At 44.5% G+C, this 72,089-nt stretch overlaps 1 protein-coding gene across 2 annotated transcripts; it reads right to left on the reverse strand.

The window, feature by feature from the left end:
* Window positions 1–9,388: 9,388 nt before the first annotated feature.
* Window positions 9,389–51,347, reverse strand: LOC125512423 (GDSL esterase/lipase At2g27360-like). Of its 2 annotated transcripts, none has more exons than XM_087528458.1 (5): window positions 51,008–51,347; window positions 50,690–50,905; window positions 10,067–10,215; window positions 9,729–9,993; window positions 9,389–9,624 (listed from the first exon to the last, which is right to left on the reverse strand). In XM_087528458.1, exons 1-5 carry the CDS (start codon window positions 51,279–51,281, stop codon window positions 9,389–9,391), a joined length of 1,140 nt encoding a protein of 379 aa, XP_087384584.1. In that variant the 5' UTR covers window positions 51,282–51,347. The 2 variants fall into 2 exon arrangements, with proteins under 2 accessions (XP_087384584.1, XP_087384583.1); XM_087528457.1 differs by having other exon boundaries at window positions 10,067–10,218.
* Window positions 51,348–72,089: the final 20,742 nt, after the last annotated feature.

Consider the following 72,089-nt stretch of genomic DNA (forward strand, 5'->3'; position numbering starts at 1 on the left):
GCAGATGTCCACGAGCCAGTCGTCGGCGTCTGTGCCTCGGCACACTTGCTGAAGGACTTCGGCTGGTTTGCGAGGAACTGGTTGAGGGTAGCCAACTGAGACTGATTGTTGCCTTGGCCTTGATTTCCTTGGTTTTCTTGCCCTTGGTTGCGCTCTTGCAAGAGTTGCAAAAGCATGTGAGTGTTGGCATTGGTGGCTGCCATGACAACTTGGCATGCCTCCGGAGGTGGAGGTGGTGGCGGAGGGTTCGACTGATCCCCATCATTGCGGTCCGGATTCTGGCGCGTTGAAGGAGCCATCCCGAAAAGGGTGACATCCATTAGAATCTTTGAAAGACAGATATTCAAGATGAATCAATAGATCAAAATTGCAACATGCAGTCTTACAATAAACATTCGAACAAGGATGAACGAATGAATTCCAAAGTAAATCATCACACGTCCATTAAGTTGAGAAGCCACTTAGATAAAGGTAGATGAATGAAACAACAAGGTACATATATGAACAAATAATTGGTAAGGATTACCCAATCACAAACCAAATATCAGCGGGAAGAAATACTAGAGCTACATGAATTCCCACCTACAAACTCCCGAAACTTTCTGGTTATGCAATCAGGTGTTTGTGGTCAGGACCGGTCCAATGTATTTTTGGGCCCGGGGCGATGTAACATAATTGTTTTTCATATTAAAATTTTATACTTATTTTAAACTAAGTGTACCATATTACAATTGTAATTAATATTTTTTATTACTTAGCCACATAAAATGTTTTCAACTAACATTTATATTATTAATTGGTATGCATCTGTAATGTATATAATTGAAAATTTTAATTCTACAAAATGAAAAATTTATGATGTACCAAAACTTTTCTTTATTGTTAAGACAATCTTTCATATTTATTTTTCTAATATTTCATAAACGATGTAGTGTATACACATTTGCATATACATGCGTGTGTTCATATATCTTTTCATGTTATATTGAATATTATGATAGAGATTTATAAATTATAGACATACTAATAAATATTTTTACAGCAATTTCTAGTGTATATTAGGCGGTCATATTCATGGAAACTTCTAGGGCATAGAAAATGTGGCTTGCATGATAGTTTCAGTAATTCTAAGAACCAAAAATGTTGTTGATTATACTTTTATGCATGATTCGATTACCTAACATGCTCGTCCAGATTCACTTGGTTTGGTTTGGTGCAAATGAGATACCTAGATGTTTATCGATTTAAAAATTGTGCATTGGTTTAACCATTGAAATCGAGATATCATAATTTTCATTATAATACTAAGACATGCATCGTAAAAGAGAGACTAATGTATTTGAACTCAGCTTCGCCAGTCAGATTGGTTTGCCTAAGCGTGGTATAACTTATCAGTATGTGGTGTGAACTTATACTTATGCTAATTGAGGCTCTATTTTATCCATTTAATAATCTTTCAGATGTAATGTATACTCAATAGATGTTACTAGTGTAAGTTTTAGTTGGGCCCCTCCCCTCTTGGGGCCCGGGGCGGTCGCCCCTTTTGCCCGACCTATGGGCCAGCCCTAATTGTGATGACGTTGCCACTGTTGTGTAACACCCACAATGCGGCTATATCTCTCACGTGTCGGGCACGACTTAGAGGCATAGCCGCATGGTAGGCTTGTCACAAGAGGGGTAATCTTCACACACCCCATGTACTGAATAAGAAAGGGATAGAGAGTTGGCTTACACTCGCCACTTCACACAATACATAAATAATCCATACATCATCCAAGGTACAATCAAAGGTCCGACTACGGAACCAAAATAAAGGAAGACAACCCCAAATGCTAGATCCCCGAACGTCCCAACTGGGCCTCACTACTGATCATTAGGAAAAGAAACATAGTAACGGCCCGAATCCTCGTCGAACTCCCACTTGATTTCGGTATCGTCACCTGCACTGGTATCCTCGGCACCTGCAACTGTTTGGAAGTATCCGTGAGTCACGAGGACTCATCAATCTCACACCCGCGAGATCAAGACTATTTAAGCTTATGGGTAGGAAAGGGTAGTGAGGTGGAGCTGCAGCAAGCACTGGTATATATGGTGGCTAGCATAAGCAAATAGGAGCGAGAAGAGAAGCAACGCAACAGTCGAGAAGCTAGGGGTGATCAAGAAGTGATCCTGAAACTACTTAAGTTCAAGCATAACACAAGACCGTGTTCTTTTCCCAGACTCCGCCGAAAAGAGACCATCACGGCTACACACACGGTTGATTCATTTTAATTAAGTTAGGTGTCAAGTTCTCTACAACCGGATATTAACAAATTCCCATCTGCCACATAACCGCGGGCACGACTCTCGAAAGTTTATACCCTGCAGGGGTGTCCCAACTTAGCCCATCACAAGCTCTCACGGTCAACGAAGGATATTCCTTCTCCCGAAAAGACCCGAGCAGTCTCGGAATCCCGGTTACAAGACATTTCGACAATGGTAAAACTAGACCAGCAAAGCCACCCGATGTGCCGACAAATCCCGATAGGAGTTGCACGTATCTCGTTCTCAGGGCACATCAGATGGGCAAGACGTCGGGTTGGCATAGACCCTGGTTTCCCAGGGGGCACCGGACATCGCCCAGTTTGGACCAACACTCACAGGAGCACTGGCCCGGGGGTTTAAAATAAAGATGACCCTTGAGTCCGCGGAACCCAAGGGAAAAGGCTTAGGTGGCAAATGCAAAACCAAGGTTGGGCCTTGCTGGAGGAGTTTTATTCAAAGCGAACTGTCAAGGGGTTCCCATGACACACAACCGCGTAAGGAACGCAAAATCAAGGAACATAACACCAGTATGACGAAAACTAGGGCGGCAAGAGTGGAACAAAACACCAGGCATAAGGCCGAGCCTTCCACCCTTTACCAAGTATATAGATACATTAAAGTAAATAAGAGATAATACTGATATCCCAACAATATCCATGTTCCAACATGGAAAGACTTCATCTTCACCTTCAACTAGCAACGCTATAAGAGGGGTTGAGCAAAAGCGGTAACATAGCCAAACAACAGTTTGCTAGGAAAGGTGGGTTAGAGGCTTGACAAGGCAACATGGGAGGCATGATATAGAAAGTGGTAGGTAGCGCGACATAGCAATAGAGCGAACAACTAGCAAAGCAAAGATGGAAGTGATTTCGAGGGTGTGGTCATCTTGCCTGCACTATTCTCAGAGTTGTTGAAATCTTGATCCTCGTAAGCGTACTCAATAGGTTCCTCGGTCACGTACTCGTCTCTCGGCTCTACCCAAAGCAAGAACACAAGCAAAGGACCAACAATCAATCACGGTGCAATGCACAAGCAACATGATGCAATACATGGCATGATATGCAAGTCATGATATGCAATGCATATGCGTGCTCTGGAAGAGAAAGAAAGATCAAGGCATCAACTTGGCAAACCAAGTATGCCGCTGGAAAGATGAGATGATTTCGGTCTAAATCGATATAAAGATCACCGGAAACAGATGCACGGTTTGCAAATGGCAAGCAAAACAAGGATGGCGCAAAACTGCGATTAACAGCACGATGCCACTTAGAATGCAACAAGAAACTAAGATAATGCCCTCCAACATAGCAACAAAGCATATGACAATGATGACAAGAGATGCTTTACAAAACATGAACACTGAGCTACGGCTAAATCACAGCAGAACAGGTTCAAACAAGGATGGCAAAAGTGCAAAAGATATCAGCTTCACAGACTTAGAGAAATTGCTAACATGTCAAAAACAACATCAGGAAGCAACGTTTAGAGCAAGCAAACAACATGCTACAGGAACATATCATAGCAAACAAAGGCATGTCATGAATCTACTAAAAGCATAGATCAAAAGTCCCTTACTGATCATGAGCCAAAAAGGCACAGAAGATATGATGGCACCCATGTAAGCATAGCAAGTTTTATTAACAGTTTCAGACTTATTCATGAAGTATTGAATGACAATATAGGCATTGAATGACAATATAGGCATACAAACAGCAAGATGACATGTTCATGAAGCTAACCATGGCAAGATCAAGTTCATAGGATGCATGGATCACTAGCAACAACCATGGCAAAATTGATTAACAAGTTAACATTCCGCCAGGAACATTTTATAGCAAACGTAGAGCAAAAACAAGACATGCTAGGGCACTCCATAATTGCAAACAGGGGCATGGATGGATAGAGCATAACCACATTTTCAAAACATCCTTACTAAAGTATCTCAAAATAAGCATGGATATCGTTGTAGCATCAAGTTCACATGGCATCAGAATAACAACAGGCAAAGACTTAGCAAAATCCCAAGTCCCTAAAAACAGCATCATCACGAAGCCTAGTTTGCATGCTTATGCTAATCACCACATAGATTACAAAAATACAAGACAAGAACCTCTGAAAAGATGGCATGATGTAGTTCAAAACACATTAAATGCAATAGAAATGACAAAACCTCATGATCTGATAAGTAACAACAGTTAACATTTTATAGCAATCTTGCATCAATGAAAAATGCATCATAATGTACAGTATCATGCATGGAAATGCTTCTAACGTGAAGAGGTCATCGAGACGAACAATTCGACATATCATATGCATGAAACGGAGCTACGGTCACCGAGATGTGATGCAAAGAACATGGCCTGAAAATGTTAGGGATATTCGGGACTTAGAAGAATTTCATCTCCTCCCAGAAAATAGATCTAGGGTTCGGGGCACGCGAAACGAGGTTCGTCAGGGAGCTCGCCGGATCTTTGTCGGAGTTGGTCGCCGCGTGGTGGAAGATGGCCGGAGAGGAGGGGGAGGTGTTGGGACGTGCGGGCGGTGAGGCGGCGACCTCGGGCGACGGGGAGGCGGCGAGCTCGACGTCGGCCGGCGAGGGCGGTTGTGGCAGTGCGACGAAGCCACGGCGGCGCCGGGCGGCGAGGAGGAGGCGCGGCCGCGCGAGGGCGAAGCAGGCGCGGGGCGGCGGCGGATGGGCTCGGCGGGCCCGCCGCGGGCTCGCGGGGCGGCGGCGGTGGGCAGCGGCGGGGTGACGTGGCGGCGGGTGATTCATCGAGGGGACGGCGGCGGACGTGTCCGGCGCCGGGCGGACGTGTCCGGCGTGCGGAGGAAGGGGAAGACTAGGGTTTCGCGTGAATTTTCGGAGGATGAAGCCTTTTTATAGGTAGAGGGAGTTTGGAGTGTCCAAATGAGGTGTAGTTTTCGCCCACACGATCGTGATCCAACGGCGGAGGACATGGAAGTGGTTTAGATGGGTTATTGGGCTGTTTTGGAGGGGTGTTGGACTGCAACACACAAGAGGCCTTTGTGGTTATCCGGTTAACCGTTGGACTATCAAACGGCCTCCAAATGGAACGAAATTTGACAGGCGGTCTACCGGTGGTGTACCGAGGCCACTTGACAAATCTCGGTCCATTCCGAGAACGTTTAACACCCGCTCACGAAAAGAGACAAGAGGGGTGCGCCGGTGCATGTGCGAGTGTCGGATTGCGAAACGGACAACGGGGAAAATGCTCGGATGCATGAGATGAACACGAATGCAAATGCGATGCACATGATGACATGATATGAAATGCATGATATGAACAAAAAGCAAAACAAAGACAAAAACCCAACCACGAAGGGAATCTCATAACTTAAAGCCGAAAATGGCAAGAGTCGAAGTTACAAATATGGCAAGTTACATCCGGGGTGTTACATGTTGTCCCGATAAATGCCGGGAGTTGGGGCAGGGTTGCCTCCGGCGGCCATGAACAACGCAGCAGGTCACATATCTTGTAGATGCAGTCGGCAGTAAGCTATTTTCCTCTGCGCAAATCATCCAGGACAGGGTCAAGGAGGCCATCGGTGTTGGAGCACTTCGCGGCCTTCTGCAAAGCGGTCCTGGTCTTGGCAGCATCCGGCTGTAGCAGTGGAACGGGAACCACCTCGGAGCCCCCACCATGATGAGGCGGACGGCGAGGGGGAGGTGGTGGCCGGCCATGTTGAGGCATTTCTTCGCCTGATCCTACATGAGGTTGCGGAAGTAGCACAACAAGAACTTGATGAGGCCGGTGCGGGAGTCGCGAGCGCCGACGGCGAAGGTGGACTTCTTGCTAGTTTTCTCTAGCGCGTCGTCTAGCTTTACGGGCACGACGTAGGATGGTCTCTTGGCAAAAGCGTTGATGATGGTGAGGACGATGTTGGTGATGGGGTCGGCGAGGCCTACGGCGAAGCCGCTGATGGAGATGCAGTCCGAGAGGTACGGGATGTCGGCGATGGGGAGGCGGCGGGCCGCCTCGAGGTAGAACTCGGCGAGGTCGTGGTAGTACCCCGGGGCGTGAGCATCCGTGGGCCTGGGGCACCATTTGCCGCCCACGGAGGTCCAGATGGAGTAGCCCTCGTTCTTCGTGGTGGCCGAGAGGACCCAGTTGGTGGAGGTCGAGGCGGCTGAGAGGCCCCGGTTCCTCTACATGTTCCAGAAGGGCCAGCCGTCACGGGATCGGTCGCCGTCGCCGGCGACGGCCGGATCTGCCGTCACGAACATGATTTGGGGACGAGGGTTTCAATGGGTGGTGCTGTGTATCGCTCGTGGCGAGCTCGCTCACGCACGCGATAAGACGCGCGTCTTCCACCAGCCCAGGCTTCTTCTTTTTCTCTTGGTTTATTTTAATTTAAAAAATGTTCGTGGATTTGAAAGAAGTTTAAGAAGTCAAAAAATGTTCATGAATTTGAAAAAATGATCACAAATTCAGAAAATGTTCGTGGATTTAAAAAAATGTTCACAAATTCAAAATGAGTTCACGGATTTTATTTTGCAAATTCAAAAAATCTGAATCCAAAGGAAGTTCATGCAAATCAAAATGTTCATTGATTCATTACTTTTGTAAATTTCAAAATTATTCATGAATTTATAAAATATCCATGAGTCCTCTTTTTAAAGGGTGACTATTTTTTTTGGAAAAACAAGATTTTTTAAGCGCGAACATTTTTGAAGACGTGAACATTTTTAAATGAATTTTGCAAACGTGAGCACCTTTAAAACTAATTTGGAACTATTTTTTGAAAGTACCAACAACATTTTCAAGAAACATGAACATTTATAAAAATTGTGAGCAATTTTTAAAATTTCTAATTTTTTAGATGCGAACAGTTTTTGAAGAAGAAAACATTTTTTAACATTTCAAATAAATTGTGAAGATTTTTATTTTTTCAAAATTATGAAACATACAAAAGATAGTAAAAGAAAAACATAAAACCCAGAAAAACATGTAAAAAACGGTTTCAGGAACCTTCACGAAGGTTCCCACCGGGCAGGAACCTTCCAGGAAGTTCCAAAGTCGGTCACCACGTCTCTTGCGGTTCACTCCACTCCCTACTATAATGGGCCGGCCTGATAATAATTGTAACATGGGCAATTGACGCGATATGTATATCATTTTTTTTAGAGGAACACCTGAAACCCCATCAAAACATTCTTTACATTTTGGGGGGGGGGGAGGGGGGGGGGGCTGTCGAAAGGCCACACATGACCGCTAGGATCTAAGTCTAAAGAGTTCTTAGCTATGTTATGATCATCCACATTTGCCTCTCTACATTCGTAATAGAATGTAATATACCATTTGTTGCAAGCAACTTCCTAATTTTCACAATAATCTTAGCGTTTGCTCTCCAGAGATGTCCCACCATTGACGAATCACATGCAATGACCACCAATGCAATATGAAGACCTTGCCCCAAGAACAAGGCTTCCTAGCACGCCATGGCCTCACCACAGGCTGGATCAATGACGCCTTTTAAGTTGATGGTTTGGTTGATGTGGATGATCTAAACAACTTTGTTTGTGGCTAGTTATTTTTTGTTGGAGTGTGAAAGTGGGATGGGGTATAGATATCCCCCATATAGGAATGCAAACCAATGACTTTCACGAACATTTGTATAATGAGAATAAAGCCTAGTGTTATTATTAATAAAGTAACAAAGGTTAGTGTGTTTTGGGCCACGTAGACGGTGTGGACATGTAGAATGTAGTTACAGATGTAAAAAAAGTCAATATCTCGTTCTCTTGGTCCATAGATGGGGCGTCCTATCCGATGGATGAATGAGGAGCCTCGGTCTGCACCCGTACCCCATGTAATATGTAATAATTCAGCGTTTTGTTGAAAATTTTGCTTTCCTAGGTGGAGGATTAGCCTTAGGAGGCGGCACATTCAGCCTTTAGTTGTACCATGATGTTTTTTTCATGTTTATGTGTTGTTACTTTTTCATGGTGGAATCCGACCCTGTTCTAGAATTGTATGAAAAAAGGACACCAATAGCCAGTTGATGTTTCCTGAAGGGTGACCCGAGCAAACGAGTGTGCGCTTTGGATGGCTCTCACGAGGGAACAAATTGTTCCCTTAAAAACACATCTTCCCTCCTCGTCCACACCCTCTTTGCCATGCTATAGAAGAGAAATTGCAATGCTATGACAATGTTATCAACAGAAAAATTGACATGTTGCCATGCTTGCGACATGGAAGAATTGTCGTGCTACTATTCAGTAATTGTCATGCTGTCACAGTAGGATTGTCATGCTTGCGATATAGAAGAATTGTCATGCTACAGTTCAGTAATTGCCATGCTGTCAGAATAGGATTGCCATGGTACAGGAAAAAAAAGAATTGCCATGCTACAAGATAGAGATTAGTCATCCTACAATATAGAAAACTCCCATGCCACAAGATAAAGATTTGCCATGCTACAATATAAAGAATTGTCATGCTACAAGATAGAAATTTGCCATGCGGCTGCTAGAGAATTGCGGTGGGACAATGTAAAATGTTGCCATGCCATGTTTAAATAAAAAAGTTGTCATGCTATAACAAATATAGCTGCTATGTCCAAAAAACAATAACGCACTTTGCCAGGCTATAGCACTGGCAGTGTGTAAAAACTAAAAAACACAGAATTGTCATGTTGTAGCTGACATAGTTGTCACGGCTAAAAAGCCTAAAAAGTAAGATTTGTTGTGCTCTATATAACCACTTGTTCAAGTTTTAGAAATAAATTCGGCATTTGTTCTAAGGGGGTTTCTGCGGTTAACCATTCAGTCATTCTCAGTCGTTCCTGTGGAGGGTGGCAGGAGCCAACGGTTTGAGATTCGCGTGCGGGATCCGATGTAATAGTTGAAGGCGTTCGCTCGAAATCGGTCGTTATCTGACGTCAGGTCAATAGCCTTTAGAAACAAAAAAAAAATCACATATATTTCGCTGATAACATGTACTCCTGGTGGTGCCGGCATGGGAGTCGATCTCGCCAGAAATAGCTTGAGCAGTACAAATCAATCCGACCGAGAGATGTATAATCCTGGTTGTTGGAGGTAAAATCCAGACACGGTCTTATGTCAGAGCAGTGCAGTTTGCGGCTCTGCCATCGCCGACGCGTTATACAATCCTCTGAGCAGCGCCTGGGCGATGAACCTGTTGGCAGCGTCGGTGAAGTGGATGCCGTCCCACGAGAGGAACTCGGACGGGTCAGAGCTCCCCGTCGAGTCCGGCGTGCCGCAGAACGCCGCCATGTCGAAGTGGTACGGCCCAGCGCCGCCGCCGCAGAACGCGGCCAACGGCCTGTCGCCGAAACCTCCACGCCCCAAGTAAAACCAGTAAAACCAGTAAAATCAGTGATGTCAGGATGAATGAACTACAAAAGGCGGTGGTTGTCAGTTATATTGCGCGTGCAGGCACCGTATTTGCCGGGCGAGGCGACGAGGTTGGCGATGGGGCTGTAGATGTCGGCGTAGAAGAGGGTGGTGCCGGGGTGGCTCCGCCGGAGCTCGCGGAGCATGCGGTTCAGCGCGCGGTTGTGCAGCTGAGCGACCTCGTTGAAGCCCGTGATGCAGCCGGACTCCCCGTGCGCGTCGCCGGGGAAGAGGGCGAGCAGCTCCGGCTCGCACCCCAGCGGGATCATCCCCGTCACCAGCACCGTCCTCGCACCGGCGGCGATCACGGCCTGCGTAAACGATGCACAGTTGGTCCGCGCTTCTGTTATGCTGGTGGTTGGGTCGAAAGGGTTCACTGCTTACGTTCAGCGCCGAGCGGGTGACGCCGACGATGTCCGGCACCAAGCTCGCCGCGAACTCGGCTGTGCGGTTGCTGAATAGCGCGAAGATGTAGTCGTTTACTCCGATCTCTCCGAAGTAGAAGACGGAGCTCGCCATGATATTGCTCTCTTCTTCTGTAGCATGCACAAAAGGTAGCAGTAACAGGATTAAACGGAGGGTCAAAATAGTTTCCACCATTTTTTTATTACTTTTCGCAGTGAAATGCATCCAACTATCACCTCCCCACCTCACTTCGTGTATAAATCCGACAGTAGAATTCACAGTTGTCTTTTCTTGAAAGAGAGGCAAAAAGAATATTGGAGGACGACTTCCATGGAGGACTTTAAAAAAATAAATCACAAATCAAAATTTTGAAGTTTCAAAAAATTCTGCAAAAATAATTCTACGTGTTCATATGGATGTATTTTTTATGTGTATACAGTCTAACGATGAACTACATTATGATAAGAGCTACACAAAAAGGACAAACACGTGCAATTTTCTTAATAGTGAACAGTACATGTACTGTTCACTAATTTCAAAATCACGAATTTGTCTTTTTAGTGTAGCTCTCACCATAATGTATAGCATCTTCAAATTTTGTACACATGCAGTATGCATCCATATAAACATGTGTGATTTTTTTTTAGATTTTTTTGAAACTTCAAAAATGTGATTTTTTTTTAAAAAAAGAGTCCCTCATGGCGGTCGTCCGTCAATGACATTTAGCGATTGAATCTTGGCCTCTACATCAGCTGATGCATACATCCAATTTGATTAGAGCCGATGCAAGATATTGAGCCCAAAGTCATTAACAAGTAAGGTACATAGCAAAAGCAACTATGTCAAAACCATTACAAAATATGAATGTAACACCTAGAACTAAGCCGACTTTTTCCGGAGCAACGCCTTCAGGAAGGATAAGCGCCCTGCTACCGCCATCGTCACAAACCCAACACCTTCATCAAGATAACAACACAAGTTCGCCGCTGGTGAGCCCAACCAGCAAAGGCCGGAACAAGGGTTTTCACCTAGGACATGAAGTGCGTTCCAAACACCATATTGACAACGGTTCTTCTGACAACCACAACTGTTTGTGCTCCACGCTTGGCCAAAAAAATGGCCTCTCAACAAGAAAATTCTACTATCGTAACATGAAAGAACTCAAGTGTTTTGCCCCTGTGAGGACCCAATTCCTAAGCATTCGTCTTGATGTTTGTGATGATGATTGTGGGAAATGTCGATTTATTGCGGAAGACCCATGCATTCCTTTATTCCATAACTCCTATGTGACAAGCATAACGAGCGAGGCGCTGACCTTCCTCGTATGGCCAGGTTATAGGAGCGTGAACCTCCACCACTTATGGACCGAAGCCAAGCGTCCCCAGTATGAAATAGCTAGTTCAGGTGCATTGAGAAAACAACGGTCCAAATTCTTAGCGACTATCAACACTTGAAGAAGATTTGCGTTGCAGACTCCGGCTCCATCTTTCAAAGCTAGCAGAGACCACATTTTGGCCATCCGGACCTTTGTAGGCGGTCAGCAGTCCAGACCATATTATTAATGAGATGCCATACAAAGAACTTACACTTGGGTGGCGCTGAGTTATTCCAAATAGTCAACACGATGATGGTGGAGACCGCCCCCTCAAACTGCGCATTTGTACAGTTGGTAGTGAAGTTCCAGGTGATGTCGCCCTTAACTCCGTCCTGAAGGTGCACAACATGAAGTTGGGCCAGCAGAGTGTAGAATTTTTGGATATGGGCAACGGAGAGGCCATCATACATGTCTATCCAGGGGATACTAGCAAGGTCATGTAAAGCGTCTTGATCAGAGGCATTGTTCTTCTTAGAAGTGTGGAAAATGGCAAGGCATTGACTTTGGTCTTGGTGCCATCGAGCCATGGGAAGTGCCAAAATTTGGCCATACATCTGTTACCAATAGTGATGGTGGTTGCTAAGGTCCATGCCGGTGCTATCATATGGTGTGCACAAGCCAACCCATGCCCTATCGGGCTCCTTCCATTCATACCAAGGCCGCCGTAAACAAAGTGCCCTCGCATACCTACGAGATTGATAACACCAAGGGACCCAACCGCTTAGTTATGCACACCACCTTCAAATTCCAATTTACTTTGCACTGGCCCCGGAAACCTTGTCCAAGCCCACCCAAAAAAGCATGCTCAATCTTCTCGAAGGCACTCACGATTTCCTCCGGAGGCCCCAACGCAGTAATATGGTAGGTTGCAATTGAAGTGAGCACTACCTTGACCAAGGCCATTATGCCAGCTGCCGGGATGAGCTACCCCTAAGAAAGCACAAGCTTCTCGGTCTCCTTATCAACCAGGTGTTGGAGGTCCACCTTCCTAAGGCGGTGAATCGACAAGGGTAGGCCTAGATATCTGAGTGCGAAGGTTGAACGTCTAGCCGGAAAGATCTCGAGGACGGAGTCGAGGTCAATGTCCCCACATCTAGTCGGAGCTACAAGGCTCTTCTCAAGGTTGGTAACTATGACAACCTCCCTGAAGCCGACAAGTATGGAGGTGAGGTGTCGGATATCCTCCTTAATGGGGGCGACAAAAATGGTGGCAGCATTAACATATAGGGAAGTGCGGATGAAAGCAAATGTCCCACCAATGGAGTGCGAAAGGCCACACCGATTGGCAATGTCGAGGTGGTTATGGATTAAATCAATTGTCAGGACAAAAAGAAGCGTCGACAGAAGGTCTGCCAAAGGCCCCGGCCGTGTTGAATGGGACCTCTCAGCACGCCCTTGAGCATGACCTCAAGGTGGTAGAGCAAAGAAGGCAGCAAGCATGTTCGTGATTCTGGTGGCAAAACTTCGTCGACAGAGGAGCTGAACTCAAGAGTCCCAATGAACTGAGTCGAAGGTCTTCTTCATGTCGATCTTAAAAAGGAGAGAGGCCTTTTTGTTGCGGTGCATTTTTTCCTTGCCAGGTTACACACATAGATGAAATTATCATGGGTACTTCTAGACTTTATGAAAGCACTTTGAGACTGGGAGATGAGCGTATGGACGAAGGGACAAGCTATGAAGCCATAATCTTCGCCACAATCTTTGCAACTACATGAACAGGGCTGATGGGTCTGAAATCAGAGATGCTTTCGGCCCCGTCCTTCTTAGGGAGCAACACAATGTTGATGGTATTAACTCACTAAAAGTGTTCGACACGGAGGTTAGAGAAGCTATGAGTAACCGCATGGCATTAGATTTTATTGTCTCCTAACATGACCTAAATAAGGCACCGGTGAAACCATCCGGACGCGGCGCCTAGTTTGTTAAAATTTGCACACTTTTAAGGTTGTAAAAAGTAAATGGTGTGCATTTTTTGGTGGAGGGATGTACAAAAGGTTGAGACTAGCAAGAATGCAAAAACAGAATACATTTCTACACCATCAAGAAAATGTCTGTCATTTTCATAGAAGTACTTCTACCCGCTAATATCTATGGTCGTATGCATCGTTCTGATGCAGAGGCCAAAGGTTATCCTCCCTTTCAAAAAAAACTTCTACCTGCAGCATATAAATATCTGATTTATCCCAAAACATCTCCTCATGATGAATGTGAGGGATTATAAGGGCATCTTCAACGCCGACCTGTAAACCTCCCACAACTGTCCGGACCGCGAAAGCCATCCAACGCGGTCCTGTATCGGTCCGCAGAGCGGTCCATACATGATTTCTCCCGCAAACCGGAGATAAAAGTGGGGGAGGTTTGTGGGAGTCCGGATCAATCCCAGGCCCGTTTCTGACCACCTTGGCCCACCAAATACCCCTCACCCCTCCCGCGTGTTTTCGATCGGCACCGCTCCAGAGCATCTGGGCCCGCATTCATGCCCGCCTAGAGCGGACGCGACCGCTCATGGCGCCGGCATTGAAGCGGCATGCCGGTCGAGAGAGCGCCGCCCGCTCCGCTTCCCAGTGCAGGCGACTGCCGCACATTCAAATGACACAATGGTCGCCTGTCCATCCGTCTGTTGTCCCCATTGATGGCATGAGGTTGCCTAGGCATCTCCTCCGGTGCCACTCGTCCGTTTATCTGCCGTCCATCAGTGCTATATAAACAGCTGCCCCGGTGCCTCGGCCATAGCCACAGTTATCCCTCTCCACACTACTCCCCATCATGGATCCATCCGTGGCCAAAGCTCTTTGGGATGGACTGATGTCGGAGCAGAAGAAGGCCATGGCCGCCATTGCTGCCGACTGGCAGGCAAAGGACATGCAAATGGGGGACGCCTTCGATGACGAGCCAACTAAAGGAAATATGCCCTGGAGGCAATAATAAAGTTATTTATTTATTTCCTTATTTCATGATAAATGTTTATTATTCATGCTAGAATTGTATTAACCGGAAACATAATACATGTGTGAATACATAGACAAACATAGTGTCACTAGTGTGCCTCTACTTGACTAGCTCATTGATCAAAGATGGTTAAGTTTCCTAAACCATAGACATGAGTTGTCATTTGATCAATGGGATCACATCATTAGGAGAATGATGTTATTGACTTGACCCATTCCGTTAGCTTAGCACTTGATCGTTTTTGTTTACTGCTATTGCTTTCTTCATGACTTATACATGTTCTTATGACTATGAGATTATGCAACTCCTGAATACCAGAGGAACACTTTGTGTGCTACCAAACATCACAACATAACTGGATGATTGTAAAGGTGCTCTACAAGTGTCTCCGATGGTACTTGTTGAGTTGGCATAGATCAAGATTAGGATTTGTCACTCCGACTGTCGGAGAGGTATCTCTGGGCCCTCTCGGTAATACACATCACTATAAGCCTTGCAAGCAATACAACTAATGAGTTAGTTGAGGGATAGTGCATTACGGAACGAGTAAAGAGACTTGCCGGTAACGAGATTGAACTAGGTATTGGGATACCGATGATCGAATCTCAGGCAAGTACCATACCGATGACAAAAAGAACAACGTATAGTGTTATGCGGTTTGACCGATAAAGATCTTCATAGAATATGTAGGAAACAATATGAGCATCCAGGTTCCAATATTGGTTATTGACCGGAGACATGTCTCGGTCATGTCTACATAGTTTTCGAACCCGTAGGGTCCGCACGCTTAAAGTCTTGTGACGATCGGTTTTATGAGTTTATATGTTTCGATGTACCGAAGGTAGTTCAGAGTCCCAGATATGATCACGGACATGACAAGGAGTCTCGAAATGGCCGAGACATCAAGATTGATATATTGGCAGCCTACATTTGGACATCCGAAGAGTTCCGGGTAAAATCGGGATTTTACCGGAGTACCGGAGGGGTTACTGGAACCCTCTGGTGGCTAATGGGCCTTGTTGGGGCATAAGGGAAAGAGAGAGGGGCCGGCATAGGGCAGGCAGCGCGCCCCCTCCCTCTGGTCCGAATTGGACTAGGAGAGGGGGGCGCCCCCCTTTCCTTCTCTTTCTTCCCCTTCCTTTCCCCCTCCTAGTAGGAGTATGAAAGGGAGGAATCCTACTCCTACTAGGTGGAGGATTCCTCCTCCTGGCGCACCAACAAGGGCCGGCCGGCCTCCCCCTTGCTCCTTTATATACAGGGGCAGGGGGCACCTCTAGACACACAAGTTGATCACAAAGATCTCTCCCAGCCGTGTGTGGTGCCCCCTCCACCATAATCCACCTCGGTCATACTGTAGCGGTGTTTAGGTGAAGCCCTGCTATGGTAGCTTCATCAACATCGTCACCACGCCGTCGTGCTAACTAAACTCTTCCCCGAGCTCTACTGGATCGTGAGTTCGCGGGACGTCACCGAGCTGAATGTGTGCTGAACGCGGAGGTGCCGTACGTTCGATACTGAGGATCGGTCGATCGTGAAGACGTACGACTACATCAACCGCGTTGTCATAACGCTTCCGCTTAACGGTCTACGAGGGTACGTGGACGACACTCTCCCCTCTCGTTGCTATACATCACCATGATCCTGCGTGTGCGTAGGAAAATTTTGAAATTACTACGTTCCCCAACAGTGGCATCCGAGCCAGGTTTTATGCGTAGATGTTATATGCACGAGTAGAACACAAGTGAGTTGTGGGCGATACAAGTCATACTGCTTACCAACATGTCATACTTTGGTCCGGCGGTATTGCTGGATGAAGCGGCCCGGACCGACATTACGCGTACGCTTACGCGAGACTGGTTCTACCGACGTGCTTTGCACATAGATGGCTGGCAGGTGTCAGTTTCTCCAACTTTAGTTGAACCGAGTGTGGCTACGCCCGGTCCTTGATAAGGTTAAAACATCATTAACTTGATGAACTATTGTTGTGATTTTGATGCGTAGGTAAGAACGGTTCTTGCTCAGCCCGTAGCAGCCAGGTAAAACTTGCAACAACAAAGTAGAGGACGTCTAACTTGTTTTTGCAGGGCATGTTGTGATGTGATATGGTCAAGACATGATGCTATATTTATTGTATGAGATGATCATGTTTTGTAACGGAGTTATCGGCAACTAGCAGGAGCCATATGGTTGTCGCTTTATTGTATGCAATGCAATCGCCCAATAATTGCTTTACTTTATCACTAAGCGATAGCGATAGTGGTAGAAGCAATAGTTGGCGAGACGACAACGATGCTACGATGGAGATTAAGGTGTCGCACCGGTGACGGTGGTGATCATAACGGTGCTTCGGAGATGGAGATCACAAGCATAAGATGATGATGGCCATATCATATCACTTATATTGATTGCATGCGATGTTTATCCTTTATCTATCTTATTCTGCTTTGTTTGACGGTAGCATTATAAGATGATCTCTCACTAAATTTCAAGATAAAAGTGTTCTCCCTGAGTATGCACCGTTGCCAAAGTTCGTCGTGCCGAGACACCACGTGATGATCGGGTGTGATAAGTTCTACGTCCATCTACAACGGGTGCAAGCCAGTTTTGCACACGCAGAATACTCGGGGTTAAACTTGACGAGTCTAGCATATGCATATATGGCTTCGGAACACTGAGACCGAAAGGTCGAACGTGAATCATATAGTAGATATGATCAACATAGTGATGTTCTCCATTGAAAACTACTCCATTTCACGTGATGATCGGTTATGGTTTAGTTGATATGGATCACGTGATCACTTAGATGATTAGAGGGATGTCTATCTAAGTGGGAGTTCTTAAGTAATATGATTAATTGAACTTAAATTTATCATGAACTTAGTACCTGATAGTATTTTGCTTATCTATGTTGTTGTAGATAGATGGCCCGTGCTGTTGTTCCATTGAATTTTAATGCGTTCCTTGAGAAAGCAAAGTTGAAAGATGATGGTAGAAATTACACAGACTGGGTCTCTAACTTGAGGATTATCCTCATTGCTGCACAAAAAAATTACGTTTTGGAAGCACCGCTAGGTGCCAGGCCTGCTGCAGATGCTGCTGATGACGTTAAGAACGTCTGGCAGAGTAAAGCTGATGACTACTCGATAGTTCAGTGTGAAGGAAATATGCCCTAGAGGCAATAATAAAGTTATTATTTATTTCCTTATATCATGATAAATGTTTATTATTCATGCTAGAATTGTATTAACCGGAAACATAATACATGTGTGAATACATAGACAAACAGAGTGTCACTAGTATGCCTCTACTTGACTAGCTCGTTAATCAAAGATGGTTATGTTTCCTAACCATGGACAAAGAGTTGTTATTTGATTAACGGGATCACATCATTAGTTGAATGATCTGATTGACATGACCCATTCCATTAGCTTAGCACCCGATCGTTTAGTATGTTGCTATTGCTTTCTTCATGACTTATACATGTTCCCATGACTATGAGATTATGTAACTCCCGTGTGCCGGAGGAACACTTTGTGTGCTACCAAACGTCACAACGTAACTGGGTGATTATAAAGGTGCTCTACAGGTGTCTCCAAAGGTACATGTTGGGTTGACGTATTTCGAGATTAGGATTTGTCACTCCGATCGTCGAAGAGGTATCTCTGGGCCCTCTCGGTAATGCACATCACTTAAGCCTTGCAACTAATGAGTTAGTTGCGGGATGATGTATTACAGAACGAGTAAAGAGACTTGCCGGTAACGAGATTGAACTAGGTATTGGATACCGACGATCGAATCTCGGGCAAGTAACATACCGATGACAAAGGGAACAACGTATGTTGTTATGCGGTCTGACCGATAAAGATCTTCGTAGAATATGTAGGAGTCAATATGGGCATCCAAGTCCCGCTATTGGTTATTGACCGGAGACGTGTCTCGGTCATGTCTACATTGTTCTCGAACCGTAGGGTCCGCACGCTTAAAGTTACGATGACAGTTTCATTATGAGTTTATGTATTTTGATGTACCGAAGGTTGTTCGGAGTCCCGGATGTGATCACGGACATGACGAGGAGTCTCGAAATGGTCGAAACATAAAGATCGGTATATTGGAAGCTTATATTTGGACATCGGAATCGTTCCGGGTGAAATCGGCATTTTACCGGAGTACCGGGGGGTTACCGGAACCCCCCGGGGGATTATTGGGCCTACATAGGCCTTGAGGGAGAAGAGAGAGGGAGGCAAGAGGTGGCCGCGCGCCCCTCCCCTTCCTAGTCTGAATAGGACAAGGGAAGGGGGGCGGCGCCCCCCCTTTCCTTCCCCTCTTCCTCCTCTTTCCCCCCTTCTCCTTCTCCAACTAGGAAAGAAGGGAGTCCTACTCCCGGTAGGAGCAGGACTCCCCCTGGCGCGCCCCGCCATGGCCGGCCGCCCCCTCCCCTTGGCTCCTTTATATACGGGGGCAGGGGGGCACCCTAGAACACACAAGTTGATTTTCGTGATCGTTCCTTAGCCGTGTGCGGTGCCCCCCTCCACGATATTACACCTCGATCATATTGTAGCGGTGCTTAGGTGAAGCCCTACGACGGTTAAACATCAAGATCGTCACCATGCCGTCGTGCTGACGAAACTTCTCCCCGAAGCTTTGCTGGATCGGAGCCCGGGGTGCGTCATCGAGCTGTACGTGTGTCAAGAACTCGGAGGTGCCGGAGTAACGGTGCTTGGATCGGTTGGACCGGGAAGACGTAAGACTAGTTCCTCTACGTTGCGTCAACGCTTCCGCTTCGGTCTACGAGGGTACGTAGACAACACTCTCCCTTCTCGTTGCTGTGCATCACCATGATCTTGCGTGTGCGTAGGAAATTTTTTGAAATTACTACGTTCCCCAACAGTGGCATCCGAGCCTAGGTTTTATGTGTTGATGTTATATGCACGAGTAGAACACAAGTGAGTTGTGGGCGATATAAGTCATACTGCTTACCAGCATGTCATACTTTGGTTCGGCGGTATTGTTGGACGAAGCGGCCCGGACCGACATTACGTGTACGCTTACGCAAGACCGGTTCTCCCGACGTGCTTTGCACATAGGTGGCTTGCGGGTGACAGTTTCTCCAACTTTAGTTGAACCGAGTGTGGCTACGCCCGGTCCTTGCGAAGGTTAAAACAGCACCAACTTGACAAACTATCATTGTGGTTTTGATGCGTAGGTAAGAATGGTTCTTGCTTAAGCCCGTAGCAGCCATGTAAAACTTGCAACAAACAAAGTAGAGGACGTCTAACTTGTTTTTGCAGGGCATGTTGTGATATGATATGGTCAAGACATGATGCTAAATTTTATTGTATGAGATGATCATGTTTTGTAACCGAGTTATCGGCAACTGGCAGGAGCCATATGGTTGTCGCTTTATTGTATGCAATGCAATCGCGCTGTAATGCTTTACTTTATCACTAAGCGGTAGCGATAGTCGTGGAAGCATAAGATTGGCAAGACGACAACGATGCTACGATGGAGATCAAGGTGTCGCGCCGGTGACGATGGTGATCATGACGGTGCTTCAGAGATGGAGATCACAAGCACAAGATGATGATGGCCATATCATATCACTTATATTGATTGCATGTGATGTTTATCTTTTATGCATCTTATCTTGCTATGATTGACGGTAGCATTATAAGATGATTTCTCACTAAATTATCAAGAAGTGTTCTCCCTGAGTATGCACCGTTGCCAAAGTTCGTCGTGCCCAGACACCACGTGATGATCGGGTGTGATAAGCTCTACGTCCATCTACAACGGGTGCAAGCCAGTTTTTGCACACGCAGAATACTCAGGTTAAACTTGACGAGCCTAGCATATGCAGATATGGCCTCGGAACACGGAGACCGAAAGGTCGAGCGTGAATCATATAGTAGATATGATCAACATAGTGATGTTCTGTTGGAAATATGCCCTAGAGGCAATAATAAATTGATTATTATTATATTTCCTTGTTCATGATAATCGTTTATTATCCATGCTAGAATTGTATTGATAGGAAACTCAGATACATGTGTGGATACATAGACAACACCATGTCCCTAGTAAGCCTCTAGTTGACTAGCTCATTGATCAATAGATGGTTACGGTTTACTAACCATGGACATTGGATGTCGTTGATAACGGGATCACATCATTAGGAGAATGATGTGATGGACAAGACCCAATCCTAAGCCTAGCACAAAGATCGTGTAGTTCGTATGCTAAAGCTTTACTAATGTCAAGTATCATTTCCTTAGACCATGAGATTGTGCAACTCCCGGATACCGTAGGAATACTTTGGGTGTGCCAAACGTCACAAAGTAACTGGGTGGCTATAAAGGTACACTACAGGTATCTCCGAAAGTGTCTGTTGGGTTGGCACGAATCGAGACTGGGATTTGTCACTCCGAGTGACAGAGAGGTATCTCTGGGCCCACTCGGTAGGACATCATCATAATGTGCACAATGTGATCAAGGAGTTGATCACGGGATGATGTGTTACGGAACGAGTAAAGAGACTTGCCGGTAACGAGATTGAACAAGGTATCGAGATACCGACGATCGAATCTCGGGCAAGTACAATACCGATAGACAAAGGGAATTGTATATGGGATTGATCGAATCCTCGACATCGTGGTTCATCCGATGAGATCATCATGGAACATGTGGGAACCAACATGGGTATCCAGATCCCGCTGTTGGTTATTGACCGGAGAACGTCTCGGTCATGTCTGCATGGTTCCCGAACCCGTAGGGTCTACACACTTAAGGTTCGATGACGCTAGGGTTATAAAGGAAGTTTGTATGTGGTTACCGAATGTTTTTCGGAGTCCCGGATGAGATCCCGGACGTCACGAGGAGTTCCGAAATGGTCCGAAGGTAAAGATTTATATATGGGAAGTCCTGTTTTGGTCACCGGAAAAGTTTCGGGTTTTATCGGTAACGTACCGGGACCACCGGGAGGGTCCCGAGGGTCCACCAAGTGGGGCCACCGGCCCCGGAGGGCTGCATGGGCCAAGTGTGGGAGGGGGCCAGCCCCAGGTGGGCTGGTGCGCCCCCCACAAGGGCCCAAGGCGCCTAAGGGGAGGAAGGGGGCAAACCCTAAGGGCAGATGGGCCCTATGGCCCATGCTCCCTGCGCCTCCCTCTCCTCCCCCCTTGGCCGCCTCCCTCAGATGGGATCTGGGGCTGCCGCACCCCTTGGGGTGGGAACCCTAAAGGGGGCACAGCCCCCTCCCCTCCCCCTATATATACTTGAGGCCTAGGGGATGCCCAACACGTGATTCGATCTCCCTCTTGGCGCAGCCCTACCTCTCTCCCTCCTCCTCTTCTGCGGTGCTTGGCGAAGCCCTGCAGGATTGCCACTCTCCTCCACCATCACCACGCCGTTGTGCTGCTGCTGGAAGGAGTCTTCCTCAACCTCTCCTTCTCCCCTTGCTGGATCAAGGCGTGTGTGACGTCACCGGGCTGCATGTGTGTTGAACGCGGAGGTGCCGTCCGTTCGGCACTTGGTCATCGGTGATTTGGATCACGACGAGTACGACTCCATCAACCCCGTTCACTTGAACGCTTCCGCTTAGCAATCTACAAGGGTATGTAGATGCACTCTTCTTCTCCTCGTTGCTAGTTTCTCCAAATATAGATCTTGGTGACACGTAGGAAAATTTTGAATTTCTGCTACGTTCCCCAACAGTGGCATCATGAGCTAGGTCTATTGCGTAGATTCTATGCACGAGTAGAACACAAAGTAGTTGTGGGCGTTGATTTTGTTCAATATGCTTACCGTTACTAGTCCAATCTTGTTTCGACGGTATTGTGGGATGAAGCGGCCCGGACCAACCTTACACGTACGCTTACGTGAGACCGGTTCCACCGACTGACATGCACTAGTTGCATAAGGTGGCTGGCGGGTGTCTGTCTCTCCCACTTTAGTCGGATCGGATTCGATGAAAAGGGTCCTTATGAAGGGTAAATAGCAATTGGCATATCACGTTGTGGTCTTTGCGTAGGTAAGAAACGTTCTTGCTAGAAACCCATAGCAGCCACGTAAAACATGCAAACAACAATTAGAGGACGTCTAACTTGTTTTTGCAGGGTATGCCATGTGATGTGATATGGCCCAAAGGATGTGATGAATGATACATGTGATGTATGAGATGATCATGTTCTTGTAATAGGAATCACGACTTGCATGTCGATGAGAATGACAACCGGCAGGAGCCATAGGAGTTGTCTTAATTTATTTATGACCTGCGTGTCAACATAAACGTCATGTAATTACTTTACTTTATTGCTAACCGTTAGCTGTAGTAGTAGAAGTAATAGTTGGCGAGACAACTTCATGAAGACACGATGATGGAGATCATGATGATGGAGATCATGGTGTCATGCCGGTGACGATGATGATCATGGAGCCCCGAAGATGGAGATCAAAAGGAGCAAAGTGATGATGGCCATATCATGTCACTATTTGATTGCATGTGATGTTTATCATGTTTTTGCATCTTATTTGCTTAGAACGACGGTAGTAAATAAGATGATCCCTCATTAAAATTTCAAGAAAGTGTTCTCCCTAACTGTGCACCGTTGCGAAAGTTCGTCGTTTCGAAGCACAACGTGATGACCGGGTGTGATAGATTCTTACGTTTGAATACAACAGGTGTTGACGAGCCTAGCACGTACAGACATGGCCTCGGAACACATGCGAAACACTTAGGTTAACTTGATGAGCCTAGCATGTACAGACATGGCCTCGGAACACAAGAGACCGAAAGTTCGAGCATGAGTCGTATAGAAGATACGATCAGCATGAAGATGTTCACCGATGATGACTAGTCCGTCTCATGTGATGATCGGACACGGCCTAGTTGACTCGGATCATGTAATCATTTAGATGACTAGAGGGATGTCTATCTGAGTGGGAGCTCATAAGATGAACTTAATTATCCTGAACATAGTCAAAAGGTCTTCGCAAATTATGTCGTAGCTCGCGCTTCAGTTCTACTGTTTAGTTATGTTCCTAGAGAAAATTTAGTTGAAAGATGGTAGTAGCAATTATGCGGACTAGGTCCGTAAACTGAGGATTGTCCTCATTGCTTCATAGAAGGCTTATGTCCTTAATGCACCACTCAGTGTGCTGAACCTCGAACGTCGTCTGTGGATGTTGCGAACATCTGACATACACGTTTTGATGACTACATGATAGTTCAGTGCGTAATGCTAAATGGTTTAGAATTGAGGCACCAAAGACGTTTTTGAAACATCGCAGAACATATGAGATGTTCCAAGGACTGAAATTGGGATTTCAGGCTCGTGCCCACGTCAAGAGGTATAAGACCTCCGACGATTTTCTTAGCCTGCAACTAAGGGAGAAAAGCTCAATTGTTGAGCTTGTGCTCAGATTGTCTGAGTACAACAATCATTTGAATCGAGTGGGAGTTGATCTTCCAGATGAGATAGTGATGTTTCTCCGAAGTCATTACCACCAAGCTGCTAGAGCTTCGTGATGAACTATGATATATCAGGGACATATATGATGATCCTTGAGATATTCGCGATGTTTGACACCACAAAAGTGGAAATCAAGAAGGAGCATCAATTGTTGATGGTTGGAGAAACCACTAGTTTCAATAAGGGCAAGGGCAAGAAGGGATACTTCATGAAACGGCAATTCAGCTGCTGCTCTAGTGAAGAAACCCAAGGTTGAACCCAAACCCGAGACTAAGTGCTTCTGTAATAAGGGGAACAACCACTGGAGCAGAATTACCCTAGATACTTGGTAGATGAGAAGGCTGGCAAGGTCGATAGAAGTATATTGGATATACATTGTGTTGATGTGCACTTTACTAGTACTCCTAGTAGCACCAGGGTATTAGATACCGGTTCGGTTGCTAAGTGTTAGTAACTCGAAATAAAAGCTACGGAATAAACAGAGACTAGCTAAAGGTGAGCTGACGATATGTGTTGGAAGTGTTTCCAATATTGATATGATCAAGCATCGCACGCTCCCTCTACCATCGAGATTGGTGTTAAACCTAAATAATTGTTATTTGGTGTTTGCGTTGAGCATCGACATGATTGGATTATGTCTATCGCGACACGGTTATTCATTTAAGGAGAATAATGGTTACTCTGTTTATTTGAATAATACCTTCAATGGTCTTGCACCTAAAATGAATGGTTTATTGAATCTCGACCGTAGTGATACACATGTTCATGCCAAAAGATATAAGATAGTAATGATAGTACCACCTACTTGTGGCACTGCCACGTAAGTCATATCGGTATAAAATGCATGAAGAAGCTCCATGTTGATGGATCGTTGGGCTCACTCGTTTTGAAAGTTTGAGACATACGAACCATGTCTATTGGTGTATATGCATGAAGAAACTCCATGCAAATGGACCGTTTGGACTCACTTGATTTTGAATCACTTGAGACATGCAAATCATACCACATGGGCAAGATGACTGAAAGCCTCATTTTCAGTAAAATGGAACTAGAAAGCAACTTGTTGGAAGTAATACATTTTGATGTGTGCAGTCCAATGAGTGCCGAGGCGTGTAGTGGATATCGTTATGTTCTTACTTCACAGATGATTTGAGTAGATGTTGAGTATATTTACTTGATGAATCACGAGTCTGAATTATTGAAAGGTTCAAGTAATTTTAGGGTGAAGGTGAGAGATCGTCATGACAAGAGGATAAAATGTCTATGATATGATCATAGAGATGAATATCTGAATTACGAGTTTGGCACAGAATTAAGACATTGTGGAAATTGTTTCACATCTAATACAGCCTGGAACACCATAGTGTGATGGTGTGTCCGAACATCATAACTGCACCCTATTGGATATGATGCATACCATGATGTCTCTTATCGAATTACCACAATAGTTTATGGGTTAGGCATTAGAGACAACCACATTCACTTTAAATAGGGCACCACATAATTCCGATGAGATGACACTGTATGAACTATGGTTTAGAGAAACCTAAGCTGTCATTTCTTAAAAGTTTGGGGCTGCGACACTTATGTGAAAAAGTTTCAGGCTGATAAGCTCAAACCCGAAGCGGATAAATGCATCTTCATAGGACACCCAAAAACAGTTGGGTATACCTCCTGTCTCAGATCCGAAAGCAATAAGGGATTGTTTCTAGAATCGGGTCCTTTCTCGAGGAAAAGTTTCTCTCGAAAGAATTGAGTGGGAGGATGGTGGAGACTTGATGAGGTTATTGAACCGTCTCTTCAACTAGTGTGTGGCAGGACACAGGGAGTTGTTCCTGTGGCACCTACACCAATTGAAGTGGAAGCTTATGATAGTGATCATGAAACTTCAGATCAAGTCACTACCAAACCTCGTAGGATGACAAGGATGAGTACTACTTCAGAGTGGTACGTAATCCTGTCTTGGAAGTCATGTTGCTAGACAACAATGAACCTACGAGCTATGGAGAAGCGATGGTGGGCCTGGATTCCGATAAATGGCTCGAGGCCATAAAATCCGAGAGAGGATCCATGTATGAAAACAAAGTGTAGACTTTGGCAGAACGGCTCGATGGTCGTAAGGCTGTTGAGTACAGATGGATTTTAAAAGGAAGACGGACAATGATGGTAAGTATCACCATTAAGAAAGCTCGATTTGTCGTTAAGATGTTTTCCGACAAGTTCAAGGAGTTGACTACGATGAGACTTTCTCACTCGTAGTGATGCTAAGAGTCTATTGGAATTATATTAGCGATTACTGCATTATTTATTAAATCTTGCAGACAGGATGAAAAAAACATTGTTTCCTCGACGTTTTTATTGAGGAAAGGTTGTATGTGATACAACCGGAAGGTTTTGTCAATCCTGAAAGATGCTAATAAGTATGCAAAGCTCCAGCAATCCTTCTAAGGACTGGAGTAAGCATCTCGGAGTTGGAATGTATGCTTTGATGAGATGATCAAAGATTTTGGGTGTATACAAAGTTTATGAGAAACTTGTATTTCCAAAGAAGTGAGTGGGAGCACTATAGAATTTCTGATGAGTATATGTTGTTAACATATTGTTGATCGGAAATGATGTAGAATTTCTGGAAAGAATGCAGAGTTATTTGAAAAGTGTTTTTCGATGGAAAACCTGGATTAGGCTACTTGAGTATTGAGCATTTAGATCTATAAGGATAGATCAAAACGCTTAATAGTACTTTCAAATGAATACATACCGTGACAAGATTTTGAAGAAGTTCAAAATGGATCGGAAAAGAAGGAGTTCTTGGCTGTGTTATAAGGTGTGAACATTGAGTAAGACTCGAAACCTGACCACGACAGAAAGGATGAAGGTCGTCCCCTATGCTTAAGACATAGGCTCTACAGTATGCTATGCTGTGTACCGCACCTGAAGTGTGCCTTGCCATGAGTCAGTCAAGGGGTACAAGAGTGATCCAAGAATGGATCACAGGACAGCGGTCAAAGTTATCCTTAGTAACTAGTGGACTAAGGAATTTTCTCGATTATGGAGGTGGTAAAAGAGTTCGTCTTAAAGGGTTACGCCGATGCAAACTTTGACACTAATCCAGATTATTCTGAGTAGTAAACTGGATTCGTATAGTAGAATAGTTATTTGGAATAGCTCCAAATGTAGCATAGTAGTTGCATCTATAAGATGACATGGAAATTTGCAAAGTACATACGGATCTGAATGTTGCAGACCCGTTGACTGAAACCTCTCTCACAAGCATAACATGATCAAACCCAGAACTCTTGGGTGTTAGTCACATGGGGATGTGACCTTGAGTGTTAATCACATATCGATGTGAACTGGATTATTGACTCTAGTGCAAGTGGGAGACTGTTGGAAATATGCCCTAGAGGCAATAATAAATTGATTATTATTATATTTCCTTGTTCATGATAATCGTTCATTATCCATGCTAGAATTGTATTGATAGGAAACTCAGATACATGTGTGGATACATAGACAACACCATGTCCCTAGTAAGCCTCTAGTTGACTAGCTCGTTGATCAATAGATGGTTATGGTTTCCTAACCATGGACATTGGATATCGTTGATAACGGGATCACATCATTAGGAGAATGATGTGATGGACAAGACCCAATCCTAAGCCTAGCACAAAGATCGTGTAGTTCGTATGCTAAAGCTTTACTAATGTCAAGTATCATTTCCTTAGACCATGAGATTGTGCAACTCCCGGATACCGTAGGAATACTTTGGGTGTGCCAAACGTCGCAAAGTAACTGGGTGGCTATAAAGGTACACTACAGGTATCTCCGAAAGTGTCTGTTGGGTTGGCACGAATCGAGACTGGGATTTGTCACTCCGTGTGACGGAGACGTATCTCTGGGCCCACTCGGTAGGACATCATCATAATGTGCACAATGTGATCAAGGAGTTGGTCACGGGATGATGTGTTACTGAACGAGTAAAGAGACTTGCCGGTAATGAGATTGAACAAGGTATCGAGATACCGACGATCGAATCTCGGGCAAGTACAATACCGATAGACAAAGGGAATTGTATACGGGATTGATCGAATCCTCGACATCGTGGTTCATCCGATGAGATGATCGTGGAACATGTGGGAACCAACATGGGTATCCAGATCCCGCTGTTGGTTATTGACCGGAGAACGTCTCGGTCATGTCTGCATGGTTCCCGAACCCGTAGGGTCTACACACTTAAGGTTCGATGACGCTAGGGTTATAAAGGAAGTTTGTATGTGGTTACCGAATGTTGTTCGGAGTCCCGGATGAGATCCCAGATGTCACGAGGAGTTCCGGAATGGTCCGGAGGTAAAGATTTATATATGGGAAGTCCTGTTTTGGTCACCGGAAAAGTTTCGGATTTTATCGATAACGTACCAGGACCACCGGGAGGGTCCCGGGGGTCCACCAAGTGGGGCCACCGGCCCCGGAGGGCTGCATGGGCCAAGTGTGGGAGGGGGCCAGCCCCAGGTGGGTTGGTGCCCCCCCACAAGGGCCCAAGGCGCCTAAGGGGAGGAAGGGGGCAAACCCTAAGGGCAGATGGGCCCTAAGGCCCATGCTCCCTGCGCCTCCCTCTCCTCCCCCCTTGGCCGCCTCCCTCAGATGGGATCTGGGGCTGCCGCACCCCTTGGGGTGGGAACCCTAAAGGGGGCACAGCCCCCTCCCCTTCCCCTATATATACTTGAGGCCTAGGGGCTGCCCAACACGCGATTCGATCTCCCTCTTGGCGCAGCCCTACCTCTCTCCCTCCTCCTCTTCTGCGGTGCTTGGCGAAGCCCTGCAGGATTGCCACGCTCCTCCACCATCACCACGCCGTTGTGCTGCTGCTGGAAGGAGTCTTCCTCAACCTCTCCTTCTCCCCTTGCTGGATCAAGGCGTGGGAGACGTCACCGGGCTGCATGTGTGTTGAACGCGGAGGTGCCGTCCGTTCGGCACTTGGTCATCGGTGATTTGGATCACGGTGAATACGACTCCATCAACCCCGTTCACTTGAACGCTTCCGCTTAGTGATCTACAAGGGTATGTAGATGCACTCTTCTTCCCCTCGTTGCTAGTTTCTCCATAGATAGATCTTGGTGACACGTAGGAAAATTTTGAATTTCTGCTACGTTCCCCAACATGTTCACCATTGAAAGCTACTCCATTTCACGTGATGATCGGTTATGGTTTAATTGATTTGGATCACGTGATCACTTAGAGGATTAGAGGGATGTCTATCTAAGTGGGAGTTCTTAAGTAATATGATTAATTGAACTTAAATTTATCATGAACTTAGTCCTGGTAGTATTTTGCAAATTATGTTGTAGATCAATAGCTCGCGTTGTTGCTTCCCTGTGTTTATTTTGATATGTTCCTAGAGAAAAATTGTGTTGAAAGATGTTAGTAGCAATGATGCGGATTGGATCCGTGATCTGAGGTTTATCCTCATTGCTGCACAGAAGAATTATGTCCTTGATGCACCGCTAGGTGACAGACCTATTGCAGGAGCAGATGCAGACGTTATGAATGTTTGGCTAGCTCAATATGATGACTACTTGATAGTTTAGTTCACCATGCTTAACGGCTTAGAATCGGGACTTCAAAGACGTTTTGAACGTCATGGACCATATGAGATGTTCCAGGAGTTGAAGTTAATATTTCAAGCAAATACCCGAGTTGAGAGATATGAAGTCTCCAACAAGTTCTATAGCTAAAAGATGGAGGAGAATCTCTCAACTAGTGAGCATGTGCTCAGATTGTCTGGTTACTACAATCGCTTGAATCAAGTGGGATTTAATCTTCCAGATAAGATAGTGATTGACAGAATTCTCTAGTCACCATCACCAAGTTAGTAGAACTTCGTGATGAACTATAGTATGCAAGGGATGACGAAAACGAATCCCGAGCTTTTCATGATGATGAAATCGATGAAGGTAGAAATCAAGAAAGAGCATCAAGTGTTGATGGTTGACAAGATCACTAGTTTCAAGAAAAGGGCAAAAGGAAAAAGGGGAACTTCAAGAAAAACAGCAAGCAAGTTGCTGCTCATGTGAAGAAGCCCAAGTCTGGTCCTAAGCCTGAGACTAAGTGCTCCTACTGCAAAGGGACTGGTCACTGGAAGCGGAACTACCCCAAGTGATTGGCCGATAAGAAGGATGGCAAAGTGAACATAAGTATATTTGATATACATGTTATTGATGTGTACTTTACTAGTGTTTATAGCAACCCCTCAGTATTTGATGCTAGTTCAGTTGCTAAGAGTAGTAACTCGAAACAGGAGTTCTAGAATAAACAGAGACTAGTTAAGGGTGAAGTGACGATGTGTGTTGGAAGTAGTTCCAAGATTGATATGATCATCATCGCACACTCCCCTATATTTTCGGGATTAGTGTTGAACCTAAATAAATGTTATTTGGTTTTTTCGTTAAGCATGAATATGATTTGATCATGTTTATTGCAATACGGTTATTCATTAAAGTCAGAGAATAATTGTTGTTCTGTTTACATGAATAAAATCTTCGATGGTCATACACCCAATGAAACAAGTTCATTGGATCTCGATCATAGTGATACACATATTCATAATATTGAAACCAAAAGATGCAAAGTTAATAATGATAGTGCAACTTATTTGTGGCACTGCCGTTTAAGTCATATCTGTGTAAAGCGCATGAAGAAACTCCATGCTGATGGGCTTTTGGAATCACTTGATGCTTGCGAACCATGCCTTATGGGCAAGATGACTAAAACGCCGTTCTCCGGAACAATGAAGCAAGCAACAGATTTGTTGGAAATCATACATACTGATGTATGTGGTCCGATGAATATTAAGGCTTGCAGCAGGTATCATTATTTTCTGACCTTCACAGATGATTTGAGCAGATATGGGGATATCTACTTGATGAAACATAAGTCTGAAACATTTGAACATTTCAAAGAATTTCAGAGTGAAGTGGAAAATCATCGTGACAAGAAAATAAAAGTTTCTACGATATGATCGCAGAGGTAAAATATTTGAGTTACAAGTTTGTCCTTCAATTAAAATAATGTGAAATAGTTTCACTACTCACGCCACCTGGAACACCATAGTGTAATGGTGTGTTCGAACGTCATAACCGTACTTTATTAGATATAGTGCGATCTATGATGTCTCTTACCGATCTACCACTATCGTTTTGGGGTTATGCATTAGAGACAGCTGCATTCACGTTAAATAGGGCACCGTCTAAATCCGTTGAGACGACACCGTGTGAACTATGGTTTGGCAAGAAACCTAAGCTGTCGTTTCTTAAAGTTTGGAGTTGCGATGATTATGTGAAAAAGTTTCATCTCGATAAGCTCAAACTCAAATCGGAGAAATATGTCTTCATAGGATATCCAAAAGGAGACACTTGGGTACACCTTCTATCACAGAATCGAAGGCAAGACATTCGTTGCTAAGAATGGATCCTTTCTAGAGAAGGAGTTTCTCTCGAAAGAAGTGAGTGGGAGGAAAGTAGAAAACTTGATAAGGTAATTGTACCTTCTCCCTTATTGGAAAATAGTTCATCACAGAATTCAGTTCCTGTGACTACTACACCAATTAGTGAGGAAGCTAATGATGATGATCATGTAACTTCAGATCAAGTTACTACCGAATCTCGTAGGTAAACCAGAGTGAGATTCGCACCAGAGTGGTACGATAATCCTATTCTAGAGGTCATGTTACTTGACCATGACGAACCTACGAACTATGAGGAAGTGATGATGAGCCCAGATTCTGATAAATGGCTTGAGGCCATGAAATCTGAGATAGGATCCATGTATGAGAACAAAGTGTGGACTTTGGTGGACTTGCCCGAGGATCGGCAATCCATTGATAATAAATGGATCTTCAAGAGGAAGACGGACACGGATAGTAGTGTCACTATCTACAAAGCTAGAATTGTCGCAAAAGGTTTTCGACAAGTTCAAGGTGTTGACTACGATGAGAGTTTCTCACTCGTATCTATGCTTAAGTCTGTCCGAATCATGTTAGCAATTGCCGCATTTTATGAAATCTGGCAAATGGATAAACAAAACTGCATTCCTTAATGAGTTTATTAAAGAAGAGTTGTATGTGATGCAACAAGATGGTTTTGTCAATCCTAAAGGTGCTAACAAAATATGCAAGCTCTAGTGATCCATTTATGGACTGGTGCAAGCATCTCGGAGTTGGAATATACGCTTTGATAAGTTGATCAAAGCATATAGTTTTATACAGACTTGCGGTGAAGCCTGTATTTACAAGAAAGTGAGTGGGAGCACTACAACATTTCTGATAAGTATATGTGAATGACATATTGTTGATCGGAAATAATGTAGAATTATTCTGCAAAGCATAAAGGAGTGTTTGAAAGGAGTTTTTCAAAGAAATACCTCGGTGAAGCTGCTTACATATTGAGTATCAAGATCTATAGAGATAGATCAAGACGCTTGATAAGTTTTTCCAATGAGTACATACCTTGACAAGATTTTGAAGTAGTTCAAAATGGAACAGTCAAAGAAAAAGTTTCTTGCCTGTGTTACAAGGTGAGAAGTTGAGTAAGACTCAAAGCCCGACCATGGCAGAAGATAGAAAGAGAATGAAAGTCATTCCCTATGCCTCAGTCATAGGTTCTATAAAGTATGCCATGCTGTGTACCAGATCTATTGTATACCATACACTGTGTTAAGAGAGGGAGTACAATAGTGATCTAGGAGTAGATCAATGGACAGCGGTCAAAATTATCCTTACTGGAATAAGGATATGTTTCTCGATTACGGAGGTGACAAAAGGTTCGTCGTAAAGGGTTACGTCGATGCAAGTTTTGACACTGATCCAGATGACTCTAAGTCTCAATCTGGATACATATTGAAAGTGGGAGCAATTAGCTAGAGTAGCTCCATGCAGAGCATTGTTGACATAGAAATTTGCAAAATACATGCGGATCTGAATATGACAGACCTGTTGACTAAACTTCTCTCACAAGCAAAACATGATCACTTTTTGGGTCTTAATCACATAGCGATGTGAACTAGATTATTGAATCTAGTAAACCCTTTGGGTGTTAGTCACATGGAGATGTAAACCAATCACATAAAGATGTGAACTATTGATGTTAAATCACATGGCGATGTGATCTAGATTATTGACTCTAGTGCAAGTGGGAGACTGAAGGAAATATGCCCTAGAGGCAATAATAAAGTTATTTTTTATTTCCTTATATCATGATAAATGTTTATTATTCATGCTAGAATTGTATTAACCGGAAACATAATACATGTGTGAATAAATAGACAAACAGATTGTCACTAGTATGCCTCTACTTGACTAGCTCGTTGATTAAAGATGGTTATGTTTCCTAACCATAGACATGAGTTGTCATTTGATTAACGGGGTCACATCATTAGGAGAATGATGTGATTGACATGACCCATTCTGTTAGCTTAGCACACGATCGTTTAGTATGTTGCTATTGCTTTCTTCATGACTTATACATGTTCCCATGACTATGAGATTATGTAACTCCCGTGTGCCGGAGGAACAGTTTGTGTGCTACCAAACGTCACAACGTAACTGGGTGATTATAAAGGTGCTCTACAGGTGTCTCCAAAGGTACATGTTGGGTTGACGTATTTCGAGATTAGGATTTGTCACTCCGATCGTCGGAGAGGTATCTCTGGGCCCTCTCGGTAATGCACATCACTTAAGCCTTGCAAGCATTGCAACTAATGCGTTAGTTGTGGGATGATGTATTACAGAACGAGTAAAGAGACTTGCCGGTAACAAGATTGAACTAGGTATTGGATACCGACGATCGAATCTCGGGCAAGTAACATACCGATGACAAAGGGAACAACGTATGTTGTTATGCGGTCAGACCGATAAAGATCTTCGTAGAATATGTAGGAGCCAATATGGGCATCCAGGTCCCGCTATTGGTTATTGACCGGAGACGTGTCTCGGTCATGTCTACATTGTTCTCGAACCGTAGGGTCCGCATGCTTAAAGTTACGATGACAGTTTCATTATGAGTTTATGTATTTTGATGTACCGAAGGTTGTTCGGAGTCCCGGATGTGATCACGGACATGACGAGGAGTCTCGAAATGGTCGAGACATAAAGATCGGTATATTGGAAGCTTATATTTGGACATCGGAATCGTTCCGGGTGAAATCGGCATTTTACCGGAGTACCAGGGGGTTACCGGAACCCCCCGGGGGGTTATTGGGCCTACATAGGCCTTGAGGGAGAAGAGAGAAGGAGGCAAGAGGTGGCCGCGCGCCCCTCCCCTTCCTAGTTCGAATAGGACAAGGGAAGGGGGCGGCGCCCCCCCTTTCCTTCCCCTCTTCCTCCTCTTTCCCCCCTTCTCCTTCTCCAACTAGGAAAGAAGGGAGTCCTACTCCCGGTAGGAGTAGGACTCCCCCCTGGCGCGCCCCTCCTTGGACGGCCGCCCCCTCCCTTTGGCTCCTTTATATACGGGGGCAGGGGGCACCCTAGAACACACAAGTTGATCTTCGTGATCGTTCCTTAGCCGTGTGCGGTGCCCCCCTCCACGATATTACACCTCAATCATAGTGTAGCGGTGCTTAGGCGAAGCCCTACGACGGTTAAACATCAAGATCGTCACCACGCCGTCGTGCTGACGAAACTCCTCCCCGAAGCTTTGCTGGATCGGAGCCCGGGGTGCGTCATCGAGCTGTACGTGTGTCAAGAACTCGGAGGTGCTGGAGTAACGGTGCTTGGATCGGTTGAACCGGGAAGACGTACGACTACTTCCTCTACGTTGCGTCAATGCTTCCGCTTCGGTCTACGAGGGTACGTAGACAACAGTCTCCCTTCTCGTTGCTGTGCATCACCATGATCCTGCGTGTGCGTAGGAATTTTTTTGAAATTACTACGTTCCCCAACACAGTGTGCCATGCTTTACGGCTTAGAACCGAGACTTCAACGACGTTTTGAACGTCATGGAGCATATGAGGTGTTCCAAGAGTTGAAGTTAATATTTCAAGCAAATGCCCAGATTGAGAGATATGAAGTCTCCAATAATTCTATAGCTGCAAGATGGAGGAGAATAGTTCTATCAGTGAGCATATACTCAAAATGTCTGGGTATCATAATCACTTGACTGAACTGGGAGTTAGTCTTCCTGTTGATAGTGTCATTGATAGAGTTCTTCAATCACTGCCACCAAGCTACAAAAGTTTCGTGATGAACTATAATATGCAAGGGATGAATAAGACAATTCCCGAGCTCTTCGCGATGCTAAAAGCTGCGGAGGTAGAAATCAAAAAGGAGCATCAAGTGTTGATGGTTAACAAAACCACCAATTTCAAGAAAAAGGATAAAGGGAAGAAGAAGGGGAACTTCAAGAAGAACAACAAGCAAGTTGCTGCTCAAGAGAAGAAACCCAAGTCTGGACCTAAGCCTGAGACCGAGTGCTTCTACTGCAAACAGACTGGTCACTGGAAGCGGAACTGCCCCAAGTATTTGGCGGATAAGAAGGATGGCAAGGTGAACAAAGGTATATGTGATATACATGTTATTGATGTGTACCTTACCAGAGCTCGCAGTAGCACCTGGGTATTTGATACTGGTTCTGTTGCTAATATTTGCAACTCTAAACAGGCACTACAGATTAAGCGAAGACTGGCTAAGGACGAGGTGACGATGCGCGTGGGAAATGGTTCCAAAGTCGATGTGATCACCGTCGGCACGCTACCTCTACATCTACCTTCGGGATTAGTTTTAGACCTAAATAATTGTTATTTGGTGCCAGCGTTGAGCATGAACATTATATCTGGATCTTGTTTAATGCGAGACGGTTATTCATTTAAATCCGAGAATAATGGTTGTTCTATTTATATGAGTAATATCTTTTATGGTCATGCACCCTTGAAGAGTGGTCTATTTCTGATGAATCTCGATAGTAGTGATACACATATTCATAATATTGAAGCCAAAAGATGCAGAGTTGATAATGATAGTGCAATTTATTTGTGGCACTGCCGTTTATGTCATATTGGTGTAAAGCGCATGAAGAAACTCCATACTGATGGACTTCTGGAATCACTTGATTATGAATCACTTGGTACTTGCGAACCATGCCTTATGGTCAAGATGACTAAAACGCCGTTCTCTGGAACAATGGAGCGAGAAAAAACTTGTTGGAGATCATACATACTGATGTATGTGGCCCGATGAATATTGAGGCTCGCGGCGGGTATCGTTATTTTCTCACATTCACAGGTGATTTGAGCAGATATGGGTATATTGTTGGGGAACGTAGTAATTTCAAAAAATTTCCTACGCACACGCAAGATCATGGTGATGCATAGCAACGAGAGGGGAGAGTATGATCTATGTACCCTTGTAGATCGCACGCGGAAGCGTTATATCAACGCGGTTGATGTAGTCGTACGTCTTCACGTCCAACCGATCCAAGTACCGAAAGCACGACACCTCCGAGTTCTGCACACGTTCGGCTCGGTGACGTCCTCGCCTTCTCGATCCAGCAAGAGGGGCGAAGTAGTAGATGAGTTCCGGCAGCACGACAGCGTGGTGACGGTGTTGGTGAAGAACAATCTCCGCAGGGCTTCGCCTAAGCACTACGAAAACTATGATAGAGGATAAACTAGAGGAGACAGGGTTGCCGGCACACGGCTTGGTGTTTCTTGATGTGTCTTTGGTGCTAGCCCTGCCCCTCTATTTATATGTTGAGCCCTGGGGTCGAAATTTGGAGTAAAAGCCTCCACAAAGTCGGTTTCACCCGAAAGGCAAGAGTCCTTCTCAGACTCCAGGGCCAGACGCCAGGGTTCCCGGCGTCTGGACCCAGACGCCAGGGACCCTGGCGTCTGGCCCCTGGACTCTGCAAAACTTCCTTTTGCGCTTTCCAAAAACCTTGTGGGCTTTCCCCTTTGGCCCAAATAAAGTGTTCTCGTACCCAAACATTTCGGGAAACATCCGGAACCCCTTCCGGTGATTTCCGGAACCCTTCCGATGACCAAACACTATTATCACATATATCAAACTTTATCTCCAGACCATTCCGGAGTTCTTTGTCATGTCCGTGATCTCATCCCGGACTCCGAACAACATTCGGTCACCAACATACATAACTCACATAGTACTATATCGTCAATGAACGTTAAGCGTGCGGACCCTACGGGTTCGAGAACTATGTAGACATGACCGAGACACGTCTCCGGTCAATAACCAATAGCGGGACCTGGATGCCCATATTGGCTCCTACATATTCTACGAAGATCTTTATCGGTCAGACCGCATAACAACATACGTTGTTCCCTTTGTCATCGGTATGTTACTTGCCCGAGATTCGATCGTCGGTATCCAATACCTAGTTCAATCTCGTTACCGGCAAGTCTCTTTACTCATTCCGTAATACATCATCTCGCAACTAACTCATTAGTTGTAATGCTTGCAAGGCTTATGTGATGTGCATTACCGAGAGGGCCCAGAGATACCTCTCGGACAATCGGAGTGACAAATCCTAATCTCAAAATACGCCAACCCAACATGTACCTTTGGAGACACCTGTAGAGCTCCTTTATAATCACCCAGTTACGTTGTGACGTTTGGTAGCACACAAACTGTTCCTCCGGTAAACGGGAGTTGCATAATCTCATAGTCATAGGAACATGTATAAGTCATGAAGAAAGCAATAGCAACATACTAAATGATCGGGTGCTGAGCTAATGGAATGGGTCATGTCAATCAGATCATTCAACTAATGATGTGATCCCGTTAATCAAATAACAACTCTTTGTCCATGGTTAGGAAACATAACCATCTTTGATTAACGAGCTAGTCAAGTAGAGGCATACTAGTGACACTCTGTTTGTCTATGTATTCACACATGTATTATGTTTCCGGTTAATACAATTCTAGCATGAATAATAAACATTTATCATGAAATAAGGAAATAGATAATAACTTTCTTATTGCCTCTAGGGCATATTTCCTTCAGTCTCCCACTTGCACTAGAGTCAACAATCTAGTTCACATCGCTATGTGATTAACACCAATAGTTCACATCTTTATGTGATTGGTTCACATCTCCATGTGACTAACACCCAAAGGGTTTACTAGGTTCAATAATCTAGTTCACATCGCTATGTGATTAACACCCAAAGAGTGATCATGTTTTGCCTGTGAGAGAAATTTAGTCAACGGGCCTGCCAAATTCAGATCCGTATGTATTTTGCAAAATTCTATGTCTACAATGCTCTGCACGGAGCTACTCTAGCTAATTGCTCCCACTTTCAATATGTATCCAGATTGAGACTTAGAATCATCTGGATCAGGGTCAAAAACTTGCATCGACGTAACCCTTTACGACGAACCTTTTTGTCACGTCCATAATCGAGAAACATATCCTTATTTCACTAAGGATAATTCTGACCGCTGTCCAGTGATCTACTCCTAGATCACTATTGTACTCCCTTGCCAAATCAGTGCAGGGTATACAATAGATCTGGTATACAACATGACATACTTTATAGAACCTATGGCCAAGGCATAGGGAATGACTTTCATTCTCTTTCTATCTTCTGTCGTGGTCGGGCGTTGAGTCTTACTCAACTTCACACCTTGTAATACAGGCAAGAACTCTTTCTTTGACTGCTCCATTTTGAACTACTTCAAAATCTTGTCAAGGTATGTACTCATTGAAAAAACTTATCAAGCGTCTTGATCTATCTCTATAGATCTTGAAGCTCAATATGTAAGCAGCTTCACCGAAGTCTTTCTTTGAAAAACTCCTTTCAAACACTCCTTTATGCTTTACAGAATAATTCTACATTATTTCCGATCAACAATATGTCATTCACATATACTTATCAGAAATGCTGTAGTGCTCCCACTCACTTTCTTGTAAATACAGGCTTCTCCGAAAGTCTGTATAAAACCAAATGCTTTGATCACACTATCAAAACGTTTATTCCAACTCCGAGAGGCTTGCACCAGTCCATAAATGGATCGCTGGAGCTTGCACACTTTGTTAGCTCCCTTTGGATCGACAAAACCTTCCGGTTGCATCATATACAACTCTTCTTCCTGAAATCCATTCAGGAATGCAGTTTTTACATCCATCTGCCAAATTTCATAATCATAAAATGCGGCAATTGCTAACATGATTCGGACAGACTTAAGCATCGCTACGGGTGAGAAGGTCTCATCGTAGTAAACCCCTTGAACTTGTCGAAAACCTTTTGTGACAAGTCGAGCTTTGTAGACAGTAATATTACCATCAGCGTCAGTCTTCTTCTTGAAGATCCATTTATTCTCAATTGCTTGCCGATCAGCGGGCAAGTCAACCAAAGTCCATACTTTGTTCTCATACATGGATCATATCTCAGATTTCATGGCCTCAAACCATTTCGCGGAATCTGGGCTCATCATCGCTTCCTCATAGTTCGCAAGTTCGTCATGGTCTAGTAACATGACTTCCAGAACAGGATTACCGTACCACTCTGGTGCGGATCTTACTCTGGTTTACCTACAAGATTCAGTAGTAACTTGATCTGAATTTACATGATCATCATCATTAGCTTCCTCACTAATTGGTGCAGTAGTCACAAGAACAGAATTCTGTGATGAACTACTTTCCAATAAGGGAGAAGGTACAATTACCTTATCAAGTTTTCTACTTTCCTCCCACTTACTTCTTTCGAGAGAAACTCCTTCTCCAGAAAGTTTCCGAATTTAGCAACAAAAGTCTTGCCTTCGGATCTGTGATAGAAGGTGTACCCAACATTTTCTTTAGGGTATCCTATGAAGACGCACTTTTCCGATTTGGGTTTGAGCTTATCAGGATGAAACTTTTTCACATAAGCATCACAACCCCAAACTTTAAGAAATGACAACTTTGGTTTCTTGCCAAACCACAGTTCATAAGGCGTCATCTCAACGGATTTTGATGGTGCCCTATTTAACGTGAATGCAGCTGTCTCTAATGCATAACCCCAAAACGATAGTGGTAGATCGGTAAGATACATCATAGATTGCACTATATCCAATAAAGTACGGTTATGACATTCGGACAAACCATTATGCTGTGGTGTTTCAGGTGGCGTGAGTAGTGAAACTATTTCACATTGTTTTAACTGAAGACCAAACTCGTAACTCAAATATTTTACCTCTGCGATCATATCATAGAAACTTTTATTTTCTTGTCACAATGATTTTCCACTTCACTCTGAAATTCTTTGAACTGTTCAAATGTTTCAGACTTATGTTTCATCAAGTAGATATCCTCATATCTGCTCAAATCATCTTGTGAAGGTCAGAAAATAATGATACCTGCTGTAAGCCTTAATATTCATCGGACCACATACATCAGTATGTATGATTTCCAACATATCTGTTGCTTGCTTCATTGTTCCGGAGAACGGCGTTTTAGTCATCTTGCCCATAAGGCATGGTTCGCAAGCATCAAGTGATTCATAATCAAGTGATTCCAAAATCCCATCAGCATGGAGTTTCTTCATGCGCTTTACACCAATATGACCTAAACGGCAGTGCCACAAATAAGTTGCACTATCATTATTAACTTTACATCTTTTGGTTTCAATATTATGAATATGTGTATCACTAAGATCGAGATCCAATGAACTATTTTCATTGGGTGTGTAACCATATAAGGTTTTATTCATGTAAACAGAACAACAATTTATTCTTTTACTTAAATGAATAACCGTATTACAATAAACATGATCAAATCATATTCATGCTCAACGCAAACACCAAATAACACTCATTTAGTTTCAACACTAATCCCGAAAGTATAGGGAGTGTGCGATGATGATCATATCAATCTTGGAACCGCTTCCAACACACATCGTCACTTCACCCTTAACTAGTCTCTGTTCATTCTGCAACTCCCGTTTCGAGTTACTACTGTTTGCAACTGAACAAGCATCAAATACTGAGGGGTTGCTATAAACACTAGTAAAGTACACATCAATAACATGTATATCAAATATACTTATGTTCACTTTGTCATCCTTCTTATCCGCCAATCACTTGGGGTAGTTCCGCTTCCAGTGACCAGTCCCTTTGCAGTAGAAGCACTTAGTCTCAGGCTTAGGACCAGACTTGGGCTTCTTCACTTGAGCAGAAACTTGCTTGCTGTTCTTCTTGAAGTTCCCCTTCTTTCCTTTGCCCTTTTCTTGAAACTAGTGGTCTTGTTAACCATCAACACTTGATGTTTTTCTTGATTTCTACCTTCGTCGATTTCAGCATCACGAAGAGCTTGGGAGTTGTTTCCGTTATCCCTTGCATATTATAGTTCATCACGAAGTTCTACTAACTTGGTGATGGTTACTAGAGAATTCTGTCAATCACTATCTTATCTGGAAGATTAAATTCCACTTGATTCAAGCGATTGTAGTACCCAGACAATCTGAGCACATGCTCACTAGTTGAGCGATTCTCCTCCATCTTTTAGCTATAGAACTTGTTGGAGACTTCATATCTCTCAACTCGGGTATTTGCTTGAAATATTAACTTCAACTCCTGGAACATCTCATATGGTCCATGACGTTCAAAACGTCTTTGAAGTCCCGATTCTAAGCCGTTAAGCATGGTGCACTAAACTATCAAGTAGTCATCATATTGAGCTAGCCAAACGTTCATAACATCTGCATCTGCTCCTGCAATAGGTCTGTCACCTAGCGGTGCATCAAGGACATAATTCTTCTGTGCAGCAATGAGGATAAACCTCAGATCACGGATCCAATCCGCATCATTGCTACTAACATCTTTCAACACAATTTTCTCTAGGAACATATCAAAATAAACACAGGGAAGCAACAACGCGAGCTATTGATCTACAACATAATTTGCAAAATACTACCAGGACTAAGTTCATGATAAATTTAAGTTCAATTAATCATATTACTTAAGAACTCCGACTTAGATAGACATCCCTCTAATATTCTAAGTGATCACATGATCCAAATCAACTAAACCATAACCGATCATCACGTGAGATGGAGTAGTTTTCAATGGTGAACATCGTTATGTTGATCATATCTACTATATGATTCACGCTCGATCTTTCGGTCTCCGTGTTCCGAGGCCATATCTGCATATGCTAGGCTCGTCAAGTTTAACCTGAGTATTCTGCGTGTGCAAAAACTGGCTTGCACCCGTTGTAGATGGACGTAGAGCTTATCACACCCGATCATCATGTGGTGTCTAGGCACGACGAACTTTGGCAACGGTGCATCCTCAGGGAGAACACTTCTTGATAATTTAGTGAGAGGTCATCTTATAATGCTACCGTCAATCAAAGCAAGATAAGATGCATAAAAGATAAACATCACATGCAATCAATATAAGTGATATGATATGGCCATCATCATCTTGTGCTTGTGATCTCCATCTCCGAAGCACCGTCGTGATCACCATCGTCACCGGCGCGACACCTTGATCTCCATCGTAGCATCGTTGTCGTCTCGCCAATCTTATGCTTCCACGACTATCGCTACCGCTTAGTGATAAATTAAAGCATTACATCGCGATTGCATTGCATACAATAAAGCGACAACCATATGGCTCCTGCCAGTTGCCGATAACTCGGTTACAAAACATGATCATCTCATACAATAAAATTTAGAATCATGTCTTGACCATATCACATCACAACATGCCCTGCAAAAACAAGTTAGACGTCCTCTACTTTGTTGTTGCAAGTTTTACGTGGCTGCTACGGGCTTAAGCAAGAACCAATCTCACCTACGCATCAAAACCACAACGATAGTTTGTCAATTTGACTCCGTTTTAACCTTCGCAAGGACCGGGCGTAGCCACACTCGGTTCAACTAAAGTTGGAGAGACAGTCGCCCGCAAGCCACCTATGTGCAAAGCACGTCGGGGAAACCGGTCTCGCGTAAGCATACGCGTAATGTTGGTCCGGGTCGTCTCGTCCAACAATACCGTCGAACCAAAGTATGACATGCTGGTAGGCAGTATGACTTATATCGCCCACAACTCACTTGTGTTCTACTCGTGCAAATAACATCAAACCATAAAACCTAGGCTCGGACGCCACTGTTGGGGAACGTAGTAATTTCAAAAAAATTCCTACGCACACGCAAGATCATGGTGATGCATAGCAACGAGAGGGGAGAGTATGATCTATGTACCCTTGTAGATCGCACGCGGAAGCGTTATATCAACGCGGTTGATGTAGTCGTACGTCTTCACGTCCAACCGATCCAAGTACCGAAAGCAGGGCACCTCCGAGTTCTGCACACGTTCGGCTCGGTGACGTCCTCACCTTCTCGATCCAGCAAGAGGGGCGAAGTAGTAGATGAGTTCCGGCAGCACGACAGCGTGGTGACGGTGTTGGTGAAGAACAATCTCCGCAGGGCTTCGCCTAAGCACTACGAAAACTATGACAGAGGATAAACTAGAGGAGACAGGGTTGCCGGCACATGGCTTGGTGTTTCTTGATGTGTCTTTGGTGCTAGCCCTGCCCCTCTATTTATATGTTGAGCCCTGGGGTCGAAACTTGGAGTAAAAGCCTCCACAAAGTCGGTTTCACCCGAAAGGCAAGAGTCCTTCTCGGACTCCAGGGCCAGACGCCAGGGTTCCCGGCGTCTGGCCCCTGGACTCCGCAAAATTTCCTTTTGCGCTTTCCAAAAACCTTGTGGGCTTTCCCCTTTGGCCCAAATAAAGTGTTCTCGTACCCAAACATTTCGGGAAACATCCGGAACCCCTTCCGGTGATTTCCGGAACCCTTCCGGTGACCAAACACTATTATCACATATATCAAACTTATCTCCGGACCATTCCGGAGTTCCTCGTCATGTCCGTGATCTCATCCCGGACTCCGAACAACATTCGGTCACCAACATACATAACTCACATAGTACTATATCGTCAACGAACGTTAAGCGTGCGAACCCTACGGGTTCGAGAACTATGTAGACATGACCGAGACACGTCTCCGGTCAATAACCAATAGCGGGACCTGGATGCCCATATTGGCTCCTACATATTCTACGAATATCTTTATCGGTCAGACCGCATAACAACATACGTTGTTCCCTTTGTCATCGGTATGTTACTTGCCCGAGATTCGATCGTCGGTATCCAATACCTAGTTCAATCTCATTACCGGCAAGTCTCTTTACTCGTTCCGTAATACATCATCTCGCAACTAACTCATTAGTTGTAATGCTTGCAAGGCTTATGTGATGTGCATTGCCGAGAGGGCCCAGAGATACTTCTCTGACAATCGGAGTGACAAATCCTAATCTCGAAATACGCCAACCCAACATGTACCTTTGGAGACACCTGTAGAGCTCCTTTATAATCACCCAGTTACGTTGTGATGTTTGGTAGCACACAAAGTGTTCCTCCGGTAAACGGGAGTTGCATAATCTCATAGTCATAGGAACATGTATAAGTCATGAAGAAAGCAATAGCAACATACTAAACGATCGGGTGCTAAGCTAATGGAATGGGTCATGTCAATCAGATCATTCAACTAATGATGTGATCCCGTTAATCAAATAACAACTCTTTGTCCATGGTTAGGAAACATAACCATCTTTGATTAACGAGCTAGTCAAGTAGAGGCATACTAGTGACACTCTGTTTGTCTATGTATTCACACATGTATTATGTTTCTGGTTAATACAATTCTAGCATGAATAATAAACATTTATCATGAAATAAGGAAATAGATAATAACTTTATTATTGCCTCTAGGGCATATTTCCTTCATATATCTACTTAATAAAACATAAGTCTGAAACATTTGAAAAGTTCAAAGAATTTCAGAGTGAAGTGGAAAATCATCGTAACAAGAAAATAAAGTTTCTATGATCTGATCATGGAGGAGAATATTTGAGTTACGAGTTTGGCCTACATTTGAAACAATGCGGAATAGTTTTGCAACTCACGCCACCCGGAACACCACAACGTAATGGTGTGCTCGAACGTCGTAATCGTACTTTACTAGATATGGTGCGATCTATGATGTCTCTTACTGATTTACCGCTATCGTTTTGGGGTTATGCTTTAGATAGGGCTACATTCACGTTAAATAGGGCACCATCAAAATCCGTTGAGACGACACCTTATGAACTATGGTTTGGCAAGAAACCAAAGTTGTCATTTCTTAAAGTTTGGGGCTGCGATGCTTATGTGAAAAAGCTTCAACTTGATAAGCTCGAACCCAAATCGGAGAAATGTGTCTTCATAGGATACCCAAAGGAAACTGTTGGGTACACCTTCTATCATAGATCCGAAGGCAAGACATTCGTTGCTAAGAATGGATCCTTTCTAGAGAAGGAGTTTCTCTCGAAAGAAGTGAGTGGGAGGAAAGTAGAACTTGATGAGGTAACTGTACCTGCTCCCTTATTGGAAAGTAGTTCATCACAGAAACCGGTTCCTATGACATCTACACCAATTAGTGAGGAAGCTAATGATGATGATCATGAAACTTCAGATCAAGTTACTATCGAACCTCGTAGGTCAACCAGAGAAAGATCCGCACCAGAGTGGTACAGTAATCCTGTTCTGGAGGTCATGTTACTTGACCATGACGAACCTACGAACTATGAGGAAGCGATGATGAGCCCAGATTCCGCAAAATGGCTTGAGGCCATGAAATATGAGATGGGGTCCATGTATGAGAACAAAGTGTGGACTTTGGTTGACTTGCCCGATGATCGGCAAGCCACCGAGAATAAATGGATCTTCAAGAAGAAGACAGACGCTGACGGTAATGTTACTGTCTACAAAGCTCGACTTGTTGCGAAAGGTTTTCAACAAGTTCAAGGAGTTGACTACGATGAGACCTCACCCGTAGTGATGCTTAAGTCCGCCCGAATCATGTTAGCAATTGCCGCGTTTTATGATTATGAAATTTGACAAATGGATGTAAAGACTGCATTCCTGAATGGATTTCTGAAAAAAGAGTTGTATATGATGCAACCTGAAGGTTTTATCGATCAAAGGGAGCTAACAAAGTGTGCAAGCTCCAGCGATCCATTTATGGACTGGTGCAAGCCTCTCGGAGTTGGAATAAACGTTTTGATAGTGTGATCAAAGCATATGGTTTCATACAGACTTTTGGAGAAGCCTGTATTTACAAGAAAGTGAGTGGGAGCTCTGTAGCATTTCTAATATTATATGTGGATGACATATTGTTGATTGGAAATGATATAGAATTTCTAGATATCATAAAAGGATACTTGAATAAGAGTTTTTCAATGAAAGACCTCGGTGAAGCTGCTTATATATTGGGCATCAAGATCTATAGAGATAAATCAAGACGCTTAATTGGACTTCCACAAAGCACATACCTTGATAAAGTTTTGAACAAGTTCAAAATGGATCAAGCTAAGAAAGGGTTCTTGCATGTATTACAAGGTGTGAAGTTGAGTAAGACTCAATGCCCGACCACTGTAGAAGATAGAGAGAAAATGAAAAGTGTTCCCTATGCTTCAGCCATAGGCTCTATCATGTATGCAATGCCGTGTACCAGACCTAATGTGTGCCTTGCCATTAGTCTAGCAGGGAGGTACCAAAGTAATCCAGGAGTGGATCACTAGACAACGGTCAAGAACATCCTGAAGTACCTGAAAAGGACCAAGGATATGTTTCTCATTTATGGAGGTGACAAGGAGCTCATCGTAAAATGATTACGTTGATGCTAGCTTTGACACTGATCTGGACGATTCTAAATCGCAAACCGGATACGTGTTTATATTAAACGGTGGAGCTGTCAGTTGGAGCAGTTCTAAACAGAGCGTCGTGGCGGGATCTACATGTGAAGCGGAGTACATTGCTGCTTCGGAAGCAGCGAATGAAGGAGTCTGTATGAAGGAGTTCATATCCGATCTAGGTGTCATACCTAGTGCATCGGGTCCAATGAAAATCTTGTGCGACAATACTGGTGCAATTGCCTTGGCAAAGGAATCCAGATTTCACAATAGAACCAAGCACATCAAGAGACGCTTCAACTCCATCCGGGATCAAGTCCAGGTGGGAGACATAGAGATTTGCAAGATACATACAGATCTAAATATTGCCGACCCGTTGACTAAGCCTCTTCCACGAGCAAAACATGATCAACACCAAGACTCCATGGGTGTTAGAATCATTACTGTGTAATCTAGATTCTTGACTCTAGTGCAAGTGGGAGACTGAAGGAAATATGCCCTAGAGGCAATAATAAAGTTATTATTTATTTCCTTATTTCATGATAAATGTTTATTATTCATGCTAGAATTGTATTAACTGGAAACATAATACATGTGTGAATACATAGACAAACATAGTGTCACTAGTGTGCCTCTACTTGACTAGCTCAATGATCAAAGATGGTTAAGTTTCCTAAACCATAGACATGAGTTGTCATTTGATCAATGGGATCACATCATTAGGAGAATGATGTGATTAACTTGACCCATTCCGTTAGCTTAGCACTTGATCGTTTTTGTTTACTGCTATTGATTTCTTCATGACTTATACATGTTCTTATGACTATGAGATTATGCAACTCCCGAATACCAGAGGAACACTTTGTGTGCTACCAAACGTCACAACGTAACTGGGTGATTATAAAGGTGCTCTACAAGTGTCTCCGATGGTACTTGTTGAGTTGGCATAGATCAAGATTAGGATTTGTCACTCCGATTGTCGGAGAGTTATCTCTGGGCCCTCTCGGTAATACACATCACTATAAGCCTTGCAAGCAATACAACTAATGAGTTAGTTGCGGGATAGTGCATTATGGAACGAGTAAAGAGACTTGCCGGTAACGAGATTGAACTAGGTATTGGGATACCGATGATCGAATCTCGGGCAAGTAACATACCGATGACAAAGAGAACAACGTATAGTGTTATGCGGTTTGACCGATAAAGATCTTCGTAGAATATGTAGGAACCAATATGAGCATCCAGGTTCCGCTATTGGTTATTGACCGGAGACATGTCTCGGTCATGTCTACATAGTTCTCGAACCCGTAGGGTCCGCACGCTTAAAGTTCTGTGACGATTGGTTTTATGAGTTTATATGTTTCGATGTACCGAAGGTAGTTCGGAGTCCCAGATATGATCATGGACATGACGGGGAGTCTCGAAATGGTCGAGACATAAAGATTGATATATTGGAATCCTACATTTGGACATCGGAAGAGTTCCGGATAAAATCGGGATTTTACCGGAGTACCGGAGGTTACCAGAACCCCCCGGGGGCTAATGGGCCTTGTTGGGCCATAAGGGAAAGAGAGAGGGGCTGGCCTAGGGCAGGCAGCGCGCCCCCTCCCTCTGGTCAGAATTGGACTAGGAGAGGGGGGCGCCCCCCTTTCCTTCTCTTTCTTCCCCTTCCTTTCCCTCTCCTAGTAGGAGTAGGAAAGGGAGGAATCCTACTCCTACTAGGAGGAGGATTCCTCCTCCTGGCGCACCAACAAGGGCTGGACGGCCTCCCCCTTGCTCCTTTATATACAGGGGCAAGGGGCACCTCTAAACACACAAGTTGATCACAAAGATCTCTCCCAGCCATGTGCGGCGCCCCCTCCACCATAATCCACCTCGGTCATACTGTAGCGGTGTTTAGGCGAAGCCCTGCTGTGGTAGCTTCATCAACATCGTCACCACGCCGTCGTGCTGACGAAACTCTTCCCCGAGCTCTACTGGATCATGGGTTCGCGGGACGTCACCGAGCTGAACGTGTGCTGAATGCGGAGGTGCCATACGTTTGGTACTGAGGATCGGTCGATCGTGAAGACGTACGACTACATCAGCCGCGTTGTCATAACGCTTCCGCTTAACGGTCTATGAGGGTACGTGGACGACACTCTCCACTCTCGTTGCTATGCATCACCATGATCCTGCGTGTGCGTAGGAAAATTTTGAAATTACTACGTTCCCCAACACCAACGCCACCCACTTCTTCCTCCGTGACACCTTCCTCTTCCTCCATGGCACCCTCGCCGGTGCATTACACCCTGACCATCGGCGAGGCCCGTGCCCATTATATGGACATGATGTGGGAGAAGCAGTTCCGGGAGGCGCATGCCAACGCCAACTACAACCACAACCTCCTCCAGGAGTATCTGCTGGCGGAGCAGTAGGTCGCCATCGGCAGGGTGGTCGCGCTCGACGCGGACCTGGTGGAGGAGGAGACGCTGCTGGAGTCCTACCGCTCCGCCTGCGAGATCCGCCTCGCCCGCTGGTGGTACCAGTAGCGGGTGGTGGAGGTGGCGGCCATCGGCAAGGAGCAGGAGGACGACGCGGGCGAGGCATTGTTCGGCGACCCCGACGACGAGGAGGCCGTGCCCTGGCGCCATGACCATGAAAAAGCCGGCACGTCCGCCAGCGCCGCCAACAGCGAGGAATAGTAGTGCAAGGTAGGTCGCCACCGGTCGGGTCCTAAGAAGGCCACCGCTCCTCCCCTCCTGTCGACGCCAAGCTTGGCGGGCTCAGCATCGACAGTCAGTTAGTCACTTGGCGGCGACGTCGAGGCGAACAACTTCACTTCCCGGGGTTTCGGAGACGGAGCTGGAAAAGGCGAAGCTTCCATTCTCTTGGTTCATGGCCGGAGACGGGGACCGGACGCCGGCGATCATTTAGATTAGTCTGCCTAGGACCTTTTTCATGTATTTGTAATGAAATTCGTCATGTTTATATGAAGTCCGGCATGTTCATATGAAATCCGGCATGTTTATATAAAATCACCATGTTTATATGAATTCCACACTTGTTTGAGTTGTTGTGAAAATTTATGCGACTACGGTTGGATGGTTGCAGCCCGTATCTATGTCCGCGGACTGATACCCTATCCGCGGACGATTGCGAAAGGTTTTTTGTGGGATGCCGTTGAAGATGCCCTAAAGCCATTCAGCTAGAAATCACTGGAGTTCTAGAAAAAAAACTAGAAACCAGCGGGGTCAACTACTTGCAGGTGCAACTACTTTTTATTAATAATTTAGAGGGTCATGTGTCACGTTGATGTTTCTTCAGACTCTGCAATCGCCATCATATAAAGTTTAGTAATAGCACCTGTTTGGCATGCATGGATCATGATGTATGTCTTTGTTTCCGGTAAAGTCTCCCTATCAATAAGAATTATGGATTTGCTAATTTTTATCCAAATAAGAATTAACAAAGTCTCATCTATCAAAATAAAAATACGCATGAATCTTCAACTAAAATCAAATGATATAAGAATTAGATGTGACATAGTTACTTCTTATTGAGACCTAGCCACACCCTAATAATTAACATATACTTGTAACCAAAAACAATTCACATTAACATTTTTACTAACAGTTTTGCTAAAGCACATCTAGATATGCCATAAGTATTGCACATCTATGTCATATGTCATTGATCTTACATTGAGATTCGTGTGAATATTTTCTTTTTTTCTCTCTTTTATGCTTGATTCACTCATTTAGATGTGCAATAATTAAAGCACATCTAGATGTGTCCTAAACATACTTTTTTACTAATCCAAACTTGTCTAAGATTTATTAATGCCTAATAAGCCGATTCCTGAAAAATACTACTCCTTTCATTAAAAAAATATAAAAGCGTTTAGATTAATAAAGTTATGATCTAAACGCTCTTAAATTTCTTACTTTAGTGCGTAGTTCTTCAGTTGTCTAAAGAAAGAAACAAGTACTCCATCCGCAACTACTAGATGACTAGAGATTCCCTCCGCAAGTAGCCAACAACGACCACGAATAGTTAAGTTACTATATACATTGCACAATTACCAACAGCAGCAAGTTGCCTTATATTTACCGTACGCCGTGGAGTCAAGAAGCTCCAAGACATTGTTGAACCAGCTCGTCTCGTTGCTAAGAGACACCGGCACAAACGTCGCTATCCCTCTGCTCTTCAAGAACGCCGGGTCAAGCGCCGTCGCGCCGCCCACCGCGAAGTTCGCACCATGCCGGAAGTCATCCGCCGTCTCGCCGGCGAGGTACGGCTTTGGTTGTGGCAACCCCAGCGACTCCACTAGGCCACCAGAAATTGGGAAGATAGTTGGTCAGGAATGCACATAGGTCAACGCGTGTCTCCACCGGAAGAACAATGAATGATTCGTAGCGAAATGGTTACCGATGAAGTCGATGATGAGCCGGCCGTCGGACGCCCGGCCGCTGGGGTGGTGGAAGTAGGTCTCCCCGTACGGCGCGTGGGAGGAGGGCCCCCCGGCGGTGGCCGGGAGGATGGCCGCGTTCCCGGTGTCCGTGAGCGAGTCGCCGAAGCTGAAGACGCGGCTGTAGCTGCTGGCCAGCTGGGCGTCCCTGCCGCCGGCGTACGGCGTGGCGGCTGCCTCTCCGGCGATTAGGACGAGGAGAAGAGCCACCAGGATGCGAGATAATTGTGCCATGTCGACGGTTTCAGCAGCTCTATGTCGTGTAGTAATAGGCTATAGTATTTGCGGTAGGGTCGTGTCATGACCCATGAGGACATAGAAGCTGGTGGCCCTTATTTTGTTGGCCGAGATTAACAACTTTTTTTAACAATATAATACAATCACATATGCTTACATACACGCATACTATACTCGGCCTTATAAACGCCCCGCATAGTATATCCTATCCCTATTAGCTTTTTGGAAATACTATCAGCAACATCTTGAGATTGTTTCATAGGCTTTGTTTTTTAATTGCTCAACAATGAGCTTGTGGGAAATAAGGATGAACGAATGAATGCCTTATCAGCAAATATGGAAAGAAATGCGGGTATCTTTTTTACAAAATTGCCATAGTTTGTTTTCTATCCGTCAGATATAGATCGGACAGTCTATATATTACAAGATGACAGGCACACCATTATCACCAACTCGGTTTTTTATAATTAAAGAAAGAATGTATAGAAATGAGCATCATGCATTACAAAGCCAGAGAGACCAACCCCCATCTGTTCCATCCAAAGACCGTGGGCTCCCGAGCCCCCTCTTTGCATAGTAATGAGCACGTATGAATGCAACTGATGGTCTTAATAACCTGCAAATTCTTTGAATCTTTCATTCTGTTAAAAATACAGTCATTACAAGTTCTCCAAATGGCCCAAAGTAAAGCACAAACTACCACACGGATATGAGACTTCAACTTGGGATGTACCCCCACTAACCAATTTTCAAATATATCGGTACTACTCATGGGTGAAGATAGATTAAAAGCTATCTGGACAGATTGCCATAGTAGCTTGGCAAGTTGCCATTAAAAGCATAGATGCTGAAAGCTGAATAAACTCCTAATCACCAAAAAAGCAAGACTCAGTGTATCCTTGTAAATATCTTTTTTCAGATTATTTTTGTTAGGACGACCTTTCAATCTAAATACCACATGATTTTCGTTTTCAACAGGAATTTCATTTTCCAAATATATTTCTGGTGAAAAGGTTGCCCATCATTGATGAGGTTCGTATACATGGATTTGACTATGAAGACACCAGAAGTAGTCAACTTAAAATGGAGTGTGTCTAATTCATGTGAAATGTTGACCATCATCATCTTTTCAACAAGGTTTGACCAGTCTGTCTAATTGTCTCCAATCGATGGTCTTCTAAAAGCAACATTCAATGATTTTTGACCCCATGAGGCCTTCCGAGAAAGACGAGTCGGTTGGTTTTTCCTGGACCGCATAGAGGGCTTTAAATGAAGGTACTTATTCCTAAGTAATTCTTGCCAAACCCTATCTCCAGTAAGTAAAATTTTATCTTTTATTTTAGGCTGATAGTTATTTTATTTCAGAATAAATCATGACTTGTGCTGCAATTTTTTTGAAGAAGCAAGTCATTTATTGATTTGTGCTAAAGAAAGCGCAACAATTACATGCAACAAGGAACTGGAAGGAAAGCAAAACTAGGGCCAGCCTGTGGCCAATATCAGCTACTGGACATAATACGAAGCAACTTGCATGGCAATAACAAAACTAACTGAAAGCATCAACAGAACTAACTAAAAGCATCTAAAACAACACCCAATCGAGAAGCTCAGAAATGCTAGCAAAAGAAACATCGATAATGTCAACGCCTCATGATGCAAACGTTCATCTAACCCATATTCTATTGGAGCCCAACCATGTAAAGTGAGAAAAATAAAGAAGTAGGGTCATCTGATTTTTTTGGCAAAAACAAACATTATTGTGAGCCTTTCATATGGTCCGGCAAATGGCAACAATCCCACTAAAGATAAGTTAGAGGGAAGGGACCCTCCCCCACCACCCCAAGTCTAGCCAAACATATCATCCACACCACTAGAGGCCGTATGAAATTTGAAAGCATGGGGAGCACACATTCATTCTGGACCGCGAGGATACGCATGCCCAAGCTAGCATCCTACTTGGGGCGGCATACCCTCTCCCATGGCACAATGTGTTTTTCCCCAACATCATATCCAGGCACTTTATCTCGGTGGAGACTTGGTCATGGTGAACACGCAAAGGACGTCGTCCTACTCCCTTCCACAAGCACTTGTTGGCAAGGCCCGTGCTACAAGATAGGCCTTCTCCCTCGTGGACCTCTACCAGGGGGCCCAATTGGTGGATGGGCCAAGGCTGGTGGCCCCTTTCTCCAGGTCAGAGATCAAGGTATCCTTCGCTGGTTTTGACTGGGCTAGTTCCTCGGGCCCAGATGACATGGGCATGAGTTTCTACCATGCTGCATGGTCTGACGTCTCAGAGGACAGGGATCATCTCTTCCTCACCTTCGACAGTGTTGCTGATCCTGGGTGTTTGAAAACAGTGAGCACATACTCTTACTGTCCAAGGCTAGTGGCGTCCTCGGTTTTGGAGCCTACTAGTCGGTCTCCACGAAAGTGTGACGTCAAAGCTCTGTGCAAGTTCCTGACTAGCCGGCTCAAAGGCCAGATTTCGACAGTGTTCGACCAGGATTAGTTTGGTTTCATCGATGGGTGAAGCATATCTGAGAACTTCGTGTATGCCACTGAGGTTGTTTATTGTTGATACCATCGTAGAGCCCCTACTATCATCCTCAAGCTCAACTTCGCCAAGGCCTTTGGCTCAATCGATTGAGGTATTGATGACCCACAAGTATATGGGATCAATCGTAGTCCTTTCGATAAGTAAGAGTATCGAACCCCGCGAGGAGCCGAAGGAAATGACAAGTGGTTTTTAGCAAGGTATTTTCTGCAAGCACTGAAATTGTCGGTAACAGGTAGTTTGATAGCGAGATAATTTGTAAGGAGAAAGTAACAGTAACGGTAAATAAATTGCAGCAAGTTAGCACGATCCTTTTGTGGCGAAGGACAGGCCAAAACGGTCTCTTATGATAAGCAAAGTGTTCTTGAGGGTACACGGGAATTTCAACTAGTCACTTTCATCATGTTGGTTCGATTCAATTTCTCTACTTTGATAAATGTGGGTGGACCGGTGCTTAGGTGCTATTCTTACTTGAACAAACCTCCTACTTACGATTAACCCCCTCGCAAGCATCCGCAACTATGAGAAAAGTATTAAGATAAAATCTAACCATAGCATTAAACTTTTGGATCCAAATTGGTCCCTTACGAAGTAGCGCATAAACTAGGGTTTAATCTTCTGTTACTCTAGCAACCCATCATCTAATAACTACTCCACAATGCATTCCCTTGTGCCCAAATATGGTGAAGTGTCATGTAGTCGACGTTCACATGACACCACTAAGGGAATCACAACATACATATCATCAAAATATCGAACACATACCAAGTTCACATGATTACTTGCAACAAGATTTCTCCCGTGACCTCAAGAACAAAAGTAACTACTCACAAATGATAAGCATGCTCAAGATCAGAGAGGTATTAAATAGCATAATGGATCTGAACATATAATCTTTCACCAAATAAACCATATAGGCCCTGTTTGGTTCATAAGTCCTAGGACTTTTTTAGTCCCAACTAAAAAGTTGCTAGTTCCTAAAAAGTCCCTACCTGTTTGGTTCCTGGGACTAAACATGGACTAAAAGACCATGTTACAACTAAAAGTCCCAAAAAGACTCTCCCTGAGGGTCTTGTTTCATAAGTCCCAAATGCCCACTTTAGGTCCCTATAAGTCCCTCCTGTTTGGTTTAGATGGGACTAAAAGGGACTTTTTTAAGTCCCTACATCAATAAGTCCCTGTAAACAAACACCCCATAGTAATCAACTATAAGATGTAATCAACACTACTAGTCACCCACAAGTACCAACCTGAGGTTCCGGTACAAAGATTGAACACAAGAGATGAACTAGGGTTTGAGAGGAGATGGTGTTGTTGAAGATGTTGATGGAGATTGCCCTCCCCAAGATGGGAGAGTTGTTGGTGATGATGATGACGATGATTTCCCCCTCCGGGAGGGAAGTTCCCCCAGCAGAATCGCTCCGCCGGAGGGCAAAAGTGCTCTTGCCCAAGTTCCGCCTCGAGACGGCGGCGCTCCATCCCGAAAGTCCTCTCCTTATTTTTTTTCTAGGTCAAAATGACTTATATACCAAAAGAGGGGCACCAGAGGTGGGCCAAGGAGGGCACAACCCACCAGGGCACGCTCGTGCTGCCTGGCGTGCCCAGGTGGGTGTTGGGGAACGTAGAAATTTCAAAAAAATTCCTATGCACACGCAAGATCATGGTGATGCATAGCAACGAGAGGGGAGAGTGTTGTCTACGTACCCTCGTAGACCGACAGCGGAAGCGTTATGACAACGCGGTTGATGTAGTCGTACGTCTTCACGGCCCGACCGATCAAGCATCGAAACTACGACACCTCCGAGTTCTAGCACACGTTCAACTCGATGACGATCCCCGGACTCCGATCCAGCAAAGTGTCGGGGAAGAGTTCCGTCAGCACGATGGCGTGGTGAGGATCTTGATGTTCTACTGTCGCAGGGATTCGCCTAAGCACCACTACAATATTATTGAGGACTATGGTGGATGGGGGCACCGCACACGGCTAAGAGAACGATCTTGAAGATCAACTTGTGTGTCTAGAGGTGCCCCCTGCCCCCGTATATAAAGGAGTGGAGGAGGGGAGGGCCGGCCCTCTCTATGGCGCGCCCTAGGGGAGTCCTACTCCCACCGGGAGTAGGATTCTCCCTTTCCTAGTCCAACTAGGAGTCCTTCCAAGTAGTAGGCGTAGGAGACAAGGAAGGGGAAGAGGGAAGAGAAGGAAGGAGGGGGCGCCGCCCCTCCCCCTAGTCCAATTCGGACTAGTCAATGCGGGGGGAGGCCTGCCTCTTCCTCTCCCCTAAAGCCCAATAAGGCCCATATACTTCTTCCCCCGTATTCCCGTAACTCCCCGGTAGTCCAAAAAATACCCGAACCACTCGGAACCTTTCCGATGTCCGAATATAGTCGTCCAATATATCGATCTTTACGTCTCGACCATTTCGAGACTCCTCGTCATGTCCCCGATCTCATCCGGGACTCCGAACTCCTTCGGTACATCAAAACTCATAAACTCATAATATAACTATCATCGAAACCTTAAGCGTGCGGACCCTACGGGTTCGAGAACAATGTAGACATGACCGAGACACGTCTCCGGTCAATAACCAATAGCGGAACCTGGATGCTCATATTGGCTCCTACATATTCTACGAAGATATTTATCGGTCAGACCGCATAACAACATACGTTGTTCCCTTTGTCATCGGTATGTTACTTGCCCGAGATTCGATCGTCGGTATCTCAATACCTAGTTCAATCTCGTTACCGGCAAGTCTCTTTACTCATTCCGTAATACATCATATCGCAACTAACTCATTAGTTGCAATGCTTGCAAGGCTTATGTGATGTGCATTACCGAGAGGGCCCAGAGATACCTCTCCGACAATCGGAGTGACAAATCCTAATCTCGAAATACGCCAACCCAACATGTACCTTTGGAGACACCTGTAGAGCTCCTTTATAATCACCCAGTTACGTTGTGACGTTTGGTAGCACACAAAGTGTTTCTCCGGTAAACGGGAGTTGCATAATCTCATAGTCACAGGAAAATGTATAAGTCATGAAGAAAGCAATAGCAACATACTAAACGATCGAGTGCTAAGCTAACGGAATGGGTCAAGTCAATCACATCGTTCTCCTAATGATGTGATCCCATTAATCAAATAACAACTCTTTGTCTATGGTTAGGAAACATAACCATCTTTGATCAACGAGCTAGTCAAGTAGTGGCATACTAGTGACACTCTGTTTGTCTATGTATTCACACATGTATTATGTTTCCGGTTAATACAATTCTAGCATGAATAATAAACATTTATCATGAAATAAGGAAATAAACAATAACTTTATTATTGCCTCTAGGGCATATTTCCTTCAGTCTCCCACTTGCACTAGAGTCAATAATCTAGATCACATCACCATGTGATTAACATCGATAGTTCACATCATCATGTGATTAACACCCATAGTTCACATCGACATGTGACCAACACCCAAAGGGTTTACTAGAGTCAGTAATCTAGTTCACATCGCTATGTGATTAACACCCAAAGAGTACTAAGGTGTGATCATGTTTTGCTTGTGAGATAATTTTAGTCAATGGGTCTGTCACATTCAGATCCATAAGTATTTTGCAAATTTCTATGTCAACAATGTTCTGCATGGAGCTACTCTAGCTATTTTCTCCCACTTTCAATATGTATCCAGATTGAGACTTAGAGTCATCTAGATCAGTGTCAAAACTTGCATCAACGTAACCTTTTACGATGAACCTTTTGTCACCTCCATAATCGAGAAACATATCCTTATTCCACTAAGGATAATTTTGACCACTGTCCAGTGATCTACTCCTAGATCACTATTGTACTCCCTTGCCAAAATTAGTGTAGGGTATACAATAGATCTGGTACACAGCATGGCATACTTTATAGAACCTATGGCTGAGGCATAGGGAATGACTTTCATTCTATTTCTATCTTCTGCCGTGGTCGGGCTTTGAGTTTTGCTCAACTTCACACCTTGTAACACAGTCAAGAATCCTTTCTTTGCTTGATCCATTTTGAACTTCTTCAAAACTTTGTCAAGGTATGTGCTTTGTGAAAGTCCAATATGTAAGCAGCTTCACCGAGGTCTTTCATTGAAAAACTCTTATTCAAGTATCCCTTTATGCTATCCAGAAATTCTATATCATTTCCAATTAGTAATATGTCATCCACATATAATATCAGAAATGCTACAGAGCTCCCACTCACTTTCTTGTAAATACAGGCTTCTCCAAAAGTCTGTATAAAACCAAATGCTTTGATCACACTATCAAAGCGTTTATTCCAACTCCGAGAGGCTTGCACCAGTCCATAAATGGATCGCTGGAGCTTGCACACTTTGTTAGCTCCCTTTGGATCGACAAAACCTTCTGGTTGCATCATATACAACTCTTCTTCCAAAAATCCATTCAGGAATGCAGTCTTTACATCCATTTGCCAAATTTCATAATCATAAAATGCGGCAATAGCTAACCTGATTCGGACGGAATTAAGCATCTCTATTGGTGAGAAGGTCTCATCGTAGTTAACTCCTTGAACTTGTCAAAAACCTTTCACAACAAGTCGAGCTTTGTAGACAATAACATTACCATCAGCGTATGTCTTCTTCTTGAAGATCCATTTATTCTCGATGGCTTGCCGATCATCGGGCAAGTCAACCAAAGTCCATACTTTGTTCTCATACATGGATCCCATCTCAGATTTCATGGCTTCAAGCCATTTTGCGGAATCTGGGCTCACCATCGCTTCTTCATAGTTCGTAGGTTCATCACGATCTAGTAGCATGACTTCCAGAACAGGATTACCGTACCACTCTGGCGCGGATCTCACTCTGGTTGATCTACGAGATTCGGTAGTAACTTGATCTGAAGTTTCATGATCATCATCATTAGCTTCCTCACTAACTGGTGTAGGTGTCACAGAAACAGTTTTCTGTGATGCACTACTTTCCAATAAGGGAGCAGGTACATTTACCTCGTCAAGTTCTACTTTCCTCCCACTCACTTCTTTCGAGAGAAACTCCTTCTCTAGAAAGGATCCATTCTTAGCAACGAATGTCTTGCCTTCGGATCTGTGATAGAAGGTGTACCCAACTGTCTTCTTTGGGTATCCTATGAAGACACATTTCTCCAATTTGGGTTTGAGCTTATCAGGATGAAACTTTTTCTTATAAGCATTGCAACCCCAAACTTTAAGAAACAACAATTTTGGTTTCTTGCCAAACCACAGTTCATACAGTGTCGTCTCAACGGATTTAGATGGTGCCCCTTTTTTCGTGAATGCAGCTGTCTCTAATGCATAACCCCAAAACTATAGTGGTAAATCGGTAAGAAACATCATAGATTGCACTATATCAAATAAAGTACGGTTATGACGTTCAAACACACCATTATGCTGTGCTGTTCCAGGTGGCATGAATTTGTGAAACTATTCCACATAGTTTTAATTGAAGACCAAACTCGTAACTCAAATATTTGTCTCCGCGATCAGATCATAGAAACTTTATTTTCTTGTTACGATGATTTTCCACTTCACTCTGAAATTCTTTGAACTTTTCAAATGTTTCAGACTTATGTTTCATCAAGCAGATATACCCATATCTGCTCAAATCATATGTGAAGGTCAGAAAATAACGATACCTGCCGCGAGCTTCAACACTCATCGGATCGCATACATCAGTATGTATTATTTCCAATAAGTCAGTTGCTCGCTCCATTGTTTCGGAGAACGGAGTCTTTAGTCATCTTGCCCATAAGGCATGGTTCGCAAGCACCAAGTGATTCATAATCAAGTGATTCCAAAATCCCATCAGCATGGAGTTTCTTCATGCGCTTTACACCAATATGACCTAAACGGCAGTGCCACAAATAAGTTGCACTATCATTATTAACTTTGCATCTTTTGGTTTCAATATTATGAATATGTGTATCACTACGATCGAGATCCAATGAATTATTTTCATTGGGTGTGTAACCATATAAGGTTTTATTCATGTAAACAGAATAACAATTTATTCTCTTACTTAAATGAATAACCGTATTACAATAAACATGATCAAATCATATTCATGCTCAACGCAAACACCAAATACCACTTATTTAGGTTCAACACTAATCCCGAAAGTATAGGAAGTGTGCGATGATGATCATATCAATCTTGGAACCACTTCCAACACATATCGTCACTTCACCCTTAACTAGTCTCTGTTTATTCTGCAACTCCCGTTTCGAGTTACTAATCTTAGCAACTGAACTAGTATCAAATACTGAGGGGTTGCTATAAACACTAGTAAAGTACACATCAATAACATGTATATCAAATATACTTATGTTCACTTTGCCATCCTTCTTATCCGCCAATCACTTGGGGTAGTTCCGCTTCCAGTGACCAGTCCCTTTGCAGTAGAAGCACTTAGTCTCAGGCTTAGGACTAGACTTGGGCTTCTTCACTTGAGCAGCAACTTGCTTGTTGTTTTTCTTGAAGTTCTCGTTTTTTTCCTTTGCCCTTTTCTTGAAACTAGTGATCTTGTCAACCATCAACACTTGATGTTTTTCTTGATTTCTACCTTCATTGATTTCATCATCATGAAAAGCTTGGGAGTCGTTTTCGTCATCCCTTGCATACTATAGTTCATCACGAAGTTCTACTAACTTGGTGATGGTGACTAGAGAATTCTGTCAATCACTATTTTATCTGGAAGATTAACTCCCACTTGATTCAAGCGATTGTAGTACGCAAACAATCTGAGCACATGCTCACTAGTTGAGCGATTCTCCTCCATCTTTTAGCTATAGAACTTGTTGCAGACTTCATATCTCTCAACTCGAGTATTTGCTTGAAATATTAACTTCAACTCCTGGAACATCTCATATGGTCCATGACGTTCAAAACGTCTTTGAAGTCCCGATTCTAAGCCGTTAAGCATGGTGCACTAAACTATCAAGTAGTCATCATATTGAGCTAGCCAAACGTTCATAACGTCTGCATCTGCTCCTGCAATAGGTCTGTCACCTAGCAGTGCATCAAGGACATAATTCTTCTGTGCAGCAATGAGGATAAACCTCAGATCACGGATCCAATCCGCATCATTGCTACTAACATCTTTCAACACAATTTTCTCTAGGAACGTATCAAAATAAACATAGGGAAGCAACAACGCGAGTTATTGATCTACAACATGATTTGCAAAATACTACCAGGACTAAGTTCATGATAAATTTAAGTTCAATTAATCATATTACTTAAGAACTCCCACTTAGACAGACATCTCTCTAGTCATCTAAGTGATCACGTGATCCAAATCAACTAAACCATGTCCGATCATCACGTGAGATGGAGTAGTTTCATTGGTGAACATCACTATGTTGATCATATCTACTATATGATTCACGCTTGACCTTTCGGTCTCCATGTTCCGAGGCCATATCTGTATATGCTTGGCTCGTCAAGTATAACCTGAGTATTCCGTGTGTGCAACTGTTTTGCACCCGTTGTATTTGAACGTAGAGCCTATCACACCCGATCATCACGTGGTGTCTCAGCACCAAGAACTTTCGCAACGGTGCATACTCAGGGAGAACACTTCTTGATAATTAGTGAGAGATCATCTTAAAATGCTACCGTCAAACTAAGCAAAATAAGATGTATAAAAGATAAACATCATATGCAATCAAAATATGTGACATGATATGGCCATCATCACCTTGCGCCTTTGATCTCCATCTCCAAAGTACTGTCATGATCTCTATCATCACCGGCATGACACCATGATCTCCATCATCTTGATCTATATCAATGTGTCGTCACGTGGTCGTCTTGCCAACAATTGCTCTTGCAACTATTGCTATCGCATAGCGATAAAGTAAAGCAATTATTGGGCGCTTGCATCTTATGCAATAGAGAGACAACCATAAGGATTTTGCCAGTTGCCGATAACTTCAACAAAACATGATCATCTCATACAACAACTTATATCTCATCATGTCTTGACCATATCACATCACAACATGCCCTGCAAAAACAAGTTAGATGTCCTCTACTTTGTTTGTTGCAAGTTTTATGTGGCTGCTACTGGGCTTAGTAAGAACCGTTCTTACCTACGCATCAAAACCACAACGATAGTTTGTCAAGTTGGTACTGTTGTAACCTTCGCAAGGACCGGGCGTAGCCATACTCGGTTCAACTAAAGTTGGAGAAACTGACACCCGCCAGCCACCTGTGTGCAAAGCACGTCGGTAGAACCAGTCTTGCGTAAGCGTACGCGTAATGTCGGTCCGGGCCGCTTCATCCAACAATACCGCCGAACCAAAGTACGACATGCTGGTAAGCAGTATGACTTATATCGCCCACAACTCACTTGTGTTCTACTTGTGCATATAACATCAATACATAAAACCTATGCTCGGATGCCACTGTTGGGGAACATAGTAATTTCAAAAAAATTCCTACGCACACGCAAGATCATGGTGATGCATAGCAACGAGAGGGGAGAGTGTTGTCTACGTACCCTCGTAAACCGACAGCGGAAGCGTTATGACAATGCGGTTGATGTAGTCGTACGTCTTCACGGCCCGACCGATCAAGCACCGAAACTACGGCACCTCCAAGTTCTAGCACACGTTCAGCTCGATGACGATCCCCGGACTCCGATCCAGCAAAGTGTCGGGGAAGAGTTCCGTCAGCACGACGGCGTGGTGACGATCTTGATGTTCTACTATCGCAGGGCTTCGCCTAAGCACCACTACAATATTATCGAGGACTATGGTGGAAGGGGGCACCGCACACGGCTAAGAGAACGATCTTGAAGATCAACTTATGTGTCTAGAGGTGCCCCCTGACCCCGTATATAAAGGAGTGGAGGAGGGGAGGGCCGGCCCTCTCTATGGCGCGGCTTAGGGGAGTCCTACTCCCACCGGGAGTAGGATTCCCCCTTTCCTAGTCCAACTAGGAGTCCTTCCAAATAGTAGGAGTAGGAGACAAGGAAGGGGAAGAGGGAAGAGAAGGAAGGAGGGGGCGCCGCCCCTCCCCCTAGTCCAATTCGGACAAGTCAATGGGGGGGGGCGGCCTGCCTCTTCCTCTCCCCTAAAGCCTAATAAGGCCCATATACTTCTTACCCCGTATTCCCGTAACTCCCCGGTACTCCAAAAAAATACCCGAACCACTCGGAACCTTTCCGATGTCCGAATATAGTCGTCCAATATATCGATCTTTACGTCTCGACCATTTCGAGACTCCTCGTCATGTCACCGATCTCATCCGGGACTCCGAACTCCTTCGGTACATCAAAACTCATAAACTCATAATATAACTGTCATTGAAACCTTAAGCGTGCGGACCCTACGGGTTCGAGAACAATGTAGACATGACCGAGACACGTCTCCGGTCAATAACCAATAGTGGAACCTGGATGCTCATATTGGCTCCTACATATTCTACGAAGATCTTTATCGGTCAGACCGCATAACAACATACGTTGTTCCCTTTGTCATCGGTATGTTACTTGCCCGAGATTCGATCATCGGTATCTCAATACCTAGTTCAATCTCGCTACCGGCAAGTCTCTTTACTCGTTCCGTAATACATCATCTCGCAACTAACTCATTAGTTGCAATGCTTGCAAGGCTTATGTGATGTGCATTACCGAGAGGGCCCAGAGATACCTCTCCGACAATCGGAGTGACAAATCCTAATCTCGAAATACGCCAACCCAACATGTACCTTTGGAGACACCTGTAGATCTCCTTTATAATCACCCAGTTACGTTGTGACGTTTGGTAGCACACAAAGTGTTTCTCCGGTAAACGGGAGTTGCATAATCTCATAGTCATAGGAACATGTATAAGTCATGAAGAAAGCAATAGCAACATACTAAACGATCGAGTGCTAAGCTAACAGAATGGGTCAAGTCAATCACATCATTCTCCTAATGATGTGATCCCGTTAATCAAATAACAACTCTTTGTCTATGGTTAGGAAACATAACCATCTTTGATCAACGAGTTAGTCAAGTAGAGGCATACTAGTGACACTCTGTTTGTCTATGTATTCACACATGTATTATGTTTCCGGTTAATACAATTCTAGCATGAATAATAAACATTTATCATGAAATAAGGAAATAAATAATAACTTGATTATTGCTTCTAGGGCATATTTCCTTCAGTGGGTTGTGCCCACCTGGTGGTCCCGCTCTAGTAGTTATTTGCTCCAATATTTATCATATATTTCAAAACAATTCTCCATAAATTTTCAGCTCATTTGGAGATGTGCAGAATAGGTAACTCTGACGTAGATTTTTCAGGTCCAGAATTGCAGCTGCCGGCATTCTCCATCTTTGTATAAACTTGGCATATTATTAGAGAAAATGCATTAGAATTACTCTATAAAGCATTATTATGCATAAAAATATTATAAATAACAGTTGGAAAAACATGATGCAAAATGGACGTATCAGGTATCCTTCTTGCGGACACGTAGATCATGGGGTCTCCCTCTTGGCGGTGTGTGGTTGGATGGACAAAATCTTCTACAACACGAGGTCCACGAGGTTGCGCCTGAGGGGTCGCCTGGGTCCTCATGAACTTGGTTGAAAATTGGTGACCGCCCGCTCTCAGGAGATACCTCCCTCTAGCTTGGCCTTCACTAGAGCTCTCTCTACTACCTTTTCCACTCTACCACATGATCATGCAGTGGTAATCAGCGATGGGCATTGTACCTCATTTTGGCGAGACTCATGGCCCCTTGCGGTGCTCCCTGTGTGCCTCCCCTAGTTTTCTTCTGCCATGAGAACAGAAAGAAGCTCTCAATTGCTAAAGATCTCGAGCGAGGCCTATATGGCACCCTCATCCCTTGACTACCATATCTAGAGCTCATGTCTGTATTTATTTGGTTATTCTTCTACGGATGTTCATGTGCTTGTAGATCGGTTCAAGCTTCTAATCTTAGTTTTTAATTAGATCGATGGTTATATTTTATTTCAAAATAAATCATGACTATGTCCTCCAATTTTTTGGCATGAATAGCTAGGGAACATCAGCTTTTTTAGGGGTATCACCACTTTATTTATTCAACAAGGATGTAAGTTGGATACATGCAATATCTGGGGGCTGTAGAAGCCACATGTGGGGCCCCACATCAAAAGATAAACTAGCTTTGGCTAAACTATGAGCTTCTCTATTAGCTTCTCTAGGTTCAAACTTTACAAGAGCTATTTCAAATCTAACATCAAATCTTTAATGTCATTTATGATCATCAGATTCATCGTCGCCCTACAATCTGTGGCAACCTGAATTTTCTAAATATGCAAGTCTAGAGCTAGCGATAGTGCTTCACGTACAACCATGCTTCTCGTACTCCTGGCTCGATCATTTCCTGCTCAAATAGTGTTGATGCCCCTACATATTTGCCATCATATTCGATGCAAATAGTTGCACATGAGCCTACATGCTCATTTGTGAAAATAGCAGCATCGACATGTATCTTGTGGCATCCTTCCACTGGAGGAGACCACCTTGTTCCCGATCAGCTAACCATGTTGTTCCAGATCTTCTTACTGGGGATCATTGAAAGATCCCTCAGGTAGCTACTCCCCCCGTCCTTGAAAGAGTGTACTTCCAACATTGTTGGAGAGTCAAACTATCTCAAAGTTTGACCAAATTTGTGCAAAAATATATCAATGTTTATGAAACCAAATAGGTATATGATGAAAATATATTTTATCATTAATCTAGTGCTACTAATTTGATAGCATAAATGTTGATGTATTAGTGTATAAATATGGTCAAACATCAAAAAGTTTGACTTTCCAAAAAAGTTGGAAGCACACTCTTTCAAGGACGGAGGGAGTATGTATGAAGCTGTCCATAGCATCGGAGATTGGTAATGCTCCTTGTGAATAGCATGATGTGGAACCCACCATATTGGCCACATCGTTATAAGGACTATGATGAACTCATCCTCCTTCATTGCATCCTTCATGTGCAGTAATCAAACTCTTGTATCATTGGTTCTGCACTCAATTAGTACATCCACAATATGCGGGGGAACGTCAGCTGATAGGTTCCCCTCTATCGAATGATTCGTTTGCTAGAGGAGGACAAAACCAGTGACCGATTCAGCATCTTGGGGGTTTCGCTCCAATGGGTTACCAAGTGAGCCCCAATTGGGCCAAAGGCATGTTTAAATGCTTTTCCTTTAAATGTCATTCACCCATATACAGTACAAGGAAGAGACACATAAATTTACAAAACTGCCAAGATCTAAAATTTAAAAGTTGCCATGCTATAACTAAAAATCTACCCAACCAGTAAATTTACAATTATATATATAATAAAAAATTGTTGTGTTATCTAAAGAATAAAAACACCATGCTAATTTGAGAACAAAAAGAATAATCCAATGGCAAAGTTATCAGAAATAAATATTTATCTAGAACAGGCAGAACATATAAATAATAGGTGAGGGAGTCCTGGATTAGGGGGTCCTCGGGTATCCGGCCTATTCGATATGGGCCGGATTGATGGGCCATGAAGATAGATCGGAAGGTTATCCGCCGTGTCCGGGCAGGACTCCTATATGCGTGAACGGCAAGTTTTGGTGTCCGGATGTATTACTTCCTTCCTCTACAAACCGACTTTGTACAACCCTAGGCCCCTCCGGTGCGTATATAAACCAGAGGGTTTAGTCCGTAGAGGCTATAAGAATTCTCATAGGCTAGAAAACTAGGGTTTAGCCATTACGATCTCGAGGTAGATCAACTCTTGTAACCCCTATAATCATTCAATACAATCAAGCAGGACGTAGGGTTTTACCTCCTTTAGGCCTTGTTCGGTTCAGGAGTGTTTAATCCTCTGGTGGATTTAATCCTCTAGAGGATTGGGTGATCCCCCACCCTACACTAAACCCCTCGGGGAACACATACATGTCCACCATGCAATCCATGTCAATTGTAATGCATTCAGTTAATCCCTTGCTGCAGATAGAGAGAGCACGCAGAGTAGACAAGGGAGAGAGAGAAGAGAGAGAGAGAACTAACCTAAAGTTCTTGTCACCGACGACCTCCTCTTCTCCAGCGTGAGGCGGCGGGGGAGATTGGTCGAAGTCCAGCTAGGGTTTCCGCCAGGCTCCATGGTTGTCTGGGTCGCGCCGAGCTCGTGCTGCTTCGTTGTTGTCCCGACAGTTGAAAAGGGGAGAAGGATGGGAAGGATGAACCGCGCCGTCGCTATGTGTCTCCGGCGCCGCCGGCGTTGAAAGGAAGGAGGGAGAGATGGTCGGGGCAAGAGAGAGAAAGGTCGCGTAACGTTTCATGACAGGGTTTGTATCCACGGGATGGGCCGTGTGGGTCACTTCCCAGTGATTTCCATGGGGTTACGGGAGGGATTTGGCCCAGACCGGGTCCAACCGAAGACGCATATAAGACAGAACGGGATCCAAACCAGGCCGGGGCTAAACCCACGCGGATCGACCGGGTTTTGGCGAAATACCGGCGGGGACGGGATTAAACGAACAAGGCCTCCAGAGGGCCCGAACCTGGGTAAACATTGTGTCCCCATCGTCCCTTGTTACCATTGATCCTCAGACGCACATTGTGGGACCCCCTACCCGAGATCTGCCGGTTTTGACAACGACATTGGTGCTTTCATTGAGAGTTCCATTGTGTTGTCGATAGAAGGATCGATGACTTGCCTTGTCATCAATGACGATATCACTTTTGGAAGGAGCCTAACTTCAGGACGGGTCCTCCAGCTCGGCGGTTTCACTATGGGCTCCCACACGGCCATCAAGCCGACGGCGCCCCCACGCGATCGCCAAACACCACCTCCGCATCGATCTCGAACACTCCGAAAAGATGGATACGACAGACATCTCATCCTTGAACGAGCTGCTAGATCGCATCGCCGCCCTGGGGCTTTCAACGGATTATGATCAGATCGGGCTTAAACCTGACCAGAGGGAAATCAATCTCCCGCCGATCACTCGCCTGGTGGTGGTCGTCGAGGAATGAGACAACACTTCCTCCCCTAAGAAAACCACCTATGTTCGGATCTCCGAATCTATTGAACCGGATACTCTTCCTTCGGAGGAGACCCCGCGTCCCCCAAACTCAGGGTCGGACTTCGGGTCCGGGGAGCACCGGTGACCTCGGAGATTTGACCAGCTCTGAATACAATTTTGGGCAGGGATTTAAGTTTTAACCCACCCGCCCACCACAATCAATACTCTCCAAGTAATTCAGGCCCTCCAGACATATATGACCTGATGTATGTACGTCAGCAACCTCAGAAAACGGTCCATCACTTTTGTGCCAGGTTTCTACTTGTCAAAAACAAGAATAAAGATTGTTGTGACGATAATCCGGTCTCGGTTTTTCACCACAATTGCACCGATGAGGGAATTCAAAATGCCCTCGATCACCACCGCATACAGAGTTTCACGAAACTATCGCACGTAGTACGGAAGTACTGCGTAATGGAAAGCACATGGAAGGCCCAAAAAACCAAATTGGAACCTGCTGCCTTTAAGCAGTGTACTGCCTGGGCAAAACGGGTACACCCTTACGAGGCATCCGATCATAAGCTCGTCGGGAAGAAAAACAAACCCTTTACGGGATGCAGGTCAGTTCTTGACGAATTCCTCGACAAACCCTATCAGATACATGCGACGCCGAGCACCGAACCAACCCACAGCCTTCGGGCATGTTGGGTACTCCGACAAGTGGCTAAAAGTGGAGAGGCTATCCTCATCACCGCTACTCCAGAGAAGCATCCTCTGGAGGATGATTATCTCAACGTCTTCACAGTCTTTGAGACCTTCCCATCAAATAATCGGCACAAAAGGGCATTCTCTGGAGGATGATTATCTCAACGTCTTCACAGTCTTTGAGACCTTCTCATCAAATAATCAGCACAAAAGGGCACTCCTCAACCTTGCCGAAATTAACCAAGTAACCGCAATGAGCCCATGGAATGACGTGGCAATAACTTTCACCACGGACAATGAACCAAGGGCTCGATCAGTCCGAGCACCCGCCGCCTTGGTCTTAAACCCAATTGCGGATGGCTTTCGACTCACCAAAGTGCTCATGGATGGCGTCAGTGGACTTAATCTCATCTACGAGGACACGCTCGACAAAATGCATATTGACAGAGCATGCATCGAGCAAAGCAGTACCACCTTTTGAGGCATCATCCCCAGTCGAGAAGCACGATGTTTGGGGAAAATCAAACTTGATGTAGTATTTGGCATGCCTGAGAATTACAGGTCCGAAGAGTTGCTCTTCCACGTGGCCCCCTTCAATAGCGGATATCACGCCCTTTTGGGGCGGGACGCCTTCTCATGCTTACAAGCCATACCCCATTACGGGTACATGAAGCTTAAAATGTCGGGGGCCAATGTAATACTCACAGTTACAAGTGATCTGGATAAAGCACTCCGCGTCGAAAACAAAACTGCATCCTTGGCCCTTGAGGCTCTATCCGAAGCCCTTGCGACCGAGGAACTAACCACCCTGCGATCCACAGTCGACAAGGATGATGTGATTCTTGATAAAAGACCCAAGTCCACCTCTTTCAAACAAGGAGATGAAATAGTAAAATTCCAAGTGTACCCGACAGATCCTAACAAAACAACGTCCATTGGAGCACAACTGGATCCGACGGTCGATGCCGCCCTACGAGCGTTCCTGCACGAAAATTGGGATATCTTTTCCTAGCACCCTTCGGACATGCCCGAGATCGCACGCATACTGGCCGAACACAACCTCAACATAATCAAGGGGTTCAAACCGGTCAAACAAACGCTGCGGCGATTTTTTGAACCCAAACGACAAGCTATGGGGGAGGGGCTAGCCAAACTACTCAAAGCCGGGTTCACCAGAGAAATCAAACACCCAGATTGGCTAGCCAACTTGGTCATGGTGCCGAAGAAGGATAAGTCTTGGCGCCTTTGTGTCAACTTCAAAGACCTCAATAAGGCTTGCCCCAAAGACCCTTTCCCATTTCCCCGCATTGACCAGATTATTGATGCAACCGCGGGACACGACTCATTGTGTTTCCTCGATGCTTATTCCGGATACCATCAGATTAAAATGAAGGAGTCCGACCAGGCCGCAACGACGTTTATTACCCCGTATGGGCCTTTCTGTTTCAACACTATGCCTTTCGAGCTTAAAAACGCTGGTGCCACTTACCAATGCAAGATTCAAACATGTGGGAAAACAAATCGGCAAGACAGTGGAAGTATATGTGGACGACGTGGTTATCAAGACTAAACACGTCGAATCATTGGTGGACGATCTTCGCCTCACATTTGACAACCTCCGAACATATGACATACAGCTCAATCCAGAAAATTGTGTTTTCGGCGTTCCAGCCGGAAAGCTGTTAGGGTTCATTGTCTCCAATAGAGGAATTGAAGCAAACCCAGCCAAAATCCGAGCCTTGTCACAATTGGCCATACAAATAGATTTAAAGCAGGTCCAAAAACTAGCAGGCCGCATGGCCACATTAAGCCGCTTCATCTCTAGATTAGGAGAAAACGCATTAACACTTTATAGACTTCTTAGACGCACCGACAACTTCGAGTGGACGGATGCGGCTATATCTGGATTGGAAGAAATAAAAACCTTATTAGCAGGCAACCCAATCCTAGCCGCCCCAAGTGTTGGCGAGCCTATGTTGCTTTATATATCCGCAACTCACCAGGTGGTGAGCGTTGTACTCGTCGTGGAGCGAGGGGAAGAGGAACATAAATTCCTCATCCAAAAACCAGTGTATTACGTATCGGAGGTCCCTACACCATGCAAATCCCGATACCCTCACTACCAAAAAATAGCTTACGCGGTCTTTATGGCATCCCGAAAACTTTGGCACTATTTTCAAGAGTGTTCAATCACGGTGGCATCCGAAGTACCACTCAATGAAATTATAATAATAGGGATGCCACCGACTGCATAGCTAAATGGGCCATTGAGCTCTTACCATTTGAAATAACATACAAGCCGCGCCAAGCTATTAAATCTCAGGTGCTAGCTGATTTCGTCGCTGAGTGGACGGAAGCCGAGCTCCCTAAAGAGTATAGTTCATACTCCAATTGGATCATGTACTTCGACGGTTCTAAAATGCTAGCCGGACTGGGGGTTGGTTTCATCTTGACATCCCCTACGGGGGACACCATCCGCTACGTGCTGCAAATCATGTATACAGACTCCAATAACATAGCCGAATACGAGGCACTTCTACATGGTCTCCGAATGGCTGACTCCATGGGCATACAACGCCTAGAGGTGTGAGCGTTGGGGAACGTAGTAATTTCAAAAAAAATCCTACGCACACGCAAGATCATGGTGATGCATAGCAACGAGAGGGAAGAGTATTGTCCATGTACCCTCGTAGACTGTAAGCGGAAGCATTATGAGAACGCGGTTGATGTAGTCGTACGTCTTCACGATCCGGCCGATTCAAGTACCGAACGTACGGCACCTTCGAGTTCAGCACACGTTCAGCTTGATGACGCCCCACGAACTCCTATCCAACAGAGCTTCACAGGGAGTTCCGTCAGCACAACGACATGATGACGGTGATGATGTTGCTACTGACGCAAGGCTTCGCCTAAGCACTGCTACGATATGATCGAGGTGGATTATGGTGGAGGGGGGCACCGCACATGGCTTGGAACAATCAACTTGTGTGTCCTAGGGTGCCCCCTGGCCTCGTATATAAAGGAGCAAGGGGGGGCCGGCCCTTGCAGGGCGCGCCAGGAGGAGGAGGATTCCTCCTAGTAGGAGTAGGACTCCCCTTTCCTACTCCTACTAGGAGGGGGAAAGGAAGGAGGAGATGGAGAAGGAAAGGGGGGGGCACCACCCCCCTTCCCTAGTCTAATTCGGACCAGAGGGGGAGGGGCGCGCGGCCTGCCCTGGCCGACCCTCTCTCTCCACTAAGGCCCATGTGGCCTATTACTTCCCCCGAGGGGGGGGGGTTCGGTAACCCTCCGACACTCCGGTTTTCTCCGAAATCACCCAGAACACTTCCGGTATGCGAATATAGTCGTCCAATATATCAATCTTTATGTCTAGACCATTTAGAGACTCCTCGTCATGTCCATGATCACATCCGGGACTCCGAACTACCTTTGGTACATCAAATCACATAAACTCATAATACTGATTGTCACCGAACGTTAAGCGTGCGGACCCTACGGGTTCGAGAACTATGTAGACATGACCTTGACACG

Source organism: Triticum urartu, chromosome 6A (assembly GCF_056163025.1).
Source record: "Triticum urartu cultivar PI428250 chromosome 6A, HENAU_Tu73, whole genome shotgun sequence".
Lineage (NCBI taxonomy): Eukaryota > Viridiplantae > Streptophyta > Magnoliopsida > Poales > Poaceae > Triticum > Triticum urartu.

What these genes read in the sequence shown, in the direction of transcription:
- LOC125512423 (XM_087528457.1), bottom strand. Translation starts at nt 51,281, where the DNA reads ATGGCACAATTATCTCGCATCCTGGTGGCTCTTCTCCTCGTCCTAATC. An exon ending in GCTCATCATCGACTTCATCG is followed by an intron (nt 50,906 to 51,007) that starts GTAACCATTTCG and finishes CTGGTGGCCTAG; the next exon opens with TGGAGTCGCTGGGGTTGCCA. An exon ending in CGCCTCGCCCGGCAAATACG is followed by an intron (nt 9,625 to 9,728) that starts GTGCCTGCACGC and finishes TGGGGCGTGGAG; the next exon opens with GTTTCGGCGACAGGCCGTTG.